The sequence below is a fragment of the Ochotona princeps genome, chromosome 8 (assembly GCF_030435755.1).
Source record: "Ochotona princeps isolate mOchPri1 chromosome 8, mOchPri1.hap1, whole genome shotgun sequence".
Taxonomy (NCBI): domain Eukaryota; kingdom Metazoa; phylum Chordata; class Mammalia; order Lagomorpha; family Ochotonidae; genus Ochotona; species Ochotona princeps.
Window position 1 is genome coordinate 59,845,880 of NC_080839.1, and position 71,886 is coordinate 59,917,765.

General features: G+C 44.2%; 1 protein-coding gene across 1 annotated transcript; it reads left to right on the plus strand.

The window, feature by feature from the left end:
• Nucleotides 1–6,791: 6,791 nt before the first annotated feature.
• Nucleotides 6,792–56,362, plus strand: SRD5A2 (steroid 5 alpha-reductase 2). The gene is made up of 5 exons (XM_004582715.3): nt 6,792–7,078; nt 43,017–43,180; nt 50,599–50,700; nt 53,201–53,351; nt 56,217–56,362. Exons 1-5 carry the CDS (start codon nt 6,804–6,806, stop codon nt 56,281–56,283), a joined length of 759 nt encoding a protein of 252 aa, XP_004582772.3. The 5' UTR covers nt 6,792–6,803; the 3' UTR covers nt 56,284–56,362.
• The last annotated feature ends 15,524 nt before the right edge of the window (nt 56,363–71,886 follow it).

Consider the following 71,886-nt stretch of genomic DNA (forward strand, 5'->3'; position numbering starts at 1 on the left):
TCACTGTGTGGATCCATGGCCATGTGAATCCATGGCCGAGAGGGATCATCTTTGTTTTTTAAGGATTCTTAATCCCATGTGTGAGGGCTTCACATTAAGGATGTAATTACCATCTTGGAGCCTCACTTTCTAAACCATCACATTCTGGGTTAGGGCCTCAATGTATGAACTTTGGAGGGTATGAACCCCCAAATCCATCACATATGGATTAAAGAATATTAAGAGGGAAATGGAGGCCGCAAGCAGTGCTGTGTCATCCACCTGGCTGTCCATTTCTGATCTTCTGTATTTTCTATTGCTGAGGATCTTATTTTCATCATGTATCTTTGCCTTTCAACCACAAGAACATTCAGTACCAATTACTGTAGTGTGATAATGATTTAACATTAAAAAGATTTATGTATTCATTTGTACCCATTTGAAAGGCAGCACTTGCAGATGGGGGGTGAAGGGAAAAAAGAGAGAAAGAGAGGAGAGATATCTTCCATTCATTGATTTATTTCTCAAATATCCACATATTGACAACAGTCAGGTCCAGGCCAGGCAGTGAGGTCTTTTCCACCAAGTCTCCCTGGGTGGCAGGGGTTCAAGCTCTTGAGCCGTCATCTGCTGCCCCCCAGGTGGCATTTGTAGGAAGCTGGATTCAGCAGAGTGCTGAATGGCACTCTGGTAAGGGTTCAGAGCCATATAAAGATTTGCTTTTTGTATCTGGCCTTCAAGAAATCAAACATGTTGAGCTCCAGTGTGAACTTCTTTAAAAATCTGAATCTGTAAACTTCTGTTTTTATTAATTGAATTTGGAAATATTTTGACCATTATTTTTTTGCACACTTTTAAAAAATATTTCTTTTTGAGAAGTAGTTACAGAGAGAGAAGGAGAGATTTTATATCTCCTGGTTCATATCCCAAATGACTACAATGGCAGGAACTGGACCATCCAAAGCCAAGAGCTAGGAGCAACTTCAGAACCTCTCACATCGGTGCAGGGGCCCAAAGTCCTGGGACATGTTCTTCTGCTTTCCTAGGCTACAAGAAGGGAGCTGGGTGGGAAGTGGAGCAGCTAGGATACAAACCAGCAGATGCAAGGTGAGGACTTTAGCCACTAGGCCACCGTGCTGGGCCTGTCCACTAGCACTTTTAACCATTGATAGATATGTGGCTATTTCCAGTGTGTGATTATTATATATAAAGCTGCAATGAAGATTTGTGTACAGATCTTACTGTGATCCTATGTTTGCCTTGCTCTTGATTAAATACTTCAAAGTGGGTGTGTCTGATTGCATGTCAGCCTTAAATGTAAAATGAATGGAGGTTTCATATTTTAAAAATGTTGTTTCCGGGCCCGGCGGCGTGGTCTAGCGGCTAAAGTCCTCGCCTTGAATGCCCCGGGATCCCATATGGGCTCCGGTTCTAATCCCGGCAGCTCCACTTCCCATCCAGCTCCCTGCTTGTGGCCTGGGAAAGCAGTTGAGGACGGCCCAATGCTTTGGGACCCTGCACCCGCAGGGGAGACCCGGAAGAGGTTCCAGGTTCCCGGCATCGGATCGGAGCGCACCGGCCGTTGCGGCTCACTTGGGGAGTGAAACATCGGACGGAAGATCTTCCTCTCTGTCTCTCCTCCTCTGTGTATATCTGGCTGTAATAAAATGAATAAATCTTTAAAAAAAAATGTTGTTTCCATAGCATTGCTGAGTTTTGCCATTTCTCTGTTAAGATTTTAATGTGGCAAAAGCAGGTCATGTTTTATGTATTTCTAGGGTTAGCTATTGTCGTTTAGTTTTATTCCTTTGGAATAACAAGAGCCCCAAATCCAGCAATTTTCCCAAAGGGAAATCTGGGGACCCATGCACATGACCACATGGCAATGAAAGCAGGAATTAGTATGGTGCTTCTCCTTGCCCTTAAATATCAAAGATTTCTAACAAACCATCAGAAGCTATAGCGGAGGCATGGATCAAGTTATCTTTCACCAGCCCTGCTGACAGCTTAGTCTTGGGATCTGTAGGAGAGATAGATAGATAGATACATCGATAGATAGATAGATAGATAGATAGATACCGAGAGACAGAGACACCTCCCTTTCATCCACTGGTTCCCACCCCTAATGGCTGCAATGGTCAGAGCTGAGCCAATCTGGAACCAGGAGCCAGGAGCTTGTTCTAGGTTACCTGTATGGGTGCAGGGGCCGAATGACATGAGCCATTCTCTTCTGCTTTCCCAGACCATAATCAGGGAGCTGGATTGGAAGCGGAGCAGCTGAGACATGAACTAGTGCTCGTATAGGATATTGGTGTTGGCAGATGGAGGATTAGCTTGCCACACTGGCCCATGGTCTGTGCCACTTTGTTATAGGAGCCCTAGCAAACTAATACCATGAGAGCTGCTTGTCTACTAATTGTAAAATTTGGTTTATCTCTGTATGGGATTAAATGAATTTTCTTATTTATTAAGAATGAATGTAATTTTATTTTCCTTTCTAATATTCTGTCAGGTAATTTTGGGTTGCATCTTGGAAATGATTCATGTTAAACTGTGCAGATCGTGGATTGTACTGTTTTTCTCCCGTTGATATTATTTCCTTTGTTTTAGCAGGTTATCCCTGTCGACTGAACTTGAACTTCAAATTCTGTTTCTTATGTCTCTACTCAGAACATTTGTCTTAAACTGAGCTGTTTGGGTCTGTTTTGCATCTGTACTGTTCACACATCAGCCTGGGGTATGGGTAGACAGCACTTGGTGAGGCCTCTCTCCGATTCCCCCATGTCTAGGATTATTCATCTCTGCCACTGCTGTGTGCATCATTTATGCTGTCTTCAGTGGAGAGTCAAAGTCTCAAAAGGGGAAACATGTGCCAATGGCTACCCATCTCGCCTCTTCCAAAGTTTGTGAATCTCCTCCATCAGTATCTGTCTGCTATTGTTCACTTTTCAGCATCTTCCTGTAGGTTTAGCTCCTGCTTAGTTTTGTCATTGTTTTCTGCAATGTGTGTGTGAGATTTCCATATTGAAGGATATTCTCATTGATATCAAGTTGTTGGAATTTTTTTCCCTCTTTCAGTATCATAGGTATATTTTCAGTTGTCTTTTCGTCTGTGTATTTTCTGGGAATTCTGTTTTTTGGTGGACAACAATTTACATAAATGCATATACATTTTTCTTTACTACTTCAGTGCCTGTTGTTATGGACTGGATGTTTCATGTTCATGGTAAAGTCTCAACCCACTCATGTGGCTGTATTTGAAGATGGGGCCTCTAAGGAAGTCCTTGAGTCTAGTTGAGATGGTAATGATGAGTTTGTGAGCTAATAGGATTTCTGTCTTTAGAAGAGACACTTGGGAGCTTGTTCTCACATCTCCCCCACTTTTCCTTCACTGTCTCCTCCCTGTCTGCCTTATACATGCACTAAGGTCATACAACAGCACACAAAAAGAAAGCAGCTGTTAGTCAGGAAGAGAACCTGAATTAACAGTGAATCGGTCAGAGACTTGTCTTGAACTTTCAGCTTCCAGAAGAACCACAGAAAATAAATTAATTTTGTTCAAGCTGCCTAGTCTATGGTAGTGTGTATGGGGTGACAATAGAATGGTTAAACAAATAATAGGATACTCACATAATGGAATGCTATCAAACACTGAGAAAAATAAATCATAACTGCATGTGGGCCTTCACCAACAGTTCAGGGACTGCCACTTCTAGGGCTAATTTCTAGGGACTGTAAAAGACTCCAGTGGCCCTTTCACATGTAAGTCTTCCAGTCCATGGCTGAGATTCCAATCATCTCCAAGAGCTGATTTCAGGCCATTGTTCTCTAGGATAATCACTCCACAGCCAGGCAGTGCAAGCTGGAGACCATCCCTGTGCCCTGGAGCACTGGATGTATTCAAGCTAACTCCGTGTGCCTCCCTTGCCCATTCTGTCCTATAGAAGTCACACTAGAGATCTTAGCCCAAATGTTCTAATGTCTGCAGTCTTCTAATTGACTCTTGGTGTTTCCCCATGTGGCCACAGGGTCAGAAGTGCATCATTCTGCTGGAAGTTCAAAATCAGGTGAAACTCAGGGTGTCTGAGATCAGGGTAGCATTTCAACTGGGCGGGGAATGTCAGCTTATATGGGAATTGAAGGCATGCTAGCTCTTGGCTCAAGAGAATTCATGTGCTTCTCCTGTTTTGCTTCTGGTGTTAACATTAGAGAGGCATATGGGAGGAGGTGGTGGAGTTGGGTTTTAATTTACTCATCTTCAGAGAACAGCTTTAGCAAAGGCTCTAGATCCAATGCAGCATGAACCTGGCCTCTACATTGCCCCCAGAGAAGAAGGGATGAGCACAGTTGAGATCAGCCAAAGCCCAGCTGCATCAAGTGACCATCAGCCAACCCACAGATGCACAACTGAGAATGCTTTTTTAAAATTATTAAGTATTGACTTTATAGGTTGCTTGTTTTTCAGCAAAAGCTGTTACAGTGGTGGAAAAGCAATAAAGAAACCCAAAATTGGGTAAAGTTAGAAGAAAAGTGGGATGGTAGAAGGATAATTGGTAAAGGACAAATTTCATTTTAAAAAGGGTCATTTCATTGATCTGGATTTTGAATTGTTAATCATTACTCATTCTAAACTGCAGGGCCTCATGAAGTCTGCAGTTGCAGAAGTCTGCAGTTGGCTCTATGGGCAAGTCATGTCTATTGGTGGCAGAGGGAGGATTTGAGTGTGGGTGGGGTGAGTGGAGCATAAGTGGGTTCATTCTGAGGTAGGGTTGAGTTTGAGGTCTCTAAAGGCATTCAAGTCAAGTTTTCCAGTCGAGTGAAAATGCAAATGTGAAGCTCCAGTCTCTGCTGGAGGTGTAGAGTTGGTGTTCTCAAGGCAGGCAGTAACTGAAGAAGCCAGAAAACGAATGCAAACACAGCTGGAAGCCACTGGGGTAGCTGACACCTGATTATGCCAAACAATGTGCTTCAGTTAGTCCAAGTGAATCCCATGCGTGATTGGTTAGAAACTAATGCATGATCATCATTAAGCTTTTTAAAAAAAGATTTATTTATTTTTTATTGGAAAGGTGGATATACAGAGAGGAGAGACAGAAAGGAAGATCTTCCGTCTGATGTTTCACTCCCCAAGTGAGCGCAACGGTCGGTGCTGCGCGGATCCGAAGCCAGGAGCCTCCTCCGGGTCTCCCCTGCGGGTGCAGGGTCCCAAAGTCTTGGGCCATCCTCGACTGCTTTCCCAGGCCACAGGCAGGGAGCTGGATGGGAAGTGGGGCTTGCCGGGATTAGAACCGGCGTCCATACAGGATCCCAGCACGTCCAAGTCGAGGACCTTAACCGCTACACTATCGCGCTGGGTCCATCATTAAGCTTTTAAACTAACAGGGAGATGGTAAAAACCTACTGGTCAAAAAGCAGAGGATGCTTTCTAGCACCTGCCATCATATGTCCCAGGAGTCAGAAAACAGCCAGATGGAGCATATGAAGGAGCGGGCCCTTTATTGGAATAACTGGTCTAACACCGAACAGCTGATCTAACCCACATTCCTTGGGTTATCCTGAGTTCCTTCTGGAGTGCGTGGTGGTGGTGGTTTGCAGTAGAGTGGAGAAGGATGAAGAAAACTCCAAAGGAAAGGGAGATGGAAACGGGGGAAGGGCCAGAGGAGAAGATGGGAATAAAGTAATCAAGGGATGAGGGGCAAAAAGATGGGAAAGTGGGATGAACAGCAGGTGGGAAGAGGAGTTCAACCTGGAAGGAGAAAGCCCAGCCCAAGAAAGAAGGAAGGGAGCAAAAGAGGAAAGAGCGCACCATGCGGGAGGAGGCAGCAGGCAAGTCTGAGAGCGGAGTCTGAGAAGCCAAGAGGTAGGAGAACAGGGAGAGAGAAGGGGGGAATTAGAACCGTGTCTGAGCGTTCCAGGCACCAACGCCACCATCTCCTGACACCGGGCTCGGGAGCTGGGAGAGGGCGTTCCATGGGAGAGGCTCCAGACTTTAGCCTGGTCTAAGCCAGCTCCGGGGCATCCCAGGGTAGCGGAGGCTGGGGCGCACAGACAGGAGCACGACTGCCAGCTGCAATCTGGTGTGTTCGCCCCTGAGCCCAGGGGACGTGTAGCTCTGGTGGAGCCGGGTTGCCCAAGGGGCAAATACGAGGATGCAGAGTTTGGTACCTGCGGAGGCGGTGGTGGGTGAGGGGAGGTCTTGGTGGGTCCACAGCCTGCGCCGATGAGGAGAGTGGCGAAGCAACCCGACCGGCTAAGTTTGCAGTAGAGTGGAGAAGCTACTCCTACCCGGCTAAGCAACCCCTGGGTAGGAGGAGGGAAAGGTTCAGGGCTGGGTGGGAGCTGCGAAGTGGGGATGAGGGTGACGGAGGGTGACGGGGCAGGGATTGGCGGGTTAACGGCACAGGACCTGGGTATCAGCCGGCAGAGTAACCCCGGTTAAGTCTTCGCAGTGGTTTTCTCTTCTGATTTCTTAGCCTCAGAAGTTGAAATAGCAGAGTGATGGCTGAGGGACAGGTGATCAAAGGGCAGTCTGGAGAGTGGTGGGGAGAAGCCAGGGTGTACTGGCAACGGCACAGGATGCTTTCCGGTCGCTCCTTGGTCCTCCCCTTCTGCGCTTGTTGCATCCGGAGGCGCCAGCCCTCTGCGCTTGGGGCACGCGGCTGAGTAGAGCCAGAGCTCATCGGCCAAGGTGGGAGGCACGCTGGAGGGGCGGGAGCCGAGGCCAAAGGGGGCGGACTCGGGGTGGTGTCTCGTGCTCCATAAAGGGGCCGTGGGGGCTACGCTCTGCTCTGAACGCAATGACCGCTGGCGGGGAACACAGGACGATGTCTGTTCCATGCCAGCAAAGCCCGGCGGTGCTGGCAGGCAGCGTCACTTTGACTGTCCTGGGGGCCTGGAACCTGTACCTAGCAAAGCCTTCGAGCTACGGGAAGCACCTGGAGAGCCTGGCTACCAGTCTGCCAGCCCGCGCTGCCTGGTTTCTTCAGGAGCTGCCCTCCTTCGCGGTGTCCGCGGGCATCCTGGCCCAACAGCCCCTCTCTCTCTTCGGACCTCCTAGCACTGTGCTCCTGGGTCTCTTCTGCGCACATTACTTTCACAGGTAGCGTTTCCTTGCGGGAGCCCAGGACCGTCCAGGAGCTCTGGCGAAGCACGCGGGCGGTGCACACCGAGGAGAGAGCAGAGGCATCGCGGAGAGCTGCACGGGTGTCTAGGGGCGGGCTGGATGCGGCAGAATGGAAGGGGTCCTGGGACAGAGGCCGCCTTCCCCAAGCCTCCGGCACCAGGGACCATGTCCCTCCTCTGGCTGCCACAGGGAGGAGGTTAGCTGCTGGTAGGAGCTCCCACATCACCCCTTTCAGCTCCACGTAGCTGTTGCCAAGTGTGGGCAGATAGTTTGACTTAAGAATCTCAATGTTGGCACTCCCTGTAGCCAACGGGGCAGAAGTCTGATCCACTTAGTCTTGGCGGGCCTGAGAAGAGAGACGGGGACTAAAGAGATGGGAAAGTGAATCGGGGACACACTCACCACTAACTTAGCAACCAGTACTTGGAACTTAAATTGGGAATCAGCGTGGAGCTCCAATGTGCTTCTAAATGGGAAATTCCAAGCTCAGAATTTAGCTGTCTCACCTGGGGAAAGGAAAGGCAGGAAGGGAAGCGAAGGGCATTGGGATCTGCAAAATCACTGTGGGGGACTCTTAGAGGAGGGGGAGGAAAACAGCTTGTTCCTTGCCTGCAGTGCCTCACCATTTAGTGTCTCCTTGTCTCGTGTAATCCCACTGTAACTCTGTGGCAAATTAAGCACTGCGTCCACCTTACAGGCAGGGAGTGGGTCTGATTCAGGTTATGTAGCTGTAAGCTGCTGATACAGCCAGTGGCTGGCGAGGTTCCAGTCTGAACTTGCATGTCTCCTGGTTCAGGGTGGATAGATACTCCAAGTCTGGGCAGGACAGAGGGGAGACAGAGCCCCTGGCAGAATAAAGTCGCCAAACTGGACTAAGCCCTCAGACAGAAACACTACTTTACTTTCAATAGACTGACCCCCGGGTCCCAAGAGCAAAGCAATTTAGATTAGAGCTTACGTTGAAGAATGCCTCTCACACACAAGCGACAAGAGATGCCCGATTTCAAGGAATGGGAACTCAGATATGAATTTCAACCTTTTCTCTCCTAATTTTATTTCTGTCTCCTGGATCTTTTAATTGAGTAGGATTTAAAATCCATGGAATTTTAACCAACCTCTCTTTAAAAAAGATACGTGTTGGCAAGCATGATGAACCAAAATTTTTGTTCGTTCGATATAGTTTCAAAGAAAAGCGGATGTTGGATATCAGAGGTGAGAAAGCAGCTTTTGATTAATGTTGCTGATTTAGGAGAAGAATGTGTATTTTTTTTTTCTTTGACCAGAGTTTTGACTAGAAACTGTGACTGTACTGAGAGTTCTTTTCATATGAGCTACTATCAGCAATCTAAACACTATTATGAGGTCATTTCATCTCAGAGTGATAATGGCTAGTTTTTTTCTGACAATCCTATTAACATGAATTTTTTAGACTTTTTTTTTTTTTTTTTTTTTTTTTACCAAAAAGGCACTTTGCACAATGAATTACAACCAGTAGATTAAAGAGAGAAAGCAGCGGAGTAACTATCCATGAGATGAATTACCTTCATGCTGCTCTTCAGGGGGAATTTGAAGACATTGTAAAACATTTGGGGATCAGCTTTGTGTGAGGGAAAATGGCCAGCGGAAGGCACGTTCAAGTTATTCATTCCCCTGCATCAGATATGGGGTTTGTCTACCTTGTTTGTGTTTGAACTCTTGTTTATTTATTTACTTATGTTGTGGGCTGTTGTTTTGAATGCTTACTGGGAACTCAACTCTGTGCTAATCCCTCAGTGAGTTTCTGCTTACTGCCCCCACACCAAGCCATTATACAGTGGCCAATACTTCCATCTCTGTTGTTAGGTGAGAAACTCAGGCAAGATTGAATAACATGCCTGTGGTTAGAGTTTCACAATGAGTTCAAACCCGACAAGTTAGAATTTGTATTTCAGACTCTTACTTCCAAGGAGGAATGTTCAATGCTTGTTCTTGCTACCTCCTGCTTGCTCTCAAAAAAAGTATGCATAGATTGGAAATTATTTTTAAAGTATAAAAAGTCATGATCAATGAAGTAAAATAGAATATACAAATACAGAAAAAAATTCCCGGTTTTAGCATCTAAGTATATTAGGTGTTACTGTTTGGGTATATTTTCATCAAGTCTTTTATTTTTCTGAGTAGATATTTACGTATTTGTCATATCAGATATATAGTGGTTTATATATAGTGGTTACTCAATTATCTAACATTTTATGGCATTTTCCACATACTCATAGAATCTTTATATCACCTTAACAGCTGCTTATTATTTCATCTCACATAAAATTAATTCATGTAACCATTCAGTTATGGTTGGACATTTACTTTATATTTTTTGTCCAGCTCATATACAGAAGTGGTATGAATTGTTGTATATAAATTCTCTGCAGAAGCAGGAACTGTTTTATTAGTCAGGATTCCCAGATGTGGCCCGAAGCTTCTGCATATTCTTGAGGGCCTTGGTGTGTGTCTGCCTTGAGGTTTTAGGAATCATTTGGCTGCACAATGAAGGGGCACCAAGAAGAAAAGCACGAGGTTGTGTTGGCTTTATTCTGGGATGTTTGTTGTGATCCAGAGCTTGGGAGGGAGGGGCAAGCTGCCAGGAGGGAGGAAGCCTGGCTTGGGTTCTGTCTGCAAGATGTCTCTTGGGATAGAAGTCAAATCTCATCACGTTTTTCTCAGCATAGGGCAGACACACTGGCACGTAAGTCCCATGGGGCAAGGGGTTCTGGTGTCTTATCTTTATGGCTGCATCTCCAGTGTACTAAGTTCTGGTTTGCATCATTGGCTGTCTGATGTCAGAATGAACACTACATACAACACGAGTATGCAATGACTGTGAGAGCTGGTGAGTACTTAGGAACTGGTATTGCTGAGGTTGCATGACTAGATCAACTCAGATAATTCTCCTTTCAGGATCTATTGTACTTGTTTGGGTTGTTCAACCATGTGCAAATGCTGCTGTCTAAGCATGCTGCCCAGTCCCACTGCCAATGTCATTTGAAGTCAGGCTTTTCTCTCCACTTGTTGACCTGGACTACAGCCCTGGAATGATCCTTTGCCCCAGCTCTCTGATTTATTGTTGCCATTGCCACAGAGTTGTGATGTCCAAAGTTGTGTTGTCTTCAAAGTTAGATGTAACCTTAGTCATTGGGTGACAAAGAGAAGAATCTCAGATAATTAAAGGTGCTGACTAGCATGATTTTCCTGAACCCAAAAGCAGCGTGAAATGTACACCTCAGAATCTGAAGTCAGAGGGCTCATTCTTGAGCTGTTGATGCTGAAACACATTCTCAGTGTGCTTAGCCCAACAAGGCCTCAGTCAGCTACCGTCCTGCTTTATTTGGGGGGTTCACTCTCTAGCAGCAGGAATTCTTCCTTGTGCTGTGAGATGCAGGTCAGGCTTCACTTCCTCCAGGAAGCCTGTCTGAATTGCCTTTTCTTTCTTTTTTTTGTTTTAAGATTTATTTTACTTTTCTTGGAAAGTCAGATATATAGAGAGAAGGAGAGACGGAGAGGAAGATCTTCCATCCACTGATTCACTCCCCAAGAAGCCGCAATGGCTGGAGCTACGCTGATTCGAAGTTAGAAGCCAGGAGCCTCTTCTGGGTTTCCCACATGGGTGCAGGGTCCCAAGGCTTTGGGCCATCTTTGACTGCTTTCCCAGGCCGCAAGCAGGGAGCTGGATGGAAGTGGGTCCACTGGGATTAGAACCGGTGCCCATATGGTATCCCAGTGCCTGCAAGGTGAGGACTTTAGCGACTAGGCTAACAGGCTGAACCCAAGCTCCTTCTTTGTAAATCTGATTGTGATGAAGGGCCTTGGGCTTTTGTCACAGCCAGTCTGGGAAGAATTCCCATGCTGGGTCATGGTTTTCTGTTTTAGGAATCAGGCTTTGTTCAATGTGTTCACTTTATAAGAGTCATAGGTGAGTGGTTGAGTCAGGGACAAGTGGTGATTGGGAACTCGAATCTCTTCATGGACCCCTACCAATGCTGCTCTTAGTTCATAAGATGTACAGGTGTCTTAAGGAAGATTTAGCTGAAAGGCAGAGTGACAAAGGGAGGAAGGAGAGAGAGAGGGAATGAGAGAGAGAGAGAGAGTGAATGAGAATCTTCTGTCTTCTGGATTACTCCCTAAATGATGATAATGGCCAGGGCTGGTGCAAGTTGAAGCCAGAAGCCTGGAACTGTGTCAGGGGCTCCTGTGTGAGTGGCGGGGCCCAAGCTCTTGGGTCATTTTCTGCTGCTTTCCCAGGCACAACAGCAGAGAACTAGATGGGCAGCAGAGCATCTAGCACTTGAGCTAGCACTTGGGTGTGAGATACCAGGGTCACAGGCAGTGATGTAACCCATTCTGCCACAATGCCAGACCCCAGGTGGCCTATATTCAGAAATAATCAAAGCTCCTAAGGAATTGCTCATGGTTGAGAATCAGAGCGCTACTCAGTGCCCGCATGGCAACACTGGACAACTCTCTCCTGTCACTAAGAAAAGCTGAGACTCAGTAAGCACCATTGTTGTCATGACTGAGTCATGTGTCTAGCACATTCATGAGGCATAATTTGGATCAATTAAGACTGAAGGATGTTTTAAAATGAGGATCAGCCATTTTCTGTAAAATGCCAAGAATTAGCTATTTTAGACTGTAATAGTTCACCTTTGCTGTTAGAGCAGAAAAGCAGCCATTGACATCTTTTAAACATATGAGTATGGTGGTATTCCAATAAAACTTTATTTGTAAATACAGCCAGTACATAATGTTTGGCCTTTGGGTTAATCCCCCCCCCCTCTCTCTCTCTCTCTCTCTCTCTTTTATTTTTTTTGAACACCGATTCCCCATCCTTAAGAAAACTGTAAATATTATTGTTTTACACTCAGTGTCATGGTAATTCCATAATAAAATTTAGCCAAATTTTATAGCAAAGCAATGGACATATTTTAGAAAATCTACTCTTTTGAAAGTGAAAACTTGGAGACAAATATTTTTTTTTGAAAATTCTTGGGTTCCAAGTCCTTTATTTGAATCCTAATGGGAAGCAATAAGAGACTTTCAGTATTCATCCTAAATGGAATGACATCATAAGCACGTCTGAAAAATATAGGGCTGTGTTTGCCAAATATGTAAATAAGGTTTGGCATTCTTGTTCATTTCACTTTACCACATTGAAGAAAAGACCAGCTTGCTCATTTTAAACCTAACTTAATATTGCTTAAGAACACAAACAAAATAGGGAAAAGGGGATCCAGACTGGCAAAGGGATTTGTACCAAGTTACATGGCAAGAAAGGGGCAGAATGGGGTTTGAACTTGGGACTCCTGATCTTTATCAAAGCTCTGCCTACTCAGAACTCTGCTGGATCTGACGTGAGCTGTGAAGAGGCACTGCACCTGGTGCTTGTCTTCTACAGCAAGAGCTGCATCACTGGGAGCCTCCCAGTCTTTCAGGTGTGACCCAGTATGCTACCCTGAGCACAGCAGATGGGTGGGAGAAATCATCACAGGGGACCAGGATTCTGCCTGTGGGGGTGCCGGGGGTCCGGGACTGGTCTGTGTTTGAGTGTTCATGGGACGGATGGGTGGGTTGAGTTTTTTTTTCAAGGGATCCTAAAGGTCAACCTTCTTCAGTATCCCATTTAGAATGAACTGAGTGATAGACTGGGCAATTCAACAATGAGAGAAAGGTGATTACCATCCTTGCTCCTGCTAAGGTGGTTTGTGAGTGTGATGTTGGATCACATGTCCTCCCAACATTGCACTTCAGAATTAATCAGCAACACCTGCAGGGCTCTTGCAGTGGTAGCAGTTCTGAAAAGACGACTGAGCTGGATACAGGCTGATGAACGCTCACTCTGTGAGAGGGCCTGTGCTCAAATGGACCCATTCTTTTGGAGGACTGGAGGACTGGGTGAAGGAGAGTGGAAAGACCCACAGGGATGTTCCTGATAAAAGGCCCTTTGCAAGTGGAAGTGGGGAGCATCCATATGCATTGTTCCTACACAGTGTACAAGTGGCATCTTCCCACTGGTTTTTGTCAGGGGCTGGTGACTTGCTTTTGTAACCAAGGTGCTTTCCACTCCCCAGTGTTCTGCCTTGCATGTATGGCAAAGGGGATATGAAAGTTTTGAATTCAGTTGCTTCCAAATGTTTCTGTGCCCAACTCTGGAGTTTGTGGTAAGACTCAGCTTTAAATTTTGAAAACCTCTGAACTGAGGCCAGCAGTCCAATTTGCCTTCCATCTGGTTATGAGAGAGGGAGAAAGGGAAAGGGAAGTCAATATTTATTGGGCTCTGGGTGTTCCAGGCATTAAGTTCTGTGCTTCACATTGCTTATCTCAGTTTGCCCTTGAGATCATTGTTACTTGGTGTTGCAGCATGGCACTTGGGTGGGTGGGGGAAGTACAGTGAGTTTGGGAAGGCAGGTTTTGGAGTTGGTCCCCGTACGACAGGCCATTCCCTGACTTGTGGATGGAAAGTGATGTAGTGTCAGGTAAAGGGGCTCATCTGGTGATCCATGACTTAGAATTATGCTGTAGTCCAAAAATAGAGTTTGAGCCAACTTTCTACTTTTTAATTCCAAACATTTTCCATATGTATATTGTGCTATCCCAGCCTAAACGCAGGGTCTGGGTCATTTTCAAAATTGTTCCCTTCTGCTTGTTCTGTGCTGTCAAAACCAACCTAGGCATTATTGTGAACAGAATAGGGTAAATGTTTTATGATATTTTTTTTCAGTTTGACTGTGAGGCATTTCAACTTTTTTTAAGTGTGTGTGTATGATTTCTACTTCTCTGTCTTCTTCAAGTAGTAGAGTGTGGTCTTAATTCTATCCTGGAAAACATATCCACTCTGTTCTTCAGTCTGTCAGCCAGTGTTCTTTACCTGTTCAAAGTTAAGTGTCTAATAAAGAAATCCAAATGCACAGTGTATTTTTTTTTTACTGAATTTTGAAAGGTTTTATACTAGATACTACTGTTTTAATACCCATGTTTCTTTTAAGAATTTTTTTTTTTAGAATTTTAAAGCAAGAGTTATAGGGAGAGCAAGAGAGGGATTGTGTGTGAGAGAGATAGAGAGAGAAAGGAGAGAGAGAGAAGGAGGAAGAGGGGAGAGAGAGGGAGAGAGAATGAATGAATGAATTTCCCATCTGATGGTTTACTGCTCAAATAGCTGTAGTGGCCCAGACTGTCAGAATGAAGTCAGGAGGCCAGAGTTTCTTTCTTGTCTTCCATATGGGAACAAGGGCCCAAGGATTTGGCCAATTTTTTGCTGTTTTCCCAGGCCCATCAGGAGGGAGCTGGATCTGAAGTGGAGCAATTAGTGCCTCTATGGAATTCTGATGTTGCAGGTGGTAGCTTGCCTCACTTTGCCAAAGCACTGGCCCTACTGCCCAAATTCTTAGCAATTACTTGCTCCCAGTTTGTGTCCTGTTTTTTTTCAATCCTCTTAATTGAAAACTGCAATTTTAAATTAATAAACTCATTTCCTTGGTTTAACTCTCCATTAAGTAACAATAACACCACATGACAAGCAGACAATAATAACAAAAAAAAAAAAAAAAAAAAAGGAGAAGGAGAAAGAAAAGAATCAAACAAACAAATAAAAAGCAAAAACTGGTTTCTCAGAAGTGCAAATAAGGGCTCTATGCAACAGCCAGATCCCAGAATGTCACTGAAATTTTAAATTTTAATGAATCTAATTTTCCTGTTTGTTTCTTATGATTTTGAACAGCCACTTATTCTAGTAAAATTTGTTAGAAACACAATTTTTCTCCAATGCATTGCCTTTGCACTTTTTAAAATTGGGAAACTGAGCTGGGCATTTAAGATGCTGATTACAGAGGCAGAGTAGCACACTGGAGGGGAATGCAGATCTGGTTCCTAATTCAGTGCCTTGTGGACTCCAGTTGGCAACAATAATTACTCAAGCGATTCAGTTCCTTCCATCCACATACAGACCTGGGTTAAGTTCTTGGCTTCCAGTTTCATCCCCAGCAACCCTGGCCTATCCCTGGCTGTTCCAGGCTTTTGAAGAAAGAGTCTATGGATGGGGGATCTCTTCCTCATTCTCTCTGCTAACCCTGTACCTCTTTGAGATTTCTCTTTAGGGCTGGACTTAGTGATTGGAAGTGTATTCTTTGGCATGCAGATGGAGGAGGGAAGAGATTTGTTCTGTTGATGCAGCAATGTTTGAAGTGCAGCAATGTTTGAAGTACTCTCTCATTGTTTTGCTGCAGATTAGGGAAAAGACACAGTGGTGCTTTGACTAAAGTTCTCTCAAAGTTCTACTGTAAACTGGCCTCACTAGTAACTCTTCTTAAGATTCCGAGCTAAATAGATGATGATCCCCTGAACTTCACCAACTCAACTTGGCACTTGACCTAGCACCACATTTCTTCTTATGCATAGTTTTACCTTGCTCTGGTTCTTTCTCTTTTGGATGTAAATTCCAATCCACTCCCACTGATGGCCCAGCCCTTATATAGGTCATTTGGAGAAATGCCTGTAAATTTCTGTAGGGATGTTATTTGTAGTATGGCTTAGTGGCCTTTCCTATGAAAGTCTAAGGAATAAACTTCTTTCTGGTCTCAAATTAGAAGCCATGAAGTCCCCACTAAACAACTGGATTGTGTTTGTGTATGTTGGTTTTTTTACTCTGGACACTTACAGTCGGTTACTAGAAAGTTACATGTCCATGGATTTATAAAAGTTAATTTTTTGTCCTATTCTAGCAAGTATATATAACTGGTTGACATTCAATTTGGGTGCTAACCTTAGTTAGAATCTATGTTGCTTTTTATACCTTTCATTTTCATTTGCCTGTTTTTTTCTGTAAATGTCACATCATCATGAAAACTTTATATATCTGTGTTTATGGCTGTAAGTCTTTTTATACTTATTTGGGAAAGCTAATTGGGAATAATTAAAATGGAATACATATTAAAATCTTTTCCTCTATTCAAATCTATGTTGAAATTTTCAGAGAATAAAGGGGATTTGAAAATAAAAAGGAAGTCTGGCACAACAGTAAGGAATACTTTTCAAAAAATTATATTAACCGTCATTAGGAAGAAGGGATACGAATAAAAAAATGGACTCCCATTGAAACTGTTAAATATATCTTGACAATGGGATGCTGGACTTTCACAATTGTCTGTACTTACAGTGGCAGTGTACATTTAAATAGCAGAGTGATGAACTTGTGACTGTTGTGAAAGGACTATATTCTTGTAATAGTATAGGGAAAACCAGCACTGGTGGGAGAGAAAATGGGGAGGTGAGGGAAATCTCTGAGTCTATGGAACGGTAGCCTAAAAAATAAGAAAGAGGGGAGAGTGAAGGGTTCAAATTGGCATTTCCAGGGAGATTTTTCCTTTACTGGAAAGACACTGTAGGATTTTCTGCAGATGACTTTGTCCTGGTTGAATTCTGGAAAATATGCAAGGAACTGTTCCATTCTGAGCTTTGGTTGCAGCAGATCAGGTTAGAATGCTGATGTCTGGAGCCTGGAGATCAGGCAGTTGTGGAGGCCTGAACATTAGGCAATAGATGCTGATGAAAACCAGCAGGCAGAGCCATGGGTATCCAGCGGAAGACCGGCCTGTATGTTGCTGTCTATCCACGTGGATGCATTCAGAGGTAAAAATAGAGCTATGTACTGGGTTGACTAGTGGACCTCTCAAAGGCCCTTTACAGATGTAATTAGTTTAGATGAGGCCATACTGGGCTATGATTGTTATGTAGCAGATGCCACTTGTGGTAAGTCCTGACTATGATGGCCATTTGGGAAGGTGGACAGTCACTTTCTCTGTCTCTCTGCTCTGTCACTCTGCCTTTCCAGTAAATAGAAAAGATATATTTAAGTAAGAGATCTGAGGGGCTAGAGCCCCTCTGTTGTAGTATGTTAAACTTCTGCTTATGGTGCCAGTGTGCCAAATGTGCATTAGTTTGTGTCCCAGCTGCTCTATTTCCCATCTAGCTCCCTGCTTATGACCTAGGAAAGCAGTGGAGGATGGCCCAGACCCTTGGGCCTCTGTACCCTCTTGATTCCTGGCTTCGGATTGGCTCAGCTCTGGTAGTTGCTGCCATTTGGGGAGTGAGCCAGATGATGGAAGATTTCTCTCTCTCCCTCTGCTGTCTGTGACTTTGACTTTCCAAAAAATTAAAAAAAAATCTCAAGACTATAAATATGTGGAATAGCACATTAAATCGCCACTTGTGACTCTGTTAACCCCATATATGGATGCTGGTTCATGTCTGGGCTGGTCCACTTGTAATCCATTTCCCTGCTAATGAGTTTGGGAAAAGCAGAGGGAGATGGTCCAAGTGTTTGGACACCTGTCACTCACGTGTGAGTCCCAGATGAAGACCCTGGCTCCTAGCTTCAGCCTGATCCAGTTCTTGTGGCCTTTAATGGGGAGTGAACTGGTGGATGGAAGACCTCACTTTAACTTTGGATTTCAAAATAAATACATAAAAAAAGAGACGGAGGCATACTGGATTAGGGTGGGTCATAAATCCATTATTGGCATTTTTTGAAGAGGAGAGACAGTGTAAAGGTGGCCATGTGAGGACAGAGGTAGAAAGGTGAGTAATGCCACTGCAAGCCGAGAAATGCCTGGTGTTTCTGGCATCACCGGAAGTTCAAGTCAAGCAACTTAGAGGGAGCACAGTGCCACAACCCCTTGACTTTGGATTTCTTGCTTCCAGAACTGTGAGATAAATATTTTCTAGAATTGTTTTAGAAGTTGGTTTAGCCACTGTTTCATAAAGCAGCAGTAGGAAGCAAATATAAGAAGGAGGAATCAAGGGGTAGGATCAGGTGTGGTTTGGGTGAGGGCAATTCAAGGGTTAACAAGACGGATTCTTGTAGCCGAGGGCTCATTGTGCTTCCCTATGCCTAGGGTCTGGCTAAGGAGGGAGGCCCATGTTCTTTTCCAGTCTGGAAGCACTTCTCATATGTTTTGTGCACATTGACCTTCCAAATAATAAGATTCCAACTGGAGAAAGTGATCCATAGCTGAAAAGTTTTGAAATCCACTGCTATGTGCAGATGTGTAGTTTGCTTAGGGTCTTGCTTCTCAAATTCTTTATATTGCTAGCCTGGCAAAACTGACCTGTGTCAGGCCTGGAGTGGGCTATGGGAGTTCTCTCACGGCTGTGAATTGCTGTACAGAATAGCCAGAAATTGGTTCTGTTTTAAAAGCAATAACAGCTATTGTGTTCTAGGGAAGTCCCCAAAATAAGATGTCCCCTCTACCACCGCTGTCCCCTTCTGGATTATTATTTTTATTATTTAAGGTTATTTTTACTTGAAAAGTGAATTTACAGAGAGAAGGAGAGACGGACAAAGATTTTCCACTCACTGGTTCACTCTACAAATGACAGGAAACAACCGGAGCTGAGTTGATCTGAAGCCAGGAGCTTGGGAACCTTTTCTAGGTCTTTCTTGTGGGTGCAGGGGCCCACGGCTTTCGGCTATCCTCTGCTGCTTTCCAAGCCTACAAGCAGGGAGCAGGATTACAAGTGGAGCAGCCAGTATATGAACCAGTGCCCATATGGGATGTTAGTGCTTGCAAATAGAGGACTAACTTGTTGAGCCACTGTGCTAGCCCATTTTGAAAGGTAAGGTTTTAAAATCTCCAGTTATTGGCTAGAATGGGTTCTGGAAATGCTTCCCTGATTCCTCTGCACTTTTTTATTCCCTGTCCCAGTTCCCTCAGCACTCAAAGAGAAGTTTGATTCCTCGGTAGGCTCTACATTGCAGTTTCCTCATGAGCAGCCTTTCATAGAAATGGGTCAGCTCCATTACAGGGAAAGAAAGGGAATTAGTTGATTGGAGCCTTTTACTGGATCTGGCACTCCAGTCACTGTGGGCATAGCCTATAGAGGCTGAAACATCTGAGCAATGCAAACAAAGAAAAAAAACTTACCACTGGAAGTCGTTATGTGGTCATCTTTAAAACAACCTGGAAGGATCCTTAAAGCCACTGTTGCTTAAGACTCTGTGTCCAGCATCCTGACCGATGCGTCACCAGGGTGCTTCTTCTCTTCAGTGGTTCTAAAACTACTTGGGTGCTTTGGATGTTCAGCCAGGGCTGTGATCCTTTGATGGGGATAAATGTCTACTAGATGACAGTTTTTTTCCCCCACTCTGAAGCTGCAGTTCAGCCAAGTGCTGGTCAGTTAACTGTGCCATTTCTGCAACCTGGACTAGAATCCCAAGTTGCTATTTTACAGCTGTGTGACCTGGGCTCAGTTAGGTTGACGTGCCTGTTCCCTTCTTCATAGAACAACAGCAATAATGATAATAATACTATCTATTTCCAGAGTTGCAACAAATAGTGAAGGAGTTCTTGTGTGCAAAGTCCTTAGCATGTCACCTAGATATGGAAATATGAGTTGCCCGTGTCCCTGTGCTGGCATTTCCTGATTAGATGTTTGCTCTAATATTTCTCTAGTAAGGTGTGCTATTTCCTTTTGGTCATATAGGCTCAGGCTGAGTGGTTTAAAGGGACCGACAGTTTTTTTTGTCTCTCTCACCATAGCAGAGGCCAGAAATTTGAAGCTGAGGCACCAGCAAGCCTACAGTGTCTCTGAGAACTTGGAAGGAAAATCTATCCTTGCTTCTTCCAGCTTTTGGTGGCTGTTCCCTTACTTTGTCTTCTGTCTTCACATAGCCTGTTTCTCTGTGAGTCTTTCTACTCATCTCATGTGTATCCTGTTTGATGATAGATACAATTATAATTAGGACCAACATGAATTCTTCTGGATATGTTTATTGTTTCAAGAGCGCACCCCATTTTTTTTAAAGATTTCTTATTTTTTGTTGTTGTTGTTGGAAAGTCAGATATACAGAGAGGAGAAGAGACAGAAAGGAAGATCTTTCATCTGATAACTCACTCCCTGAGTGACCACACTGCCAGTTGTGAGCTGATCTGAAGCCAGGAACCTGAAGCCTCTTCCTCCGACGTGGGTGCTGGGTCCCAAAGCCTTGGGCCACCTCTGCTGCTTTCCCAGGCCATAAGCAGGAAGCTGGATGGGAAGCAGGGTCACCTGCTAGAATTGGTACTCATATAGAGTCCTGGTGTGTGCAAGGTGAGGACTTAAGCCGCTGGGCCTTCAAGATGCATTTTCAATCACATACTTTACCATTTAAGAAAATATTCAGTATTTTCTGTAGTGTGATACCCACAAGTTCTGGGGATTAGGAAGTAGATACAACCTTTTGGGGGGCAGGCGTCATTCAGTTCACCATACAAGAAAATATAAAAATGGTAAGGTTGGAGAATAGGCATTGAGCATATCAGTTACAATGGCCATCTCCCACACTGCGGTGCCTTGGTTAAATTTCCGGTTCTGAGTCCCAACTCCAGTTTCCCAACAATGCAGATCCAGAGCAGCAGGGATGATGGCTCAAACAACTGGCTTGCCGCTCTCAAGGAAGGCATTGATTGCATTCCCAGTCTCTCTCTCTCTCTCCATCAGAGACCTTGCTGTTTGGGATTTGAATCACCTGACTCATTCTGTGTTTAGTTACCTTAGTGCTTGGCCTGTACATCCCATTCTCTAATAAGTAAAAAACTGACATTACGTAACAGATACCATCTGGCAAAACTAACAAATGAGTATTTATCGCTTTGCGCCCTGAGAAGTGAGCCAAGGACACAGAGGACTTGTCCCACTGCCCTCTGGCATGCAGAGAAGTTCCAACAAGGAAAAGCCACTCTGGGGGGTTCTTCTGCATAGAAAATAATATAGGGGAAACTATTTTATGCTTATATGCAATTAAACTAAAACCCTATCATTTCTCACTTAATACTCAGAAGAATCTGATGGTGATTTCCGAAGAGTGTGTACAGTGTTGCCAGGACTCAATTCCAAGTGACAGGAAAACTTATATGAATAGGCTTAAGGAAAGCCTTAATTTATGAACTATAGCTGGAAAATTCCAGCTTCAGGTTCAGATTGTTGCAGTTGTTTCAAAGATACCACCAGGACCTGGTTTATCTCCCCAGGTCATTGTTCTGCCTGTATTGGCTCTACTTTAAAGATTGTCTTTCAGTGACGGCAAGAAGATACGTATAGTCTCTAAGATTTTGCATCCCTTCAGACTCAAGGCATATGGAAATAAGCATTTCTGGAAGAAACTACGGGCAAAACTTTGTTGGGTTCATTGAGTCACATGTCATGCCTAAAACGACCAATGTGACAGGAACGCCTCCTGTTCAGATTGGCAGAGAAGCATGGAGAGAACGATATATGCTTCCCCTAGCCCTTAGGTTATGGCGGGGAAGGAGGCAGGTCAGGCTGAAGGCCAGCAAAGGTCTCATAAACAGGGAGGACGAATGGGAGGCAGAGGAGCAAATACAATAGTTGGTCGCTGTGAGTGCAGTAAGGTCCTTGGAATAAGGAGTGTGAAAGCCAAACCTGACTTCTTTTCAAGAGCTTATGGGTTTTCCAGTTGTATTTTTCAGTTGTATGAGGGTACTTCAAAAAGTTCATGGAAAACAGACCTAAATGATGAATTTATTTTGGTGCAAGGCATTAAAAAACCCATGCGTACGCGAAGTCTGCAAAAGCTTTGTGGGAATACACATGATAAAATCTGATGTATATACACACAATGGTATACTCTGGATATAACGAAATAGTACAATCCTGTCATTTGCAGCAAAATGGTTGGAACTGGAAGACACCATCTGAAGTGAAGTAAGCCAGACACAGAAAGGCAAAAATGTCCTTTCTCACTTATGTACACAGAATGCTGCTGCTTAGAGGCTGGGAGGACTGGGAAGGAAATGGGAGCTTGGATTAAAACAATAGGGAAAGTTCAGATTATGACAAATAGAGGAAGGAGAATTGAGCATGGGTTTTGGTTTTGTAAAATTGAAATTATCCTGAAATTAAAAAGTAAGGAAATAGTACTCATGGATTTCAATGTTTTTGCATCAAGAGAAACCTTCTATTTTCTATGAACTTTCTGAAGTTCGTATTGATCACCATTTTCCTTTCCAGAGGGAAGTGAAGGAGTTACTTTGAAGCAGAAGACCCCCATTTAAACCCTGTTCTCTGCTGCTCCCTGGAGTTGCGTAATGGCTCAGCAGCAACATCTTTCTCTCTCTCTCTTCTCCTTCTCTCTCTCTCTCTCTCTCTCTCTCTCTCCCTCTCTCTCTCTCTCTCTCTCTCTCTCTCTCTCTCTCTCTATCTCTCTCTCTCTCTCTCTCTCTCTCTCTCACACACACACACACACACACACACACAAACACACACTGGGTGCCTTCTTCTCAAGATATATATCACCAGGTCTGTTAACAGAATATGCTTACCTGCACACAGTCTTATTAGTTTGAATGCTTAAGCAGGAACTTCAGGCCAAATGGTCAGTTTTTGTTTGTTTTTTTCTACACCCATTTTAGGATTCTTCTCTAAGTGCTTTTCCTATCATTAAGGCAAGGACTTGTTACTTGTTTCCTAACAATACTAATGTCCACATTAAAAAGGTGATGAGGTACTGCCTTTGTCCTAATGTCTCTAGCCTCAAAATGACCCTTCTTCCACCATCACTGTTCCACTTTTCATGGTGGAGTTGCCTTTAGGTCAGGCAAATACCATTGAATCACTGATTGATTAAAATATTCATGTAAAGCATGAAAGATTGACAGGTTCAGATTTCTTTTAGGGTATAGTATTAATCTCCAATCTTTTAATCTAGATTCTGTAAGAGCTTCGGAGAAGTTGCAAGGCTTTGTTTCCCATTCTTCTAAGATCAGTGGTAAATGTGGCCACAGAAGATGTGGACTTCTGAGGAGATTGTTGGCTACAGGTGAAGATCTTAAGGGATTTGGGCAACGGAATGGTAATTTTCACAATAAAGCTGAAAAGGCTGGAAGGCTTGGACATTTCCAAGAGAAACAACTTTTTGGGAGATGGCCGTGCATATCTGTAGTGGGGAGGCGGGATAATACCAAGGATGCAGGAGAAAGAGGGAAGAGGTGATGATGTGAGCAGGTGGGGGATGCTCTGCTACCTCCTAGGTCTGGGTCCTAGGATGCAGTGGTGGTCATCACCTTTGCTCTTTGACTAGCGTTGCACTGAGAAACTCATGATGTATTTTCTTAGTTTTGGAAAAAAAAGGGAAACTTACACATTAAATTCTAGTATATTCTGGTATATGTTAAGAATTATATAATTCATACATCAAGAATCTTCTGATGTTGAGACATTATAGTCTTTAAAAAATATTTCACAGTTACACTTATGTCTTATGTTCTGAAAGGTTTCATATGACAAATCTGTGGGTAGACTTTTTGGGACCCCCTTGTGTGTGATATGTCATTTTTCTCTTGCTACTTTCAAAAAAGTTTGCCTTTTGACACTTTGATTATAATTTGCTGTATCTCTACTTTAGATATTTTGTCATGTGGTCTCATTTCCCTTCCATAACTTTGGAAATACTCAAGATTTTTTCTGAAAGTGTTTTATATAAAACACTTTATATATGTGTGTAATTCATCTATTTGAACAGCAGAAAACAGATCTTTCATCAGCTGGTTCCTCCCCAAACACCTGAAATAGCTGAGGCTAAGCTGGGATGTAGCCAAGAGCACAGAAGTCAAGCTGAGTTTTCCACATGGGTGACCTGCAAGCACTTGATCCCTTACCTGCCTCTCATGTGTGCCTTGATAGCAAGCTCGAAGGAGTAGCAGACCCAGGACTTGAGTCTATTCTTATTTCAATGTGAGCTTTTTCGGTTTTATGTTCATCTGTGGTACTTGCGATCTGTGTTTTTTTAAATTAAGATTTGTTTTATTTTTATTGGAAAGGCAGATTTATAGAAGGAGAGACCGTGAGAAATATTTTTTTTTCTGCTGGCTCATTCTCCAAGTGGCCACAATGTCCAGAGCTGAGCTTATCTGCGGCCAGGAGTCAGACCCAGACTACTTGTGGGTCTCCCATGTGGATGCAGGATCCCAAGGCTTTGGGCTGTCCTTCACTGCTTTCCCAGGCCACAAACAGGGAGCTGGATGGGAAGTGGAGTAGCCTGGACTTCAAACAGTGCCCAAATAGGATCCTGGCAAGGTGAGGACTTGAGCCGTTAGGCTACTGTGCCAGGCCTGCAATCTATTTTTTTTTTAATTCTCACAAAGGTATTCTGGTGTGTTTATCACTGTTAATTTAGTGATTCTGTAGGAGAATGAAGGTAGACTATCTCTTCTGCTTTTCTCATGTCACTCTTCTGAAGGGCAGATGATTTTCGTACCGAGGACATCTAAATTGTAGATTTCATTTTATGGTGTTTTGGCATAAATTTAAGACTTTTTTGGGGGGGATTTAGATTTAATTCCTGAGGATTTTCTTTGAGTTGAAAGGCTACCTTCCCTGTCCTGAATTGTTTTTGCTCCTTTATCAAAACTCAGTTGAGGCCCTTGTATTTGATACAGTCACGCAAGCTGCTGCCTGGAATATCCTTACGCCAGTTGGACCTCTGGCTGCTAAACTTCTCTTTCAGCTTCCTGTTAGTGTTTCTGGGAAAGCAGTGGATGATAGTTCATGGGCTTGAGTCCTTGGTACCCATGTAGAAGACTTGGATGGTGTTTCTGGCTCCCGACTTCAGCCTGACGCAGCCCTGGCTGTTGCAGCCTGCTGTGGGAGGGGAAGAGAGGGACAAACAGTCAATACAAGATTTCTCTCACTATCCCTGTCACCCTACCTAAATATGTTGTTCAAAAATCAGTTGGACTTGTTTGTATGGGCTTGTCTGTCCTTACCCCAACACCACATTGATGTATTCATTATAGCTATATAATAAGTCTTAGAATCTGGTGGGCTAATTTCTTTAGTTTTATTCTTCGTTTTAGAATTTTTTTTCCAGTTATCCAGGTTCATTTGCCTTTCTATATTAATCTTAGAATTCTGCTTGCTATATTTATAAAAATACAGGTTTTTACATTTCATTACTTTGAGAATTGGCATACTGAGATATTGAACTCCTAATCTATCAACATAATATGTGTGAATTAAAAAATATCTTTGGGGCCTGATGCCATGGCCCAGTAACTAAATCCTCATGTTATAAGAACCAGAATACATATGGGCACCAGTTAATGTCCCAAATGCTCCACTTTCCACCCAGCTCCCTGCTTGTGGCCTGGAAAAGCAATAGAGGATGGCTCAAAGCCTTGGGACCCTACACTGGAGTGGGAAATCCAGAAGAAGCTCCTGGTTCCTGACTTTGGATTATCTCAGCTCTAGCCATTGCAGCTACTAGGGGAGTGAACCATGGGATGAAAGATCTTTCTCTCTGTCTCTCCTTCTCTCTGTAAATCTGTCTTTCCAATAAAAATATATAAATCTTTAAAAAAAAACTTTGATTTCTTTTAAGAATTCTTTTTAGTTTTCACTGTAAAACTGTTTGGCTAGCTTTATAAGTTTGGTTAGCTTTATAGAAACATATTTTAATTTATGAGATATTGTGACTATTAACATATTTTATTTCAATATTTACATGTTTATCAATAATATATAGAAGTTTGGGTATATATTCTGTATCCTACAAACCAATTGCTTTTTAGCTATATTTTTCAGAATTTTTCATTTAGACAATTGTCTCTTTTATGACAGCCAGATTTCTGATTTGGAGGGCTTTTAGTTCTTAAGTGCTTTATTGCATCAACTATAATTTCCAGAAGAGTGGTGGGAATTGATGTTTTGTTCATAAACTTGAGGAGAAAGTATTTAGTCATTGACTATTAAGTAAAAAGCCACAGATGAGCTTTATCCAGTTCAGATAGTTTTCTTCTTTCTGTTTTTTTGAGAGATTTAAAAAAAATCACTAATAGACATGGAATTTCATGAAATTCTCAGTGACCGATATGATAAAGTTGTTTCTCTTGTGTTTTATTAATATGGTAGATTGCATTGGCTAAGTTTAAATAGTAACTTACAGTTCTGGAATTGGCCTCAATTGGTCATTGATGCAATAAAATTAGTTATTGGTGAATCTTATTAAATATTTTTGTGTTGAGTATTAGTGACCTATATTTTTCCTTTTTCCTCTGTGTTTGAATCAGGATAATATGAAGTTTGTGAAATGAATTGAAGACTATCCTCCAGTTTTTAAAATAAACTATAAAATTAATATAAATTCCTTGGATTTCTGAAAAACACTCCAGTTAAGTACAGATGACCACAATAGTCATTGTGGAGACCAGGAGAAAACCAGGATCCAGAAGCTTCACCAGTTTCTCCCATATGATTTTTTTCATTGCTTTTCTCAGGCCACTGCAGGCAGCAGGCTTGGAAGTAGAGCAGTTAGAACATGGAACTGACACTTACATGAGATGCCAGTGTTGCAGGCAGCAACTTTACATGCTGTGCCACAACTCTGGCTCCAGATAAGTGATTTTCTTTTTCTTTTCTTTTTTTTTTTTTGTATGTTAGGAGGTTTATTCCAACGGAGCAGGAACAGGGTAGGAGTGGTGAAGATCAGGAAAGAAGAGGAGGAGAGAGAGACAGCCGCACCTGGGGGCCCTTTTTGTCTGCCAGGTGTGGGGGGTGGGGATTGGGAGGGATTGAGGGCAGGCCCCCAGGGGATTGGTGCCTGCAGGTGAATGCCTAGGGATGATTGGCGAGTGGGCGGGGTTGGGTAGGGGGCTGGAAGATTGGGGGGGTGGGATTCAGGTGGAATGCCAGGTTACATCCGAGTGGTGGATAGCTAGGCCGGCGGGAATTTCGTGAGCTGTGAGGAAAAAGGAATGGCGCTGGGTCCAGGGAAGGATATTGGAATAACTCCTTATATTCCTCCCTTTTGTTATATATAAAGGAAGAGGGGCATTGTTCTCTATGGCTTCTAGGAGCTGTTTTCAGATAAGTGATTTTCAACCAAAACTTGGACATTCTGTGTATTATGCTATGAGATTGGATCTTGTTTCAATGTTTTATCTGCCATTCTTCTCACACTGGTAGTGAAGGAGAGCCAGTTTATTATTGTTTTGTAGGGGTAGAAGAGCTCCACTGTCAGGTTCATGTTATTGTGTGGGAATGAGAATTTTGGGACCTTAAAAGTCCTCGTATATTACAAGTCTTGATGTGAGTATTATGAGTGTTTCCTTCCTATTTCCAAATGGGTTTCATGAACATAATGTACTAGGTATGGAGTAACCTCATTACTGCTAGGAGATGGAAAATATCCCAATTCTCTACTAGGCTTTCTCTATCACTACTAAGGCCAGGACAAAGATATTGGGTTAAGAAATACGTTTCTCACTTGGAGAGCCTGTCACAGGCTGGTGAGGGGGTAGGTCAGGACTTCCTATAAGACTTTGCTGGTGGGTTGGGATTGACATTCTGCCCCTGTCGAGGTTGATGGTAATAGAGCATCTGTTCTTGCTCTTTCTTTTTAAAAAGATATTTTTATTTGAAAGCCAGAGTTAGAGAGAAGGAGAGTCAGAGAGAAAGGGAAGGGGAGAGGAAGAGAGAAAGAGTGAGCAAGAGGTCTTCAGTCCGCTGGTGCACTTCCTAAATGGTTGCGGTGGCTGAAGCTAGGCTAGTCTAAAACCAGAAGCCAGGGTCTTCTTTTGGGTCCCCCACAAGGGTGTCTGCTGCCTTCCCAGGCCATTAGCAGGGAAAAACATCTGTTTCCTGAAAATGATCATCTATTGGACTGCTCCATTGTTTGGTCCCTTGGCTGTATAAAATTTCATTGGGTTCTTTTGTCTGTTCCTGTTGCATTGCGGCTGTCAGCTTCATCAGCAACAAGTTTAGCGTGTGGGAGGTTGGAAGAAAACCCAAGAGCTGATTACCGTGTTTTCCCTCAAAAGGCTCTCTGTGTTTTGGTCTTTAAAACTTTCCTAACCTTCCATCTGTTCTATCTATAATATCCAGGGAATTCATTAAATGTAACAGGAGAAACAGGGACAAGTAAAAGTTATGAAGCATATTTAATGGAATATAGTTGATAAATCACATGTTTACGATATACATGATTTAAAGCATACAGCTTACTTTTCCATTCAGCTCTTATTACAATCTACTGTGTGCCAGACAGTGTTCAAGATATTGTGGATGCTGAAGAGAAACATCATATTTCTTTTCTATGAACATCACGTTCTGGTTGAAAGACAATTCACAAGCTAAATGTAACCTCTTAGGTACTAAATAGCGTTATTGGAAAAGGGAAAGCTAGTTTATGAGAACAGTAAGTGCTGAAAGCGTTGTAGATTTTGTATGGTACATTAGGTGGTAGGAGAAGCTAGCAGGCAGAAATTTGGAAAAAAGTGATAGGGCAGTCCCTATAGATACGGGGGAAGGAGCTCTCCGAGGCTGGAAGGAGGCCAGAGTGACTTGGGTGAGGTGAACTGGGCAGAAGTAGTAGGCGGGTTCAGAGATAGAGTAGATGAACCATCTATGAAAGAGTCAAAGATTTCAGCTTTTGGGGGGCCATGATGGCATTTTTCAGAGAAGACATATGATCCAACTTATAGCTATGCTTGTTCTGCTTATAGTTTTACTTTTTTTCAAGTGTTAGCCTACCTAGAGAGTGGATTGTAGTGGAGAGAAGTGTGATGGTCAAGTATGGGGGCTTTTGCAAATACCCAGGTGGGGCTTAATGATAGCTTGGACTCAAATTGAGTAGTGTAGTTAGAGAGATACAGTTGTATTCTGGAGTTATTTTGAAAACAGGACATGGTTTACTAATAGATTTTTATATGGAAAGAGAGAATATATTAAAGGGGGGGGGGTAAAATGCGTCAGAGTTCACCAAAGGTCTATTTTTGGCAAATAAACAGTTGGAAAACAGAAAACATTCACTGAGTAAGGGATGGGTGGGGAAGACATAGGTCCGAATAGGGTAAGGAATGAGTTACCGGATTTTGTATGAATTAGGATTAGCACATCCAGGGAAATGGGTGTCTAGTAAGAAGTTGGCTACGTAAGTCTTAGTTCAAGAATTGCAGGCAACTTGTGTGGTGACATGAATTTTGAAGTTTCTATTTCATAGATTATAGTTTAGTCTATAGTGGAATGTCAGAGACGGAGAAATTTATATTAAAAAAAGGCAGAAAGGCAGAAGGGTGTGACAGAGCAAATCACCAGCTCTCTTTTATTGGCATTAATCTACTTATGAGGGCAGAACTCCCATGACCCAAATGCTTTCTTGAAGACCCTGCCTCCCAATACTATTGTGTGACGTTTTCAACACATGAATTTTGAGGGATACTTTCAGGCAATAGGAATGATATGTAATGATGACAGATGTGATCACGTGGATTGTGACTATAGATGAAGAAGACAAAAATCTTGTGCCTAAAGGTCTCCAGGGCTTAGAGTTCAGGAGGATGAAGAGAAGCCAGTGGAGATAAGTGAGGACAAATCAAGTAGAAAAATAAAGGGAGTGTGGTGTGTTAGCAGGTGAGTGAAGGCAGCGTTGCCAGCAGGAGGGTGTGAATAACCTGCCAAGTAAAAGGAGAGTTGAAAATTGACTCCTTAAAGTTTGGAAATGTGATGGTCTCTGATGGCTTCACCAAGATCTGTCACCCTGCCCCCCCGCCCCTGCCCTGGGGAAAAGGTTTATAGGAAGAAGACAAGACACAGGAATAGTACACATAAATCACATGTTTGGTTGGTTTTTTTTTTTTTTTTTAGCCATAAAGGGAAATAGAAATGCGGACGAGTAGATGAAAGAAGACATGGAGTCAGGCAAGGAGTTACTATCATGTAGAGCAACTAGATATAATACATGGAGTTTGAATAATTTTGATTGACAATGAAGGCTGAAATTTCATATCATGAAAAATCTTCAATAGACCTGATCATCTTAGCAATTACATTTATATTTGAAAAGGATTTAGTTAAATATGAGCTGGCATATGCAAGATGTGTAAGTTTAAAGGTTTTCCCTTTAATTTAATTTCGGTTTGCAATTTCATTTAACCCTTTCCAATAAGAGTTCCCTTAAATGAATATTTACTTAGCAGTCACAGAAAATCTTGTTTTTACAGAGTACTTGCCAGTCTCTGTTTCAGAGTAAATACAAAGGAATGAGAATTTTTGTTAGAAGTATAGGAGGTAATTAAACAGGTATGGTTCTAGAATGGGGCAACTGAGCCTCAAGTTGTAGCAAGGTCTGGAAATTAAGGCAATTCTCCCTCAGACCTCCACACAACCAATTGCCAGTCTCTTGGCTACTTGTTTTCCTTCTCCTTCTCCTCATCATTTCTGTGTTTTTCTACACTGAAGCATGCTATTTTGTACAACTTCTAGCATCTCAACAGCAGACATCAGATCAGGAGAACATCACATTCCCTGGGACATGTAGCTTTGCAGACCCTTTGCCTGTGCTGTGTATTGATTGAACATCCTTTCTTTTTTTTTTTTTTAAAGATTTATTAATTTTATTACAAAGTCAGATATACAGAGAGGAGGAGAGACAGAGAGGAAGATCTTCCGTCCGATGATTCACTCCCCAAGTGAGCTGCAATGTGCCGATGCTGCGCCGATCCGAAGCCAGGAACCTGGAACCTCTTCCGGGTCTCCCACATGGGTGCAGGGTCCCAAAGCATTGGGCCGTCCTCAACTGCTTTCCCAGGCCACAAGCAGGGAGCTGGATGGGAAGTGGAGCTGCCGGGATTAGAACCGGCGCCCATATGGGATCCCGGGGCTTTCAAGGCGAGGACTTTAGCCGCTAGGCCATGCCGCTGGGCCCGACATCCTTTCTTTTTTCTGCTGTAAATCCAGTCTCTCTTGGCCAGGACCAAAGGAATGAGCATGGGTGAACTTATGCCACTTCTATTATGAAGATTGCCTCTACATAATCTACCACACTGTCTTCCTTTGATGGCTCAAAGCCATTTCTATCACTGTTCTGGCATTGAATTTGAGAGCAGAGGAGTGGTGGTTCCTGCTAGTTTGTTGTCTGTACCGTGTCCAAATAACAAAAGAAGAATCAGTCACTGAACTCATTCATGCTTATGGCCTAAGATTGCATTTATAACCTCTTTTAAAAATAAGACTTCTAAAGACATCTTCTGTACCCAAATTCAATTTGATCATGAGTTCCCCCTCCCTAGATTATTGGTACATCTTAGGGGGAGGAGGAGAGAGAGAGAGAATGAATGAGAATGAGAATATTAAAGGAGATGTATTCTATAATATGGCAGCCTGGGGCAGCTTCAATGGCAGTGCTTAGAAAAAGTAGAAACTTGGGGGCTGGTGCTATGACATAGTGGATAAAGCTGTTGCCTGTGGTGTCAGCATCCTGTATGGGTGCTGGCTTAAGCTCCAGATACTCCCTTTCTGATCCAACTGCCTGCTAATGCACCTGCAAAGTCAGCAGAGGATAGTCCAAGTGTTGGACCTCTGCATCCTCAAGGGTGACCTGGAGGAAGCTCCTAGCTTGTGGCTATTGCTGCCTTTTAGGGAGTGAACTAGCAGATGGAGGATTTCTCTCTTTCTCTCTCTGATATTTGTCTTTTTGGGATTGGCTTATTTCACTGGGCATAATGGTCTTCAGTTGAGACTGTTGTAAATGGTAGACTTTCCTTTTTTTAATGGCTGAGTGGTATTCTATAGATAGATGTACCACAGTTTATTTAGTCATTTCTCCTTCAACAGACATCTGGGTATTTCCATATCTTTGCTATTGTGGATTATACTGCTATAAATAAAGGGTTGAAGGTCACTTATTCATATTCATATTTTGCTTCTTTTGGATATATTCCCAGGAGTCAGATAGCTGGGTCATCTGGTAGATCAATTTTTATCTGTCTTAGCAGTCTCATAGTGATTTCCATAGTTTCTCCACTAACCTACACTCAACAGTGGAGTAGTGTATCTTTCTTTCCACCTTTATGCCAGCAGGTGTTGTTTGTAGAGTTTTAAACATAGGTCAATCTCACTGGAATTAGGTGTAACTTCAATGTACTTGAAAAAAATTTTTAAATTTCTTATTATTTTATTATTATTTTATGATACAGTTCCATAGGCCCTGGGATTTCCCCTAACTCCTTCCTAAATCCGCTCCCAACTCCCCCACTGAGTTCTCCCATATCATTACATTAGTATAGTTCCTCATAAACAGTCATAGGTCTATCTTTGCGGGCATGGACAATGGCAGAGACTCCAGCATTCCATTGTCATGATGCATCCAACAGTTTTACTGGTCCATACTTGATCCAAAAGTAGAGATGCACACTGCACTCACATCTGGACATGACAATCACCACTACAGTCACTATACATCCCCCCAAATGAAAAATCACAAACACACAAAATCAACAATAGGAAGAAAAACAGAAATTTACAAAGCCATGAAGTTAAATAGTATACCACTAGATATAATAGTCTCAATTACCCAGTAATTATACATCTCCTTACATGAAAAGCCACAAAATAAAATCATAATCAGGAGGAAAAAAAGAAATTTACAATACCACAAAGCTAAATAACATGCTACTGAAAGACTAATATGTCGCTGAAGAATTGAAAAAGAAAAACCTAAACCTTCTTGAAGAAAATGATGCTACTATATGATCTATTAGTGAAAATTTTAATGAGAAAAGGAATGTTTTGAAAAAATGAAACTACAAAAACATCAATATCCATGAGACGTAATTTCGGCTCATTTTTTTAAAGATTTATTTTAGTTTTATTGCAAAGTCAGATATACAGAGAGGAGGAGAGACAGAGAGGAAGATCTTTCGTCCAATGATTCACTCCCCAAGTAACCGCCATGGCCAGTGCTGTGCTGATCTTAAGGCGGGAGCCAGGAACTTATTTCAGGTCTCCTACACGGGTACAGGGTCCTAATGCTTTAGGGTGTCTTCTACTGCTTTCCCAGGCCACAAGCAGGGAGCTGGATGGGAAGTGGAGCTGCCAGGGATTAGAACCTGTGCCCATATGGGATCCTGGAAAGTTCAAGGCGAGGACTTAAGCCTATGATAGGCCACCACGCCAGGCTCAATAAATCTTTGTTGGTGAGATGTAATTCCTCTATGCAACAAATAGATTTTTTTATCCAGTCTATTAATTTATGACTTTTGATTGATGAGTTTAAGCCATTTACATTCAGTGTTAATATAAATTGGTCCTGTCATTTTAGCAATGGGTTGTTCATTGATTTAGTCTTCTGTTGTTATTTCACTAGGATGGTCTTCACATTCGTCTTTGGTTTTGGTGGGTGCTATTCCTTTTCTCTATCTAGAGGACATCTTTAAGTATTATTTGTAGGGCAGGTTTGGAATAGGCATATTCTTTTAACTTTTTTTTACTGTGGAAAAGTTTTATTTCCTTTAAAAGACAAAGGAAAGTTTTGCTGGGTATGTTATCCTGGGATGACAATGTTTTGCTTTTAGAATCTGGACTATGTTGCTCCATTCTCTTCTGGCTTGTGGAGTTTCCTGTGAGAGGTCAAATGTGAATTTAATTGCCATTCCCCTATATGTCAATTGATTTTTTTTTCATGTGCACATTTAAGGATCTTTCCCTTATTTTCTAATGAAGAGAGCTTGATTATCATGTGTTATGGTGAAGATTGCTTTTGGTCAACACTGTTGGGAGCTCTGTGCCCCTCCTGGATGTTGTTTCCCAATTCTTTCTCCAGATTAGGGAAATTTTCCTCTATTACTTCATTGAATACATTTTCTTTTTTTGTTTTATATATTTATTATTTAACTTCAGTAATTACATTGTATTATGTGACACAATTACATAGATACTTGGGTTCTCCCCACCCCTCCCCAAACCTGAATACATTTTCAAACCCAGTTTCTCATTCTGCACCTTCTGGGACTCCCATAACTCTTATATTTGGCCTTTTCATAGTTTCTCTTAATTCTTTAATACAGTTTTTGGTTTTTTAGCTTGACCCAGCTCTGCTTCCAGCTTTTTGTTTGTCTCCCTCTGGTGACAGGAAATATCTGCAAATTTTGAGATTCTTTCCTCTGCCTCCTTCATTCTGTTATTGAGACTTTCCATGAAAGTTTTAATTTGCTGTATTGCATCCTTCATTCCCAATAAATCAGCTTGATTTTGTTTCATTTTTGCTATTTCTTGTGTGACATAGTTCTTAAATTCCTTTAACTCCTGGATGTGCTTCTCATTGTTGATAAGAAGCTTTTTAGTGAATTTTCTGAATGCTGCATCTCCCATTTTCTCAATGTCTTCTTCAGTTAACTGAGGTTGGAAAAGGCTTTCGCTCCTTTGCAGGGAGTTTTCAGTAATATTCGTTATGCTTCTGTCTCCCCTTCTGCTCTTGGTCATTGTACTTCTGGTTAGCGGATTCTTTTCTTTAGGGCAAGTTTCTAAGCTCTGTCACCCACAGATCTGGAATTCACTTTAACTTATTGCAGTTGGTACATGGTTCTTTGTTTGCAGTCACTTGTGCCACTGTCTTCAGTGAGTTTCAGATCTGGGCTCTTATGTTAGACTTTCACCACAGTCTCCGTAGCCCCAGTTCCTGGTTTACCAGTTTCCACCTCCTGTGATCCTGTGCTGAGGCTGCACCATTGTCTGTATAACCTTTGTCCCACTTCTGCTTCAAGCAGTTCCCAGAATTAGAGAGATAACAGGTGCCCTAAATAGCTAGGTTGTTGGTGGTGCCGATCTTGCTGGAACCTGCTGGCTATTAGTTCTGAGGACCACATGGACCTATTTTGAGTTGTAAATTGCCAAAATCAGTATTACTTTTGATGTGGGACCATTGCAATGCACTGGTATCAGTGAGTTGGCCCCCAGTTTAGCTCATGTGCAGCTCACTGTTGTCCCTGCAATCTCAAGACCTTTGCCACACTGTACAAAATGGCACCTGATGTGCTGCTCATGGAGTTCTGGATCTGCTGAGTATTAAGTCTGGGGTCTACCTGGAGCTATTTTGGGTGGAATCTGTAGGATGTCACATCATTGCAATTCACTGAGCTGGAAATGAGTTCACTCCCAGCTTAGTGAATATGCAGTCCTGTCTCATAGCCTTTACCTCACTATACAAGATGGTGCCTGATTCAGCTCTGCTGGTGATATGGGTTGTGAAATCCACCATGTTCCTACACCATCTGTTTGGGATCTGCTGCTGTGTCTTTGCTTCTAGTCAAGTCCATGCAAACCTACCAGGACAGGCAGTTTTTTTGTCTGCATTCACCTCCTGAGTTCCTGGTGAACTCCCCTTCCCACCTGGCTGTTGGTGGAGTTCCGGCTGCTGGTGGAGTTCAGATTGCTGGCTCTGGATGGCACTGGGATATCTGGTCACTGCAATACCACAACACTGTCTCCACTGCTTTCCTGTGTCCATCATTCTCTAGGTGCTTCTCTGCTGTCATTCTGTCCTCTCCTATTTCCTGGAATGTTTTCTCTCTGCTTCACCCTGGCTAATGTTTCTGCCTCACATGTTTGAATGTGTCCTTACCCTATTCTGCCATGTAATTTTATCTGTATTCCCATAGTAGCTAGGGAGCCTGAGCATTTTCTCATATGTCTATAAGGCATTTGATTTAGTTCTTTTGAAAAATACCTGCTCATTTCCTTCACCTATTTCTTCACAGGATTGTTTGTTTTGCTGTTGTTGAGTTTCTGAAGCTCTTTGTAAATCCTGGCTATTAGTCCCTTATCTGTTGTGCAGTGTGCAAAGATTTTCTCCCAACCTGTTGGTTGCTTCTTCACTTTGTTAATTGTTTTCTTTGCTGTATAGAAGCTTCTTTGTTTGAGGTAGTCCGATTTGTTCATTTTGGCTTTGACTGCCTGTGCTTTTGGTGTCTTTTCTGAGAATTGTGTACCAGTGCCTGTGTCTTGTAGAGTGCCTTCTGTGTTTTTCTCTAATAGTTTGATGGATTCTGGATGCAGATTTAGGTGTTGATCCACTTAGAGCTGGCTTTTCAACAGCATTTGTTGAAGAGACCAACATTTTAGCCTGGATTATTTTCAGTTTTCTCTTCAAAGATGAGTTGTCTGTACATGTGTGGGCTTTCTTCTGGTGTTTTTATTCTGTTCCATTGTTCTTCTCTGTGTGCCAGTACCAGACAGTTTTGATGACCACTTCCCTGTAGTATGTCTTGAAATATGGAATTGTGATTCCTCCAGCTTTATTTTTTATTCTTCATGAGAGTGCTTTTAGAAAAGCCTGAATTAAGACTTCTTGATTCTCCTTCTCCTTCCTTGTCACCAGTGGATTTTGCTTCCACACAGAAGGCCCCTTGCCAGACTCAAAGCCTTTGTCAGGCCATACTTTGAGCCTCCAAAACTCTGAGTGAAATAAAACTTCTCTTTTTGTTATCTGCCTTAGGGATCATGGTTCAGTAACAACACCATAACAAAGCAACAACCATCGAATACACACCTACACAGACACTTTTCCCATGTCACTGACTTTTTAAGAGCACCAGTTGCCTTCTAGAATGTCTCGCACATTTTCTCCTTGTCTCATCTCATTGATGGTTGGTTGCAAAGACATGGTTAGACTCAGGTTAGTCAGTTTTGTGGAACTCTTTGTAGTTAATGCCGTGGAATCTATGGTGCGTGATATCAAGGGCATGCAGTCACACAGTTGAGGCGCATGGTTGAAAGTCTCTGTTGTCCAGTCATGGGTGTTTGCTTAGTTGGCAGAAGTGAAGGCTCTAGAACTCATCTTCGTAAATGGATATTTTCCCCATAAGTAGTCTATGACCTGTTGGGTGGTGGATATTCTGCTGTTTTGTAGATGACAGGTTTTCTAACTTTAAATTTCATCTTCTCTTTATTACCTGTTGTTCTTAAACAACAAACTTTCACTCACCCACTGAAATTTATAGTTCCTTTTAAGAAAGTAGGTGGCATAAGTGCTTAATCATCCCTTTAGTTGTTTTATCAGAGTAAGAGATTGGTGTAATAATTATGTTCAGTGGTAGCAATGATATTTTAAGTTTATTAACTACCACTCTGGACCCATGAGTTTTTATTTTTTCAATAGTTATAAGTAACTACATTTGTTGTTCTTTTGGTTAACCATTGTGTCTCAGATTAGGCCCTCAAACCTTTTTCTAGTTTGACAACCCCTTCTCCCTCTTGTAATCTTAGCTATTCTCTTTCTGTGAAGCACATTCAAACATCTCACTCTCCTAGTATTTTCCTTGCCTCTATTGCACTATCAGTTCCTCCTCCCATGGTGCTCTGCTGCCTTTAGGGACTGGTATTTACAAATAAATGACTGATGACTCTGTATTCTTTGGGTGTCACGGTTCCAGAGCAATCCAAGAAACCTCATGATCTGCTGTCCACCAGCTGGAGACAAGAAGGCCCACGGTGTGACTCAGCCTGCACCTGAGGTCCTGAGAGACAAGGGGGTGGAGAGGACTTGCTCTCTCCCACTAGTTCTGGCAATGCGGCTGCCATTGTTTCCAGGTTGTACAGAGACAGGCAGTGGGAGATGGGACAGGAGAATGTTAATGTGTCTGGAAACTTGCTGCCCTTGCTGAGGTTCTGCCAGCCTCTTGTATCCTGGGGTGCTGCAAAGCTTTGGTGTGTTGTGGCAGACACCCAGAGAGTGTCTCTGATCTTGCTTGCATTCCACATACCCACTACTGTCTTTGCTTTCATGGAGGGTTGGACTCCAGGAGTCTTTCCTGCTGTTCCAACTTTCTTAATCAAGTTTTATATTCAAGAGTGTTTCCACGATTTGAAGGTTAGGGATGGCATTCCTCAAGTTGTGTTTTGTTTGATTTTAACATGTATTTTATTTATCTGAAAGGCAGAATTAAAGACAGAGAAACGGAGAGAGAGAGAGAGAGAGAGAGAGAGAGAGAGAGAGCGAGCGAGCACTGTTTAGTTCACTGGTTCATTCTCCACGTGGCTGCAACAGCCAGGGTTGCGTCAGTCTCAAGCCAGGAATCCAGAACTCCATCTGGGTCTCCCACATGGGTGACAGGGGCCCAAGCAAGTGGACCATCTTCCACCACTTCCCTAGGTGCAATGAGCAGGGAGCTGGATTATAAGTGGAACAGCCAGTACTTGAAACTCCCATGGGCTCCTATGAGATGCTGGCATAAACAACACCGGCCTTGGCATTGGATCATTTTAGATATCTGGCAAGTGAGCAGAGAACCCAAAAATCTAGGTATTTTGAAGAAAATAAGCAACTTCTCCTCAACACCCCACCTCTATACCTGTAGCTGATGCTGTGTGTCTCAACTTTGCTTGGTGTCTTAAGACACCAAGAGGCATTAAGCAAATCAGAAGGAGGAAATAGAATCAGAAGTTGCCTTATCATCTTATCCAGAGAAATCAAATAGCCTTTTAACATGAAGCCTTTAGTACAGAAAACCATACAAACTGGCTTAAAAGTAAGTTAACTTGGGCTTGGAATGATGACTCAATAACCAATGCTCCCCCTGCAAGTGCTAGGATCATGGGTGCCAATTCATGTCCTGATGGCTATACCTCCCATCCTGCTCTCTGCTTATCTGGGAAAGCAGTAGATGATGGCCCAAGTTTGGGATCCGGCACATGCATGGGGAACATGTAGTGGGGCCCTGGCTCCTGGCTTCAGATCACCTTATCTCTTGCCATTGCAACCATCAGGGGAGTGAACTAGTGGAGGAAAGACCTTTTTGTTTCTCCTCCTCTTTGTAAAATCTGACTTTGAAAAAGATTTATTTATTTTCATTACAATGTAAGTTAATTTTCCATAATATGTCCAGAAGTCAGACATGTTCACATCAGTATTAACTGGCCCTGTGACCCAGATGGCATTGGGGATTCAGGTTTTCCCACCTTTGACTCTACTGTCCTTAGTGCCAAAAAGGCATCCGATGTGGCTGTAGTGGGGGATCTGGGCTGTGAAATCTACCCTGTTCCCCAACAGCCTGTTTAGGATCTGCTGCTCTGTCTGCTTCTGGTCAAACCAAAGAAGCCAGCAGGATGAGCAGTTCTTTGTCTAGTTTCACCTCCTGAGCTCCTGGTAAATTCCCCATTCAACTTGGCTGTTGGTGGAGCTGCAGCTGCTGGCGGAGTTCAGTTTGCTGCTTGCTGTGGTATCTGGTTACTGCAACACCACTCTATTGTCTGCGTTGCTGCTTTTCCCATGTCTGTCAGTCTCCTGGTGCCCCTCTGTCGATGACCTGTCCTCTCCTATTTCCTGAAATGTGTCCTCTCTGGCTAATGTTTCTGCATCTGTTTAAACGTGTCCTTACCCCAATTCCACTATCTTAATTCCCTTTGTCTCTTATGCTTAAGGCCAGTCAAGCTTTTAAGAGTTAATGTGGGTCGCCCCGACTAGGCTGCAGCTCCCACTGGTTGATGTAAGGGCCGAACCAGACTGGACTGCAACACCCATTGGTTCCAGTGCAACTCAGGACTGAAAACAGAACCAACCCAGCAATTGCAACCACCAGCTGATCGGGGTGATGGACTGTGCCGGGCCCTGTGCTTGCTAGAACATACAAAAAACTAATCTGGGAATACCTCAAAGTATCTTTGGAGATCTCCCCAATCGAACTGCTGGACTCAGAACTCTAACCAAGAAAAGACAGAAGACAGAACGGGACAGTCATTCATCTCAGCTATATGTTGGCAGCAAATTATGGGGCAAACGGAGACTTTATGATGGACCATATCAATCAGTGGACGACCTCATCGAGCGAAACGGGCAGCAATTCATAAGTAGAGAACTATTAACACCACTTGGGCACATATCTCGGAGCATGCCCCACATCCGGGACTTGGGGTGGGCGGGAAACCGGGTGGGGCTTCTCCCTCAATATCCCCCTTTACCTCAGATGCAGGATGGAAACAATATGGACATAATGGCATTGCCCACTTTCCTATCCCCCTGAACCTTTTTTTTCCTTTTTTCTTTTTTTTTCTTTTTCCTTTAACTGTAATTAACTATGTAAAGATTGTCAACAACAATACAATAATAAAACAAACAAACAAACAAAAAAGAGTTCCTGCAAAACATTTTTTTAAGCATCTTAGTGGGAATAGCTGGTCCTTCATCTGTGTACCTGTATCTTTACTACTGTCTATATTATTCTATATTTAGTTACATATTTCTTCTCTAACAAAATATACATTTTTATGGCCTGGGAGATTTCATTTTTTCTATGAAGTTATCAAAAGCAATGTCAGATGTATTAGGCATGCAAACGAACAATGAGTGATCAAACAAATGTTCTTGTTAATGTGTTCTTGTTGGACGTTGTTAATTGCTTTTGTCAATTTCACACTTAAGTAGTGACAAACAGATAACAAATACAAACTGAGTATGTACCATGTATTTTATCATCGGTAATTATTGCAATGTTTTTGTAGTACTATTAAGGATAGATAACTAATTTGAAGGATGAAAATTTAACTGTCTGAAAGAACCAAAATAAAAAAGCAGTGCCAGAAACTAAAAAAAAAAAGAAGCCATTGCATGTGATGACCTGTTGGAGACCAAACAATGGCAGCTGCAGATTGCTGCTGCCCCGCCCTGCTCCGAGGCATCCCATGTGAGGTGATACTGCCTCATCAGCCCCAGAGCCTTGGTGCTTCCCATTGTTTCCTGTTGAAAGAAGAGGTTGGCAGAGGCAGGATCTCCAGGTTTCAGTGGGAGAACTTCAGATTATGCAAGCAAGCAGAAAGATTACATCACTTCTAATCACGGTTCCTCTTTCTGGCTCCAGCAGCCCTAAATTGATCTTAAAATTAATGTGAACAAATAGCCCAGGGTATCCTGCAAATTCATCCTCCAAAGAGAAATGATATCAAAATAGCTGTAGGTCCAACACTGTGGCTTAATGGATTACGTGCAATTCCCGTCATCCTACTTGGCCACTGGTTCAAGTCCTGGTTGCTTCACTTCTAAATCAGCCCTTTGCTAATTAGCCTAGAAAAACCAGCAGAAGATGGACCAAATTTTTGGGCCACTGCACCTAAATAGGGGACTGGAAGAAGCTCCTGGGTTTTGGTTTTGGTTAGCCCAGCCTTAGTCATCTCAGCGATTCGGGGAATGAACTAACAGATAGAAGATCCATTTCTCTCTCCCTCCCTCCCTCCCTCCCTCCCTCCCTCCCTCTCTCCCTCCCTCTCCCTCCCTCTCCCTCCCTCTCCCTCCCTCTCTCTCTCTCTCCCTCCCTCCCTCCCTTCCTCCCTCTCTTTCAAATAAACAAGTTTTACAAAAGAATAGCTTCTGGCCTGGCACAATGGCTCAGTGACCAAATCCTCACCTTGCACACACCAAGATCCCATACAGGCACCAGTTCATGTCCCAGCTGTTCCACTTCCCATCCAGCTCCCTGCTTGTGACCTGGGAAAGCAGTTGAGGATGGCCCAAGTCCTTGGGCCCTGTGCCCGTGTGAAGACCTGGAAGAAGCTCCTGGCTGCTGGCTTCAGATTGACTCAGCTCCAGCCATTGTGGCTACTTTGGAGTGAACCAGTAGATGGATGATGTTTCTGTCTTTCCTCTCTGTGAATCTGCTTTTCCAATAAAAATAAATCTTAAGAAAAAGAAAAGCTTCACCAAGGCTTAAGATATCTTTTCTTTTTAAAAATTATGTATATTTATGGGGTACTACTTGATGTTTTATTACATGTATACATTGTATGATATTTATAACGGTAAGTATATTTATCCTTTAAAGCATTTAACATTTCACAATGGTGAAAGATAGTGTAAGGCAAGCTACAGTTATTATAACAGTGTGATGCTGACAATGGACCAGATCAATGGAACAGAATCAAGAATCTAAAAGAATGAATACATAAGATAATTTAGTGATGCAATTCCAATAGCAATGCCTATTAGCAGAAAAGAGATAACTTAATCAGCCTCAGAAAAAAATCAGATTTTGTCTAACTTCTTGCAACAGAATAAACTTCGATAAACCAGATATGAGGAAAAGCCTTAAACTGCTGGGGAGTTAGGAGTAGGAACTAATATCAGAATGGGTACAACTGTGCTGGAAACAACACAAATATTCATCAGGGTGGCACAGAGAAACAGATGTGGTGTATTCATACACAGCAGTGATGTAGAATTACGGAAAAAAATGGGCTCTAGTTATACACATCATGCTTGTGTCTCACAAGCTCACTGATGGCTTAAGGAATTAGGTATTCTCTAAGAATCAAATAATGTTATTCCACCCAAATTAAAATGAGTAAAATACACGTTTATCCCATTTATTTTAGAAATGATTCCAATTTGTTAAAGTTTGTTTTTAAAGGCAGAATCTCTCTTGTCATGGAGAGCGGGAGAGAGAGAGAGAAAGAAATCTTCCCTCTATTGGTTCAGTCCCCATGTACCTGTAGTAGCTAGAGTTAGACTCAGCTGCCCCCAGCAGCCAGGAAGCCTCTCCAGGTTGCTTAGATGAAAAGGCAGGAACTCATGGTTCTGGGCTGTCCTCTGTTGTCTCCAAGGATGAGTATCAGCAGGAAGCTGAAGTGGAAGAAGGATTAGATCACGGGCATACTGCTCTGCCATCATAACCCCTGTTTCCTTTGCATTTCTATTTTGAGAGAGAGAGAGATTTCTCAGGCATTGGTCTACTCCCTGAGTGCCCACAATGTTCAGGGCTGGGTCAGGCCTAAACCAGGAGCTGCGAACTCAGTCTTGATGTCCATCTTAGCGAAGCTTGAGCCATCACTGCTGTCTCCCGAGGTCTACATTAATAGGAAGTAGAGCCTGGAATTCAAACCAGATCCTCTGATGTGGGAGGCAGGTGTCCTAACTGGCATTGGGTCACCAGGCTGCATCTCACTCCAGTGTTTAGGGATATATAAACATGTGTTACAATTATAAAAAAACAAAATGGTGACTAATAGGGATCTTAATGAAACAAGACAAATAGAGCAAATGATTGTTCTAAAATTAAGGCTTTGAGGAGTCACTGAAACCATTTGATCTTTCTTTTGTTTACCAAAGATCTTTTGCTTTTCTCTCCATGTGCTATAGGACATTTATTTACTCATGGTTCATGCGAGGGAGGCCTTTTCCAGCGTCTGCCCTTTTCAAAGCCTTTGTCTTCTGCACTGGGAATGGCTTACTCCAAAGCTACTACTTGGTCTACTGTGCTGAGTACCCTGATGCATGGTACATGGATCTCAGGTTTAGCCTCGGTAAGTGAAGCTGTTTAGCCTCAGTAAGTGAAGCTTACACATCTCCTTCTCCCTTCCCAGCCAACATTCCTTCCCATGGTCTAAGTCACCCTGCCCTCTCCCCTGCTCCAATTGCCCCTTCTCCCCATCTTGCACCCTGCTGGCAGCCCAAGAGGTTGTTTATGAATAGAGCATATCATGTCCCACCTCAAAATGTTCCAAAGCTTTCTGCGACTCTCCAGAGCAGATACCCATTACTTCCTGCTGCCAGTGAAACCCATGTGGTCCTGGCCTTTTTATCCTAACCTCATCTCTTGCCTCCCTGCACCTGCAGGGCAGGAACCTGACAAGTTCCAGAGCCCAAACGGCTTCCTCTGCCTAGGATGCTGTGCCCTACCACTCCCAGCCTTCATGTGTACACAGAGGTTGGTTCCTTGTTTTGCTTAGTCGTCTAATGCAATCTTCTTCCTCAAAGAGACTTCTCCTGATTCCTCTATCTGATATAGCTGAAGACCCTGAGTCCTGAATTTTGCAATTTTTATTATAAGAGATAAAGCCTGAGAGGGTTCATTTTGGCTTGAATAAAAGTAATAGTTTCTTTAGTTCTTAGTACTGTATACTACATTCTGTCCATCAGGCTCTATTGCCAAAACATGAGCCAGTTGGGCTTGTTTCTTAATCACATTGTTTCCAAGGCACAATCCTCTGTTGTCTGGACTTCCACAACAGCCTGCTTAGTGAATTTCCTATTTTCATTTCTGTTGGTGACTGACCCTCCAGCAAACCTTTGAAAACACAAATCTCCAGAGTGTTAGTCGTGTGAATGCTGGAATGTGCATGCAGCAGAATGTGTTGTGATGAGAGAGAGAAAGAGAGAGAAACAATAGAACAAAAAGCAAAGATGATGTATGTACTCAGGTAGAGAGACCTCTAGAAGGTGTGGTTATGTAAAGGAAGATGCCAGCAGTGTATAGAGCAGGCTAAATGTCACGTAGGAATGGTCCAGAAGGAATGGATGTGTGATTTGGTCACTGTTGAAGGAAATAGTGGAATGATAAAAAAGAAGCTAATAAAGTTTATGGAGAGGGTCTTGGGGCACATGGACAAGGCTTTCTTTTCAGTATTGTATTGCTTTTTTAATCATAAAACTGTTACTTGATTTAAGGGAAAAAATGGTCTGAAGAGGTCTCTGTAGTGCACAGGCACCTCACTGCATCTTACAGGGGTCCTGGAGTCGCCTGATTCCAGGAAAGGCAGCAGCCAGGGCAGCCAACAGAAGGAAGACAGACATGGCTACAGAAAGGATGCTGGAGAAGCAGCACTGAGAGCTGTTCACCGAGTTGGTGTCCCAAGAAGCCAAAGACAGAGTCAGGCATGGTTTGAAGACCCCAGGGATGTGATAAATGGGTGCTTGATCAATACCGAGGGCCCGGGAGAGGTGTCCTCAGGGACATCTGAGGGAACTGGCATGTAGGCTGCAGATAGGTAAGGTGAAGCCCCCAAGGAGAGCACTAAGGGGCCTAATAGCAGTTAGCTCTGGATGCTAGGAGTAAGTGATTTAGTTTTCTGATTTATGCTAACTAATGTTGAATATTCTACCATGTATAGTATATATATATATATATATATATATATATATATATATATATATATACACACACACACACACACACATATGTATTCTGCAATACTAATAAGCTGCAACTGGAATAAACTAAAATTTATAAACTGCTTAAAACCTATCAACAACTCCTCAGGCACTTAAAACTCCAAAGCCCTGAGACCTTTGTGTGACTTTTGACCTGCTGTCCTGTCTTCACCTTCTCTCACCACATCGTTCTCTCTCTGCTCATGCGCCATGCCTGTGCACCTGCAGGTCCCTCTGCCAAATTGCTCTTCCTCGGATTTCTGGGTTCCCATTATGCAGCCCACAGAATACATGTAAAATCTTCAGGGTACGTTTGTCTAGCCACCTCACCCTTTGCTTCTCTGTATGGCAGTGATCATAATGGGATTGTTACTTTCATTTTTTAATTCTTTTACTTTAATTTTAACTCTCTTAAATTTATTTCAGTGTTCTTTCACTAAGATATAAGCTGCTTAACCAGAGGCCCTTGATTTTTTTGTTGTTCTTTTTGCTACTGGGTTCCAAGTGCCTGGGACAGTGCTTGGTGCATGGTAAGGACCTCCAATGAGTGTTAGTTGAATAAATGAATGAATGATCTCAACCCTCTTCTTGTAATACAGGTGCTGTTAAAGTCTACATTTGACAAGGAAGCTGAGGTTGAGAGGCAAGGCGACTTGCTAAGGACACACAGGCCGCCTGGCCCATGTCCCTACCTTTGCACCACTATGAACTATCCCCCTCCCACTTTCCTCCTCACCAACCTCTCTCTCTCTCCTTCCCAACCTTCATCTAGACTGGGTGGGACAATCATCATTTCCCATCATGCCGAGTCAGGTGACTTTAGATCTAACATGTGTTGGTCAGGACTTGCTGAGGGTGTGCAAGACACAGAGGGTCTGGGCTATAAATGCCGATAGGGATGCAGGACCTTACATCCCTGACCCTGGCTCTGCTCACCTCAGCAGCAGCAGGTGCACGTGGAGACACCTCCAGGATGTGTGGTTAAAAGACAAAGCTGTAACCAATATATATATATGTGTGTCTGTGTGTGTGTGCATGTATATGAAGTGGCAGTGGTAGAAGTTGGTTTCTTTGCCAAGCTCTTCGATACACCTCAAATTATATTCATGAAAATGGGTATTATTGGGAAAACTTCCAGCAATGTGCCATAGCAAACCAAATAGCAGTGACTTGAACTGTTCAGGATTGGCATTCCTCACACTGCAAGCAGAGTAGAAAGGCAGACAACTTCTGCATTGTTTTGGTTCCTGACTGCTGCTGTTAGGAACTCAGGCACTTTCTGTCTGCATTCTCCTTAGCGTCTTCACCTGCAGCCCTCATGTCCAACAGTTCACAAGGCAGTGACTGTAGCTCCAGGCATTACATTTGGCAACCAAAGTGAGAGGGAAGAAGTAGAGGCATCTGTCTCGTTAATCCCTTTAATCAGAAAGGTCAGAGATGTTTAAGGAAGTCCCAGGAGCATCTACTTTATAGCTCATTGGCAGAACGAGATCAGAGATGACCTTCAACTTGACATCCTCCAAGGGGGATCAAAAAAGAAGTTGGCACTGAGTTCTGAGTAAGGCAGCCATGGTTTGATTGCTTATGAAGAAGCCGAGGGCTTGCTGTTACTCAGCCTTTCATTTGTTTCCTTTTTTAAATTTTATTTTTGATGATGTTTACATAGTTGATTTTGGTGGGAAGGGTCAAGGGCTAGAGGAAAGTGGGTGAGACCATTGCTTCCACATTTTCCTTTGTATTTTTGTATCTGGGGGAAGTGGGGAGACAAGGGGAGAAGCCTCACCCAGCTTCCCAGCTGCCTCCATATCCTGGGAAGTGGGATGTGGGATGGCCACCTGATGTCATCCCAGGGTCCCTGATGTAGGGTATGCTCTCAGGGTCCTGCTCAAGTGGTTTTGATAGTTCAATAGTTCTGAATTGCTGTCAATCTTGCTGCTCCAAGCACAATGAGCTCTCTCCAGAATCCACTGGCTGAAATAGTCCAGCTTGGGTTCTCCATTTGTCCAGATATTCACAGCCAACAGTTGGCTGGGGGTAATTGATCAATTTGTTTTGCCCTCCTTCCTCTCTCATGGTGCCAGATGCCCTCTGCAGGCTGCAGTGGACTGCCATATCTTCCATGTGCAACTGGATATTGCTGTCCATTGCTCTAAGTCACTGAGGAAGGCCCAGTTCTGATACATATACTCCATGGTCAGACCACGGAACCTTCAATTCTCTCCGTGGTTGGAGTTATGAGTCCGGTGGTTCACTTGGGTAGATCCCCAAAGAAACCTCATCTGAGGTGATCCCAGACCTGATTCCTGTATGTACTTGCCAATACAGGGTTTGGCTCAGTGCATCACCCACATCAGCCTATGCATACTGGTGATTGCAATTGCTGGGTCAGCTCTGCCTCCAGCCCCATCTCATACGCAAACCAATGGGTGTTGTAGCCCAGCCTGAACCTGCCCACCACACACTCACCTTCATATACAGCATTGGGAGCTGCAGCCTAGTTGGAGCGACCCCCAATAGCCCCACCAGACCTTGTTTCTGGTGCTTGCCAGTATGTACAGCAGACTGATCCAGTTTGTCTCACATCCCATTCAGCTCTTATACACGTCAATGGGCATTAAAGCCTATTCAACCCAACAAGCCCCACTATCTAGCCCACACTCACACCATTGGGTGCCGCCACCTATGTAGCCAGGCCTATCCCCAGTCTCATGCTCAGTGGTGGGAGTGGCAACCTAAGAGATGCCCACTATTTTCCTAATGAGACCACTCCAACTCCCAAATCTTGGACTCTCCAGGTGGTTCTGCAGTTTAGCTCAACAAGATTTTACCCCAGTCCCAGCACCTGCCAGCTGATGCTATGACAAAACTCAACCAACCTACACCTACTCTGGCTCATGCATGCACCAATGGGTATAGTCAGTTAGCTCAGCCTTGCTTTGTTCCTAACTCAGCTCACATGTAGACCACCAGGTGTTGTAGCCCTGCCTGGCCTGCTTTTGTCCCCATCCCAGCTCTCACACTCACCAGTGGGAGTAGTGGCCTGGCAGGGGAGCCCCTTGCAGCCTCCCTTCTGTACTTGTGCCCCACACCTCCAGGTCACACATGTGCTGATTGGGTGCTGCAGCCCAGTCTGGCATGTCCTGCTTCACCTCAACATTTGCTAATGGGTTCTGTAGCCTGACCTGGCCTGGCCTGGTCCACCCCAAGTTCCAGCTTATGCTGGTTGGGGTTACAGCCAAGCCCAGCCCAACCCAGCCCAGCCAGCCACCAGTCCTGGCCCTAATGTGAACTGGCTGATGTTGTGGCCTCACCCGGCTTGTCTCTCACCCCATTCTGGTTCTTATATTTGCCAGCAGATGATATGAACTGACCCAGCCTGACTTGCCCCCAGATCTGACACACATGTATGCTGTAACCAGGCCTGGTCTGGGTTGCTCAAGACCAAGCTACTCTTTGCCTTGGTTCCTGCACTCACCTGCAGGGACTGCATCCTGATGGGATTTTCCCAAACTGCTCCATCAGAACGTCTCCCATTGCCAGATCTCATGCACACCAGTGGGTCCATGGCCCAGTCCTACCTAGCCTACCTCCTGTCCTGGCAGGAACAGTGGCCTTTCCTGACCAGCCGTCATCCATTCTGGTTCTTGCTGTTGAGTGTACAGCCCAGCCAAGTCTGATTCACATCCAGACACAGCTCATGCATGACTTGGCAGGGGCAGAGACCTAGCCCAACCTGTCCTACACCTAGCCTGGTTCTCACAAGCCTCACTGCGTACTAGAGTCTAGCCCAATCTGACACACCCCACACCCCGTTCACACCCATGCCAAGGGACACTGCAAGCATGTCCAGACCAGATTGCAGCTCCCATTCTGGTCCTTACACTCAGCAATGGGAACCACTACCCAGGTGAGGTGTCCTCTTATCTCCCCAACCAGGCCTGTTACCAGCCATAGATCTTGCGCATGCCAGTGGTTGCTCTGACCCAGCTTGGCATAGCCCCTTACCTCTCTTGGCCTTTGCCTTCAGATGCTGCAGCCTGGCCTGACTTGGCCAGCCCCCAGTCCCAACTCTTGCTAGTGAGTGCTGCAGCCTGGTCCTGCTTAGTCTGTTCCCATCCCTGGCTCATGCAAAATGGTAGATGTGATAGCCAAGCCCAGTGTGACTTGTACTTCAGCCTGGTTTCTGCACATGCCAGTGGATTAAGGTTTGCTTGGCCCTGCCCAATCCACCCCCTTCCAAAACCAACCCACACTCTTGCTGATAGGTGGAGCTACTTTGCCTGGCCTGACTAACAGCCAGGCCTGAACCACTTGCTCACCATTGGGAGCTCTGGCTTATCAGGGAGTTTCCCAAGTTCCCCCACCATGCTCATTCCCAGACCCAGATCTCACATGTGCCAGCGGATACTAGGGCCCTCCCCAACATAGCCTGCCCTCTCCATCCCACCCATTGTATGAGCTGGTGGATGTTGCAGCCTGGGCCACCCTATACCCTGCTTCAAGGTGCGCCTGTAGGTACTGCAGCCTGGACCTTCCCAGTCTATCCACAGCCCCAGTGCCCTTGAGTGTTGGCAGGTTCCATGGTCATGCCTAGCTCAGCCTATCTTTATCCCTCAACTCTTAAGCTAATGAGCAGGACTTGTGGTTCCACAGGGTTAGGCCCACATACACACCACAGAATCTACCCCTGGACCTGGTTCTCTCACATGCTGGCTAGTGTCATGGCACAGACTAACATTACCTGTCCCCTGTTCTGACACTCATTGGTAGGTACTGTGATCTATCCTTGCCAAACAGGCTCCCAACCCTAGCTTTGTGTAGGCTGGTGTGTGGTGGTCAGCTTGGTCCATGCTAACTAGTCCAGCTGAGATTTCCCACATGGGCTAGTGCATCAGTCTGACCCATAACGGTCCTCCGGCCTGTCCCCTCCAAACTGCCAGGTCTCAGTCCCCTTGCTTATCTGCAAGTACGGTGGCCTTGTTTTTGGGAATCCCTCAGTCATTCCCACAGCAGTCGTCCCTCCACCATATAATCTTGCCTCTTTCCCTAGTAAATCCAAAGTCTGTGTACCCAGGAGCATGTGAGTTCTCCAGCCCAGCCTTTGGAAGCCCATTGAGTGGTGCGCTGGCCTGGAGCTTGGCCCACCCACCAGAGTCCCAAACTCCTAGTCCATGTGCTGGTCTGGTGCGCTACCCTTCCACACACCCAAGATCCAGGCCCATTGAGGCTCTCCAGGCCTGGTCTCCCAGCACACCAGGCCACCATGCTCACCTGAGGCTCTCCCTTCACCTCTCCTCACCTTACCCAGGACCAAGCACAACGGGAAAATCACCAGGTTTGTTCCACCTGCCTAGATGTGAGCTCCCAGTCCCCACATGCCCTGCAGGCACTATGCCCCTAGCTCATCCCCACAACAAGCCCACATTCTCAGGTCCCCAGGAACCAGCACTGTGGTCGCTGCCCCCCAGGCAGGCTCAGTGCCAACCCGCCACCCCTGACCATTTGTTTCATTAGTTAAGTGTTAGATGGTGATGCTCCCTGCTCCCCTCACATCCCCAACCTGTTTCCAATGCACTGTCAGTCTGTTGACCTAGTGGACAGCACACCTCTTTCCCCACCTGAACTTGGGATGACTGCTGTTTTTTTACTCTTCATTCTTCCCAACCTCTTTCCACTCCTAAGATTCAGAAATTAAGTATGCTTCTCTTCATTTTTGCAAAAAAAATATAACCTGAGAGGAAAACACTGACATGAAAATATGTTTTGACTTTCCCTCTCTCTTCCTTGCCAGGTGTCTTCCTGTTCTTTTTGGGAATGGGCATCAACATTCACAGTGACTATATATTGCGCCAGCTCAGGAAGCCTGGAGAACTCACCTACAAGATTCCACAAGGTAATCCTCCCCTGGGCCTCGGAGTCCCACTTTTCCTTTGAGTTTGTCCCAGCAAGGATACTCTGGGGAGGAACAGGCTGGAAACAAGCAAGTCTGTACATGCCCACCTGCTTTTGACTTTTCTTTTGTGCACTGTCCCATCCACAGTTCCTCTGCATTTCTAGTGGGAATCAGAAGTTCAGGAGAGCACTGAGAACCCCCTAGAAGGAAAGAGCACGCTACCCTGAAGGTAGACAGAGGGTGTGAGGTGTGGGTAGTGTGGGATAGATGGCAGTTTGGTAGATAGGACCATCACATACACAGAGTAGCAGTTCTAGGCTAGCAACAAAATCATTCACAGCCAACATGGTTGTCCTCTTGCTAGACTTACCTAGAGATTACTAGGGACAGTACTTGGATATTTCCTTTTAATAAACATGGAAATGTGTAACATCATGTTTATCCAATCAGAAGTTAGCATGGGAGGCCTTAGATGTGTAAGTGTAGCGACACACAACAGACCATTCTGGCAAATGTACCCTTAAATGATCCCATTGTTTGGTTAGCCACAATGGAGTGTACCTACACAGACCGACATGGCACAGTTGTTATGCACTTAGGCTGTATGACACAACCTGTGTCAAATGTCTTATTTTTTCCCTTTTGCTTTCACGATCAGAAAGAAGGCACAAACCTGCACATTAGCCCAGGCTTATACAGGGTCAGAATTTCTACTTCCCTGTTTCATCATGCTGGAAATCTTTGTTGGTTATAATGTGGCAAGGAACAGTCATCTCTGATACCAATGATTTCTTCTGGACACCTAACGGCAGAACAGCTTGAAGCAGTTAACTTTTTTTTTTTTTTGACAAATAAAGGTTTACTCCAGAATAATAGTAAAAGTATAGTATAGTGATTGTATAAGCCAGTATTATAGTTATTATTGTTACAAAGTGCTATGTACTCTGTATAATTGTGTGAGCTCTACAATTCTGTGGTGGACAGCATAGTCAGTGTGTTAATAACAGCATCAACGCTTGAGGAATGCATTGGGCGATGTTGTACTGACTGTAATGTCACTAGGCAATAGGAATTGTTTTCAGATCCATTATAATCCTGTGGGACCACCATTGGTTGACTGAAACATTGTCATGTGCATGACTACAGACCTTTGGACATAAACAAACACAATATTTGAAATCCTGACTGTTCCCAAGGAGCAGGGGCATGAGGTTGACCAGTAGAAGCAGGTGAAAGTAACTCAGTCCAAGTAATCATTTAGTATATCTGGGTGGATATTTGCATAAGTCAATAGCTGCTACTCTTTTTGATATAATTACATCCCTTTGTTCATAGTAAAAAAATTCTGAACTATGACATGATATTAGTGCAGATTGATATTCATTAAGAAAATAATGGCAAGACAAGTATTAATTCAGTAACATGTTTAAATGAATTCAAACATTGTTGATAGCCTCAAGCAAAATGAATGCAGTCGATTGAAATATTCCGTTTACTGTGGATCAGTGGTTCCTTCCAGGCTGTAGGAACTCTGAGGCCAGAATCACTTACTCAGTGTCATCCTCAAGAAGGTAAAGTTAAGCATCTTTGACTTCAAAACTTCTTAGTCAGCAACCGAAAAAGAGCAGAGAAAGCTCTTATAAACCAGGTTGCCAAGGTTAGTTTCCAACTTCTGCTTTATGATGGAGGATGATTTACAAAATACTTTCATGTAACTATAGAAAAAAATGATTTTGGTTAGAACATCTCCATTTTATTATGGGTCATAAAAGTTGAGTTTGGATATATTTAATAGCATTAGAAATGTGCTGATTTCTAGATACAGTTCTGACGGTGGAAATAATCTGGTTGGAATGAAAAATAAAACAGTTCAAAACAGCAGAAGCTAACCTGTTGTAGGACACGTACCGACTGGGGACCCCTGGAGGTGCTATGGGACTCCTACTTATTACTTTAAATTTCCACAGACTGTGTATAAAGATGTATAAATGTGTGTGTGTGTGTATGTGCGTGCATGGGTGTATGGTGGGAGCACATGCCAAAAGAGAATTTAATTCTTTCTCATATCAGTTGCATTTTGCCTTATTTTTACATAGTGCACTGATTTGCTCTGTGTGGCTGTGAATGTGAAATACACTGACCAGCAGTGCCTGCTGTCCCTAAGATGTTCCTTCCTAGAGCAAAGCAAAACCCAGACCTCCTGCCTGCTAGCTTGTCCACCCAAAGCTAGTGTTCCAGTGATTGCTAGTGATGTGGAGGAGCCCAACAAGCACCCGGGGCTGCCACTCATGACTCCAGAATGTTCTATGGGCACCCAGCTGCAGCTTTTTTGTTCCTCTTTCTCTCCAAGAAGATTCCACTGAATGCCAGTGACTGTTGAAGGAGTATGCAGACCTACCTCTGTTCTAACTGCGTTTGTGTGCTTTGGAACAAAATGGAGGCATTTGGTGTCATAATGAATCAGTTGCAACTGTTGACTTTTTGGTTCTTCTGCACACAGGTGGCTTGTTTACGTACGTATCTGGAGCCAACTTCCTGGGTGAGATCATTGAATGGATCGGCTTTGCCCTGGCCACTTGGTCCCTCCCAGCATTAGCATTTGCGTTTTTCTCGCTGTGTTTCCTTGGGCTGCGTGCTTTTCACCACCATAGGTAAAAGCTCTTCAACAGTGGTGACAAAGTCTAAGTAACTTTCTTCCCCAGACAGGTTTGGCATCTAGAGTCCAGGTTAGAAAGCTAGGAGTTTTATTTTTATAAAGAAATGTAGATATAATAGTCTGGAATGGTAAATTCTGATCATGACTTTTCTTAAAGTTGAAATTTAACTGGATGACAGCAGCAGGAACCACCTTCCCCCCCTGAGACTAACAGGCTGGCCCAGGTAGACCTGCGACCTTTGCTGAAAGAGGGTTGGCAGAGGAGTGCCTGGTATTACACATGTGGGTTGACATTCCTTGCTGGCTTGCTTGACCATCATTGCTGATTAGCCATGAGCAGCAGATAGGCATGAAGAAGCAAAATAAAATAAAATTTACATTTTATTGCTTATTCAATTCACTTCTACCATGTTTTTTTTTTTTTTGAAGTGGGCACCATGGGTGAGACTGTGACCAGCTCTTCCCAAAGCCTCACAGAACATTCTGGGACATAGCCAGGACATAGTACCTTGGGGGAAGCATTAGCTCTGGTGTCCATATGTCTGCTGTATTTGCTGTTAGTTTTTTTTAGATTTATTTATTTACTTTTATTGGAAAGGCAAATCTACAGAGAGGCGGAAAGAAAGAGAAAGATCTTCCATCCACTGGCTCACTCACCAAATGGCTGCAACAGCCAGAGCTGAGCTGATTCAAAGCCAGGAGCTTCTTCTGGGTCTCCCACATGGGTACAGGATCCCAAGGCTTTAGGCCATCCTCTAGTGCTTTCCAAGACTGCAAGCAGGGAGCTGGGTGCGAAATGGAGCAGCTGGGATATGAACCAGCACCCATATAGCATGATAGTGTATGCAAGGTGAGGACTTTACCGCTGTGCTAACTGCTGGGCCTGGCTGCTAGTTTTAATTCAAGGTTTTGTGCTAGCAGTTCAGGTCATCACAAACCTCCTGGAAACTCCAGGAGGATGATTTTCCCTGGACACCCAAGGGCTTAACGTTTGTTCCTCCCTTCCTATCTCACATCCCACTCTTAATAACTCATAGTCAAAGTCGTGAGGGGGATGCAATTTTGGAACAGCTCCATCTGCTGGGAAGTGCTGGGATTGCGGGTGTTTAGAACCTTTTAAAGTTGCATCCACCCCAGTAACTTTGGGGAACCAGAATCAACTGGAAACATTCCTGGAATTCCAGTGATAGCATAGTAAGTCATTGTCAGGCCTCAGACATGAGCATGAACTTCAGCTCCTTTCTGAAAGTTACTTTATGTGAAAGATGGAAGCCTGTTATGATAAGAGACAGACAAGGAGGGGAGTTGGTACTCCAGTGGGAGTGGACTTGGAATTGGAACTAAGAGGGACCCCCTCAGACTCTTCTTTGGTGGCGCAGTCTGGGTAGTGACTCACTTCCTGGTGCTGAAGGTTAAACCGAGAATGGGCCCCTACTCCTGAGAGAAAATTGATTTGAAGATCCGTGAAAGCATGAATGCTACACCAGCCCTCCTCACGCCCGCTTCCTGCCCTGGTAGACCGAGGACGGGCACGTGGTGCAGGGGCTCCATCTATGAGCAGTCAGTGTCACTGTTCTCCCATCCCAGCCAGGCCTGGTATCTCCTGGAGACACAGAGGAGGGAGAAAGGAAGGAGAGGGTGGTCAGGCGAGGGACAGAGGTGCCGCTGGACATCTCCAGGTGGTTAACCAGCATGATCCAAACTGAGTGCGTGACCTTCCATGTCAGATTGCCCCAAAGGAGAGTTCTAGCATTCACAGGGCCTGGGCCGGTGCTTGTCAAGCAAGGCCAGGCCGTGGCCAGAGAGACAGGGCAGGCAGCGGGGCTCAGTGACCTTGTCCACTGCAACACTCACGCCACCTCTTGGAAAGGTTATTTGTCTCCCAGCTCGCACTAATGTGCTATAGCCAATGTCTCATCCTGATCATGCCTTGAGAACTACCAGCATCAGCTAGTGGACAGACCCCTTATGGGCATGCCATGGCCAGAGATTCCAACATGAGTGGCTTAAAACCCCAGGAACTTTATTCTGTGACAGTTTTGGAGGTTAGAGGTTCAAAATCAAGGTATGGATGGGGCTGTGCTCTCTGGGTGGGACTGAGGGGGGGATTGCTGCTACAGTGTCATCTCAGCCTGTGTCTCCATGTGGCCTCTGCTCGGGAGGGGGCAGGGACAGAGAGAGAGGGGGAGGTTGGCAGGGAGGGCTCTGTCTGCAAGTCTCTCTTCTGGCTCTTTAAAGCACACCAATCCTGTCGGATTCAGAGCCCTCCCTGCCCTGCTGTGACCTTGTCTTCATTATATTAACAGTGATACTTGTTCTAGAATAAGGCCTCATTTTAGGCCTCTGGAGGTTCAGGCTTCAGTCTATCTTTTGGGGGGGGGGCACATGACTCAACCCATAATGCAAGTGTATGCTCTTGTGACATTCCCAGACCTCATGTCAGGGTATTTTCCTGGGAACATTGCCAGCTCTCTGGGGTTAAATTTGTTCATGTTCCTTGTGGTCTCTGGTATCCTTTATTTATCAGTGGAATCCACATGGGTACTTGTTTCCGTTTGTTTCATTTTCTTTTAGTCCCAGTGAACTATACATAAGTTTAAGCCTACCATTTTCAAGTGTAAAATTCAGTGGCATTCAATATATTCATCATGTTGTACAGACATAATCACTGTGTCCACTTCCCAATGCAAAAAGCATCTGTGTTGACAAGAGACCGTAAGATGGAGTAATAAGGTAATGCCAATGACTGTCTAGGACAGCCAGATTCTAAGATACTTGAAAATTGGCTTGTAACGAGATTTCAGAGACAGCAGAACTCAACTCTTGATCAGTTTGTAATTATCTCTTTCTTGTCTCTTAGGTTCTACCTCAAAATGTTCAAGGACTACCCCAAATCTCGGAAAGCTCTTATTCCATTCATCTTTTAAAGAACGTGATTATTATCATGACTAATAATAATAAGGAGCAAAGCTCCTACATGCCAATGAAAACAATGAAGCTGCTGAACTTCACTTTTAAAGTGTCGCCACACGCGTTCCTAATAGTAGGTCTCCTGGGCATTGTGACTGGGGTTGGCACAGAGCGTCTGGTACCTTGCCCCAGAGCTCTGTTCTGGTCTCCTGTTGGAGCTATGGAAAGCGCCTTTGTCCCATGGACACTTTTCCCTTCTTAGCAACTTCTGGAAAGTGCAAGATTCTCCTGGAATCTTTTGGTGGGTGATGCGGGTGTATGGCCCTGACATGGTCTCTGTGTCTTTGTGGAGCAACTGGGCAGTCAGAAATGGTTTGGGTGGAGGCCAGTGCTTGCAGGACTCAATCAAGCGACGCATTTTGTGTGCCTTCCTGGAAGAGTGGAGCTGTACATTCTGAAACCACACAGCCCTCAAACAAACTTCCTCCCACATAAAGACCTAGTCATCTCTTCCTTTTCCTTAATTGGGAAGACTATGAAATTACCAGGCAAACCTTGGATGAAAAGACCCTCTCCTTGGATTGCTGAAAGCATACTCACGTGGTGACCCCACTCATGCAGTGCTTCTGTTGTTGGAAGATTTCTCAGTCCCTATTAGAGATAATCGCAGTCTATCCCAGAACACTGGAGTGGGTGCTTTCTCAGTCAGGCTGCTTAGGACCCCCCCTCCCCAAAATGTTACCTTGAATGGCTACTGAGAGTCAAGAAGTGTTTTTACCACAGAGGTTGCAAACCTGGGTGTTTGCACACTAATGGGACCGTGCTGAATAAGGAGACCCTGGAGCGACAGAGTGACATACTGTCTCCCAGGATATGAAGTGTCTCAGAAGTGCTCAAGATCTTCCCTCTTCTGGATATTTTTTATTGCAGTCCATGTGACCTGTCCAAGATGGTGTGTGTGACCTGGAGACGTGGGCATGCCAGCCATCCCAGGGTCCATGACCAGGTGCTGGGTTAAGTAGAGAAATGCCAAGAGGCAGGGTGCATATTATTGGTCTCGGGATTCCTCATCTGTCTCTCTGTCTCTTTCACACACACATACATCAAGATATTTTTTAAATGGGGAGTTTTCTGCTTAAACCTCTGGTTTTCTGACTTTCTTAAGTAGCTGGAGGTTCCAGATAACCAGCCCCTGCATTTCCACAAAAAAAGACAGAGCAGGTTGTCTGAGTCTGCCCTGCTTTGGGAAGGGATCAGCTGGCATGATTGCCATTATGTCCGGCTCTCTGTGGAAGGGGCTGGGCACTCACAGGTAGTATCCTTGCAAATACTTGTCTCCTGGGTTTCTGGTAAGCGCTGGTAGTAGTTAGCAAACACCAGCTTTGTGTAATGTGAGGCTAGGTGAGGAAACTCACAGTGGGAGATGCTCTGAAAGACTTGGAAGAGCCGAAGATGGTGTGGATGGCTGAGAGCAGAGACTGTAATCGTGTCAATACGCGTTCATGCCGTTCATGGGATGTGTCTTGAGTCATGGATATTAGTAATTTGCTTTGAATTAAAAGATCCTGGGACTTCTAGAGACATTCACACTGGAACAAAATGTGTTTTTCTCTCCATTCCCTTCTGTTTTTTTGCTTTGTTTTGTTTTATAAATTTCCTTCCCCCCCCCAACTTGAGATAAGGAGCTGTGGGCTGAAAGGTGAAGATGCCCGGCTTTTACAGCCCCTCAGCCACAGCTCAGTATCCCAGAGAAGTGCCAGGAGGGTCTGGGAAGCTGTTCATGGCTTCCTACGGTGAGGCTGGCTCTCCTGGTATGCAGGAAAATGGGGGAAAAGACCCACTCGGTGAGATAGGTCTTCTGTATAACTTGGGCTCTGTGGCACACAAGACTTCTAGTTCTTGGCCTGGCATTAGAAACAGCCTTTTGTTAATACTCTCTTCTCTGATTATCCTGTAAAACGGCCATTGAAATGTAGCAAGTGTTCATTTCATTTCACAGGAGCTGTGCCTGCAGTCTCAGGATGGAACGGCTATTTGGCAATTGTGTATTTTTACCACAAGAGGGCGCTGCATAGATTTTTTTTGTGAACCAATCCCAGTCTGGAGCCTTACATAGTAAGGAAAAAATAAAACTGAAAAACAGAAAGCCAATCTTATTGCCACTGGAAGTTAGCACGATCAAAGGTCTTATTAAAGACAGTGTAATCTGAATCTTTCCTTGGGGATCAAACTATTCTCAATTCTCTAGGGCTGTTTTTAGCCCTGTGGATATATATGTAGGCTAAATATAATAAAGTTCTGAATGCATGAAACTCTGAATATATTTGTCCCCATTCATCCTAAAAATAGAGTGTGAGAAAAATAAGGTTAACTCAGGTTTCCATGGAGTGGTTTTTAGTTAAAATACTGTTACAGTGTCTCAGCAAGCAAGATAACCAGGTTTGTGCTTGATGAAGCTTTCATGGAGGGCGTGGTTTCCTGCTGACTTTGTGGAAGACAACATTTCAGACTGTAGGGAGAAAGAGCCAATGTAGACCTAAAACACTGGCTAGTCCCACCTGTTTGTCTTATAGGCGGAGACCCACCAGGTTAGCACACTTCCCCATAATACAGAGCCCCAAGAAGCAACAGTCTCATCATGTCCCTAGGGAGCCAGACCTCTGTTCACCTTGAGGCATGGCCAGCTTTGATAAGAGACCCAACAGAGCCCGCCTCGATGGTTCTGAACACACATGCCAGCCGTGTGCTGCATGCCTGCTGTGAGGACAGTCCTGGTGGGCAGGAGGATGTCGCTGAATGACATGATGCTTGTCCTTGGGGAGCTGCTGTGTGGTGAGTTCTGCAGAATTCACACAGGAGAAAAGCAGCCAGCGCTTCAGGGCTGGGCCTCTGTTCACAAGTACACCCTTGTGCTGCGTGTGTTGGCTGGCAGGTGTCCCTCCCTCTGTGAGTGAGCCTGGCAGGTGCTCTGGACATAAACTGACATGACAAGTTCGGGGCTGGGTCGGGTTTCCCCTCTTTGCTGGAGCAGTGATCACCTGTGTTCAGCATGCAGTAAGTCCTAAATCACAGCTCCTGTCCCCAGCTCGTCCCTCCCTAAGGAGCAACATGGCTCTACTGTGTTGCAAAAGGGGGAAAGAACCACGGCAATGAGAAATCATTTCAACAGTGATTGAGTTGGCCTGAATCCTTCCAGGAATAAATGAATACACATGGCTTTACCACGCTGAGGTTCTGTTGCTGTTTTATAACTTTCACGATGAACTTCTGTGCAGCAGGTGGGCCAGCTCTTGGCACAGGAAGGAATGGGCTTATGAAGGGCTGTTTCCTTCCTGTCTGGTTCTCTACTCAGCTGTGGGCCAAGGGCCAGGCATGGAGCATAAATGCAGCAGCACGAAATGCAGAGCAAATCCTCCGACAGAGGCTGCAGGTGGTTTTATAACATCAACACCATTCCATGATGACAAAGTGGCGTGGAGCCAGAGGGAAGTGACTGCTTGGATGCCGCCACAGCACATGGAGTGGAGTGGACATGGGAATCTGTGTGCTGGTGTGGGAAGGCCACAGAGTTACGATCTTAGCAGGTCTACACTGTCAGCATCGTGTTTCCCTTCTTTCTGCCAACCTTGGTTTGATAGGTTGAGAACTGAGGTAAATCACTGGGGGAAGCTCCAGTGCGCCCCAGGCTGTGCTGTTTACTTTAGTGCAATCCTCTTCCAGCTTAGCTCAGAGCAGTTGGAGTCCAGCTGAGGGAAATTCAGGGTCCCTTCCCAAATGGTATATTGGTTGGGAGGAGAGGAGAGGAAAAAGGAAGGCAGAAAAGGTAGAGAATGGTGTGGGAGGGATGGGAGACCAAGGCCTTGGTCAAGGGAGCTCTCTCTGACCACATGAGGCTCTTCCCCTTCTGTGTGTGTAGACCACAGGAGCCTGATCCATCCCTAACCCTTCCCGGAAGGAATTCCTCCAAGAAACAATAAGCTCTTCTTAAAGATGATGCTCTCAAGAGAAGCTGGCTCTTTAAAGTACACCCCATAGGCCTGTGTCTCAAAATACTGATTTCATTGTATTTCTGTTGGCTTGCTATGTAAACCTGGGTTTAGGTCTGTGTAGCCAATGGTTCTGGGAGGTGTGTGTGAGGCCAGGGGTTGCTGGGAGGGCAAGGGCGGTGCGAGCACCCCAGGGCTCCTTGCGTGGCCTTGGTGTTCCCATTTACCCCCAGGAGGAAAGGCTCCTTCCTAATGGGTGGGGTGGGGGCATTTATTTTAGTGTTCACTGGAAAATAAATCCCACAAAATCGATTTGTTCTTGACCCCTTGGTTAAGGTTTTCTCTGTCACCATTGCCTTTTAGGCGCTCGTTCATTAGGAAAAGTCCTGTGTGCTGGTTTGTAACAGAGCTGGTTATTGACAGAGAAGTGAAGATAAGTAAGTGTGAGTAATAAGTGGGACAAGGACAGAGAAAAATTAAGTATAAAAAGTCTGCTGGACCATCATGAGTGAGGGCCTTCCAAAAGCGGGTGGAGGGGAGGGCATTGGGAGCAGTGGTGAGATACCCCTTGGGACCCTTACATTCCACGTCAGAGTGACCGTTCCATCCCAGCCCCACTCCTGTTCCAGCTTCCTGCTATGCTGGCCTTCGGAGGTGGCAGGTGAGGGTCCCAGTGGTTGCCTCCCATGCGGAAGGCCTGAGTTCCCGTCCTGGCTGTCAATTTTGCCCTCTCACAGCCCCGGCCATTGCAGGCATTTGGCAGCATGGCCCTGTGCAGAGAAGCCTCATCTGTCTGTTTCTCTCTGCTTTTCAAGCAAAATAAATATATAGATGTTAAAGTTCATGAAAAATGGAACGGAAAGATGCTCAGATGTTGGCGCCCAAAAGAAGCTTGATGGTCTTGGGAGGATAGCTTTCTTGTCTCAGCTTTCTTCTCCTTTTTAAAAAATTATTATTTTATGTTGATAATCTTTACATAGTTGATTAGGGCACAGAGGGTCAAGGGCTATAGGAAAGTAGGTAAGACCGTTGTTTCCCCCTTCTCTCTGTCTCTTTTTCTTTATCCGGAGTAAGCGGGGTGATAAAGGAAGAAGCTCCACCCAGCCTCCCACCCATCCCAGGGTCCCTAACGTGGGGCATGCTCTGACGGCACTGCTCAAGTAGTTTCAATAGTTCAACAGTTCTGAATTGCTCCCAGTCTCACCATTCCAAGCAGGATGAAATCTCTCCAGAATCCACTGGCTGACATAGTCCACCTTAGTGTCTCCACTTGCCCAGATTTTCACTGCCAACACCTGGCTGGGGTAGATGATTGATTTGTTCTGTCCACCATCCTCTGTTGTGGTGCCGGGTTTCCTCTGCAGACTCCAATGGACTGCCATAACCTCCATGTTGTCCACTGTTCCATCTGAGCCTCTGAGGAGGCTCAGCTCTGTCACATGCACTCCATGGTCAGACCATGGAACCTGCACTTCTCTTCATGGTTGGGTTCTGAGGTCAGCAGTTTAGTTGGAGGGATCCCCAAAGAAACTTCGTCTGAGGTGGTCCCAGCTTTCTTCTAATATGCTTTCTCCATGAGCTGGTGTAAGATCCCTCGCACAGTGGCAAGACTGCATTGCCATGCCGAGTTGTCCAACGGGTGGAGGAAAGGAGCAGTAGCTGAATCTACGGAATCCAGGCTGCAGCAGCAAAAGAGCAGGGGCTCCCTGACAGGGTGGGCGGGAGAGGGCGTGTCTGCTCCCAGCTGTGAGAATGGCGACCCCTCCCTCGCCGGAGGAAGGGAGAACTGTAGCCATGCGACCCCATGTGCCACACATGTACTTGCTGCTTCATGTGACTTTTCTGATGAGAACCACAGGGGCTCTTGGGAAATCTTTGCCTCCAGTTGGGATGTAGAAAGCTCATTTTTCTTTCCCTAACAGTGAGAGTAAGGTGGATTGTGTTCCAGATCAGGGCTGGTTTTGAGCCTTGATTGAACTGAGAGAGCAGAGAAACTTTTAAAATCAAAATCCAAAGGTGAGTCAGGACACACAGATGAGAAACTTGGGCACAGGTGACAGGAAAGGATCGGAAACCTTGATGGATTTCTTAGCACCTGGGCCCATGCCTTTCAGATCCCTGAAAGCTTCAGAAGTATAGGGTGCCTCCAAGTGTGACCACCATCCTGAGCTGCTTTGGGCTGCAGACTTCAGGTGACACCGGACTGTGAGGGCTCACGGTGGGAGCGTGTGGACACTCTGGGGGTAAATCAATCACCTTTGGCTGCCTGCTGGGTCTTCTTTGGTGCTGTCCATTTGGGATTTAGGAAAGGCATCAGGGATAGGAAAGGAGACCTGAGAGGGCCACTTCTCCTTGGTGATGTATGGTCATTAAAACCTGCTTCTTAGAGAGAGAAAGAGAGAGAGAGAGAAATATCTACTGGTTTGCTCCCCCAGTATCTGCAAAGGTGAGCTTTAGGTCAGAGCAAAGAAAGGAGCCAGGAACTCCTTCTGGATTTCCCACGTGAATGACAAGGGCCCAAGCCCCTAGACCGTCACCTGCTGCCTTCTCAGGTACATTAGCAGGAGGATAGATTGATAGCACCCCTGACATGGTATGTGGGCATCCCAAGTGGTTGCATCAGCTGCTGTACCACTACACCAGCCCCTTTCAGGCCCCTCTCTGAAGCAAAGCAGAAGCTGTAAGCCTCTGGGCTGTGGGTGTTACTTCTCAGGTGGCATGAGCTCTCACTACACAGGAGTCATCTGCTACTTCTAGGGGATCTGGGAGACTGTCCTGTCCCCAGTGCCAGCTTCCTGTTACAGTGCCACAGAGAAAAGAGGTAGAAGCAAAGATGACTTCTTCCTGGGGCAGGGGCAGAAAATCCAGCAACCTTCCCCATAGCTCCTGCACCAAGTAGCAAGCAGAAGAATCCATAGTGCAGGGGATGATCTGAGTTTCAGGCAAAGTTACCCTGGGGCACCAGGACCCACAGAGGAAAGTTTCTCTCCCCTGAGCAGAAAGCAGGAAAACCAATCAAGATTGGAACCCATAGAGACATGAGGAAGAGATCTCAGGGGCAGGAAGCTCCCTACTTCCTCTTCACCCCACTGTCAAGCAAGTGCCAGCTGCAGCCTGAGCTAGAGAGCAGGGATGGGGGGCAATCTGCACCTGTGGGTGGTCTTGAGGGGCTGAGTGAGACTGTGGAAGGAGCAGGGGACCTAGGAAGCATGTAATGTCTACCATGTGACTGGCACCAAGGACAAGAGGCAAGGCACAGCCAGGGAACACTGCCATCGTAGCACAGGTGCACTGACATTTGGGGAAGTAGAAGAAACAAAGAATGAGCTTCAAACTTGTCAGGCCTCACATTTTTGCACAAATAACCATTACCCATCCCTGGAAAAATCTGGAGTGTGTAGCACCTTGGAAGCACATGTAGTCAAACAAAACTCGAGCCCAGCTTTGTTATTGATTTGGTTGAATCAACCCTGCCCCTTCTCTCTATTCCTGGGTGATAGAAAAGGCAGAGGAAAAGGTGGATTATGTATAGAACAGATTAGGACTATCAACAGAAAGATGAAAAATAGAAGTTGAAACGGAAATGCTAACATCCATCCCCACCTCTCCCCTCCCAGGCAACACACACATACACAGTTGCTTCTGGGTATCTCATGTGGGTACAGGGACCCAGGTACTTGGACCTTCTTCTGCTGCTTTCTCAGGCACATTAACAGGAAGCTGGATTAGAACTGGAGTAACATATGGCGTTCATATGAAAATCTGGCATCGCTGGCAGCAGCTTAACTTGCTGTGCCACAACATGGGTTCCAGTGCATTTTTTTAAAAAGTGCTTATGATGATGTAATTGAGACACACTAAAAATATATATATTATGTGTACAATTTGATGAGTTTTAAAGATGTAATCAAGTACTGCCTCTACCCAGGTATAGTGTATTTTCACTACTCTTGTGTGACGGTCCTTCTCAACCAACCAGGATCTACCCTCACTGAACTTCAGACAGTCACTGGGGCAGCTTGTCACTGTTGATTGGTTTGTCTTTCCTACTATTTCAGTAAACAGGATCAGTCAGTACATACTTGACTTTCACTCAGCATGTTTTTGAGAGAGATCTGCTATTACATGCATGATTATAACTTTAACAGAGTAGTATTTTATCAGACAGATACATGACATCATGCTATTTATTCACGAGCTGATGGCAATTTGGGTTGCTTATTGATGTTGGTTGCTGTACATAAAGCTAATACCGATATTTGTTTAAAAGGAAAGAAGTAGTGAAGTAATAAATTCTGAAAATAAACAAAATTGTGATAGGCTCATAGTACTCAACATCCGTTTTTTGAGTCAAAACATAAGTGAACCTCAAGAAAAGCTGTGGTGGGGACAAGACACAATGTGTGTTCTGTATAAAAAGAGACAGAAGTAGAAAAACAGTATGACAAATAACAACAGAAGGGCTCGGCAGCGTGGCCTAGTGGCTAAGGTCCTTGCCTTGACCCCATATGGCCGCTGGTTCTAATCCCGGCAGCTCCACTTCCTCTCTGTCTCTCCTCCTCTCAGTATATCTGACTTTGTAATAAAAATAAAATAAATAAAAAAAAACAACAGAAACCTTTAGCTCATGAATATCCTGATTTATTTTACAAAAAAATAATGAAGTGAAAGAAAGAAGGGTGAGCAGGTGGAGGACCATAGCAAGCCTGGGAGGAGGTGCAGGGGGGACAGTGAAGCCGGAAGTGGTGAATTATGTGACCACGTTTTTAATGGCAAGAACGCACATGCTAGTCATGGCCTGTACTAGAAGGAACTGATGTCAAAAATCTCCACTTCCAAAAGATGGCATGCCAGGAAAAAATTTTCTTTTAAAAAATGCTTATTTTCATCTACTTGAAAGGCAGAGTAACACAGAGTGAGTGCAAAAGAAAGCAAAGGGGACAGAGGAGGAAAGGACAGAGTGAGAGACAGAATGAATATATTCTTTTATCCCTGGTTCACTCTTGAAATGCCTGCAGCCAAGCTGTCTGTGCTGCACATGGGATTGTATTTGTATAAATAATGTCAGAAATGGCAGTTCTTTTAAGGGGGAGAGATGGGCTCTTCAAAATGATTTTCTGGCACGATCTACTAATTAGGCATTTGGGAAAATTTTGGATACTCAACTAATTTCATACAAAAGCTAAGTTATATAAAGTTTACTCTCCCATACCTGTGAGAGATATTTTTAGAATTATAAAATATATTTATTTGGGATAAGAATTTCTTTAGCACAATCACTACATTCCTCTTTCTGCAAAAAGAATGATACACAAAGGAATTCATAAGACTGTCTTTTTTTTAAAAGTCTTTTGTAGAAAAAAGAGATACCATAGGAAAGTACAAGTGAGCTAGAAACTGGAAGAACTGATTTGCAAGTCTTATATCCTATATCCTTATACACCAGCAACATCAGACTGCAAAGAGCTTGAATAGACAGTTCCTGGATGGAGACCTCTGTGTGGCCAACCAATCTAAGATGAGAGCAAAGAACCGCATATCATCCTGGGGAAAGTTTTTTTTTTTTTTTAAAGAGAGATATTGCAATCCACCAAATATCCAAAAATTAAAGTGTGTACCCATAATGCATTGTTGGCAAGGAGATGGAGAAATGGAACCCCTCATTTGTTCCTGGTGACACTGATATTGGGACAGCCACTTTGAAGAGTTATTTTTCTGTGAAAGGCAGATTTACAGAGAAGGAGAGAGAGGGGTGTATCTTCTGTCCACTGGTTCACTCCCCAAATGACTACAATGGCACAAGCTACGGTGAACCAGCAGCTTCTTCCAGATATCCCATGTGGATGCAGGGGTCCACAGACTTGAGGCACTCTCCACTGCTTTCCTGAACAAGGAACTAGATTGGAGGTGGAACAACTGGGATTAGAACCATCATCCATGTGGGATTGCCAGTGCTTCAGGTGGAGGATTAGCCTGATATGCCACCATGTCGGCTTCCAGGGACAGCCACTTTTAAGAGTGTGTCCTGCTGCTGCTTTCCCAGGCCATAAGCAGGGAGCTGCACTTAAAGTGGAGTAGCTAGGACATGAACCAGTGCCTGTATGGAACGCTGGTGCCTCAGGAATTAGCCTGCTTTGTCACAACTCCAGCCCCAAGAGTTATATTTCTAATATAAGACATTTGAGGGGCACACTCAACCCCTAAGTTGTGATGTGGTGGTACCTATAGAAGCACAGGAGTGGGATGACCTGGGTTCACAGCCCAGCTGGGCTCCTTTTGTGCTTTGTGCCTTTGCGAAAGCAACTCAGCAGTCATCAGGTTATTGATCCCACTTTTGAGAAACCAGGCTCATAGTACTGACCTAGCAGTTCTGTAAGGGTGTGTATGACATGGTGCATGATAGCTCTCTCACTCCCTCTTGTAGGCTCAGGCACATTGGTGCAAATTTCACTCCCTTCTATTGTATCCCAAATCTTCCATGTACTCTCAGGTTTTTCCCAACTTCAGTCCTAAGAGAAGTGCAGGAAGGTGACACACATCAGCCGACACAGTGACAGTGTCCCTCAGCAAGGTGAAAGGCCACTAACAGTGACTTTCTGCATTGGCAAATGAGGTTTAACTGGAATTTTGTTGAGTCACTACTCAAATTGATTCTGCGATAAGTGGCAAAAACTTCTGTGAACTCTTACAAGAGTCTTGTCCCCCTAGACAGTGGTCCACATCAACCTCACTTTGACAGGTTGATGTGGAAAAGACCCAGCCACAGGGGTAACAGGACCTGAACTGCAGAGATGTTAGGCAGTCATTGTCAGGTTGGCCTTAAACCAACTCCCAGTGAAAGCTAGATGTGGGCATTGAACATGCCCTTTAGTACAATTGCCTTGAGTTCCCACGGATATCCAAAAACATAGCAATGCCTTTCTTGGATGGACAGCATTGTGCCTTGGGTGATTCAGGGACAGAAAAAATCACCAGTTTCCTTGCTCTACAGATCAGTTAACACATCTGTCCACATTCCTGGCCATTCATCCCTCCAGCTACTTAAAAGGGAGAACAGTCGAGGAGAGCCCACTCAGTGTTGACTCTTCTATATTAGACACATTTTTCATACTTTACCTATGTAATCAGATCATTACCTGCTAGGGGTTATACTAAGCACTAAAAAAAATGAAATCAACATGGCATGGTCAGAGGTGTTGCTAGAGAGCACTGGAACAATATTGCAAGAATATAAGGCACAAAAGAAAGCATGAAGCACAAAGAAATTGCTATGGGAATCAGAGAAAGGAGATGCCATTAGAAGCCGGCAGTGCTAGGAAGCAGAATGAATCAGGGCTGGCTACAGTCTGATTATGCATAGCCCGCCTCATGGTGGAGAAAAGTGTGGAATCAAAGCCTGAAAAGGCAGCCTGGGAGGGAATTACTGTAATTCGTGGTTCGTGGGGTGGGACTAGTGGGTCTCTGGTTTTACTAAAGGACTTGATCGTAATCCTCACAAGATCCTTCTGCTTTAGTGTCAAGCCATCCAGAGCAGTGCCTCACCTATGTCTTAGACACTTGTAACTGTGATCATATAAAATTACATGCCTACAATAGAACAGAAATTAGGCCCACTGTGAATTTGTGCCTTACAGTTTGACATTCAGGCCTGTTAATGTCCTCCACGGGTGGAACTGGAAGCACATAAAATTTCTTGGAACCTGAAAGGTCCCGGCAACTTAGAGATGTCCCGTTGATAGCCACACCTGGGACATTGTGTGGTGGAGTCAGACATGCTGGAGATCAGTGGCGTGGCTCAATTATCTGCACCACACCTGACCCGTTCTGTATCTCTAGCGAGCAGGTTCCTCCTTGTCTCCACCTTCACTAGGACCTTGACGCCTCAGCATCCTCACTGATCCTCCTCTTCTAGGCTTTGCCCCTCAAAATAAAAACAGTCAGGCTTCTTCCATTGGAAAGCCAACCCTAACTCCTCCCTGGTGCCAACACCTTGATCTTTTCTTTTTGTCAGTCACCCACCAAGCTTTCACAGTTTCATGAAGAATTCTTCTGCATTTCCTCTCTTCATTTCCTCTTGTCTAAACCACTGCTTAGCAGAACCTGTCTAGCATTCTGCCCCATCACTTTACTGAAATGGCTCTCATAGTGCTAGTCATTTCTAGCTATGTAACAATGTACTGCAAGGCTTGGCTGTTTACAACCACATACCTGTACTATTTTACTCCTTTTCTGAGGGTCAAGAATTTTGGAGTACCTCAGCTACCTGGTTCTGGCTCAGGATCCTTCACACGCTTGTGCTTCAACAGTAATTGAACAACTTCTATGATCCTCAACCTTTTTTCTCCTTGATGTCTATGATTTTTCAATATTTTTAACGTCCTACTTTCATCTACTTGCTTTTTTGTTTCTCTTGCTTTCTATCCCCTTTTAAGAATTTATTTATTTGAAAGGCAGAGTTACAGAAAAAGAGGGGAAGACAGGGGAAGGTAGAGAAGAGAGATCTCCCATCCACTGGTTCACTTCCCAAGTGGTTACAACAGCACAATCTGAGTCAGGTTGAAGCTGGAGCCTGGAACTCCACCTATGCCTCTCACATAGATGACATGAGCGCACACAGTTCGGCCATGTTCCATTGTGTTCATAGATGCTCTGGCAGGTAACTGGATTGGTGCAGTGATGACTTGAACTGGCATTCATGTGGGATGCCAGCATCTCAGGAGGCAGCTTAATCCACTGTACTATAATCTCTGCCCATCTTCTAGAATCTTCTTTTGGAAAATATTATGTATTTTATTTGAAAGGCAGAGTTATGAGACAGAGAGAGAGCGAGAGAGCGAAAGAGATATTCATTCTGCTGGTTCTCTCTTCAAATAACTGGAACAGTAAGTCTGGGCTAGGCAGAGGTCAGAAGTCTGGGATTCCATTTGGGTCTCCCACGTGGGTGGCAGGGGCCCAACCACTTATGCCACCTTCTGCTACCTTCCCAGGTACATTAGGAGGGAGCTGGATTTGGAAGTCTTGATGCAGTACTGGTCTCTTTTACACAGGGTGACTTCATTGCTAACAGAAGTGTAACTCACTGCAACAGAGTCATCCCCTGCCTTTTGCTTCCTGTGTTATTGGTCCTCAGCCCCTGCAGGCTTATTTACCTCTGAAATGTTGATGTGTTTCCCAGGAGAACATTCTTGAGTTCCTGATTTGCCCTCCCCTACGTGGTGACCCATGGTAAACTCCCCATCCTTCTTTCTCCAACTTGTCCTCCTGCACCAACCACATCCGTGACTGCTTTGAGACAACTGCTTCCTGGCTTGATGGTGTTAGCAACACTAGCTAATCATGCTAGCTAGGTTGCGCACTACAGAGCCTAGGAGATATTTTTCTTGTTAAACTAAATGATTTTACAGAATCTGAAAAGTAGCAAAAATCTAGTTTTCTTCTACTTGTAAAACCTGATTTTCTATGTGACAACAATGACAGCCACCTTGCTTCTTTGAGGCATGTGGCATCCTGTAGACTGTCCAATTTTCCATCAATACCCTTGGCTTGCTTTGCTTTTTGTTGCTGCTACTTGTGCAGACCATGCAATACAATATGTCTTAGAGTTATCTAGAAACTTGTTGACATTTCTAAAAATGCTGTAGATTCACTCAACAGGAAGTATTAACATTACATTGCTCCAAGTCAACTACCAAGTAAAGGGAAAAAAGGCAAATGTCTGTGAGTGAAGCCTGGTTCCTGGAAGCATTTTTGGAGGGATTGTCTGTCCCTCACTGTCGTTAGCTACCACTGTGGAAGACAAGCGCCCCCTCCTCTTCTTCCCTTTCCATTTCCCCTCCCATCATTTCCCCCCCTCCATCATTTCCCCCATATTATCACAGTAGTATAGTCCTTTAGTGACAGTTGCAAGTTTAACATTCTGCTCTTTAAGTATATCATGGCATTGTAAGTATGGACAAAGGTAGAAACTTTAGTATCATACTGTCAAGATACGTTTACGTTTAACTGTTTCATTGGAAGTCCTTTTATTCAGGAGTAGAGATGGGCACTGCAATGTATCTTCACCTCCCAGTATGTTAGTCTCCATTATACACTTCATCTATGAGAATAGATGTATATACTTGCTTACCTATATATCTGTTTGCTTTGTATTTTGCATGAAGGTTGTCTTTAGGAGTCCCATCCCTTTGTAACACCCTGTCAAGATCACTTTGACCTGAACAACTGCCTCACTAAAAAGAGGAGGAAATTATATTTTTGAAAAGCCCAAATAAAGATGTGACATTTTATTAAATGAGATAAATAATCTTTAGGAATAGATTATGAAAGAGATAAATTACTGTGAAGTGGCAGAGGATTTGTTTAATCTGTTTTGTTTCCCAGTTAATATGTAGGTGGGACCAAGGGCATGTAGTCAGTTTAGCAACTTGTCTGGGTGCAGTCTGCTGGTTACATTTCCAATCATCTCTGAATTTTTCCAATTATAAAGATTTCCAGGAGCCTGGTGTTTTCAGGGGTCTTCATTCCCTTACAACAGTTGACTAACAGAACCCCTTTCAAGAGTAGGTTTCAAACCTTTTAGGTGCGCATATAGTATTCTTTTCTCCATGATCCTAATGTAAGTTATATAAATAATAGACAGGAGAAGTCAAATATACTCCTATTTGAACAAAATGAAGTTCTCTTACAGGCACTGAGATTAAAAGGTGCCAGTACACAAGAACAGCTCCACCCTGAATTCTGTCTCCTTGTGTCTGTGTTTCAGGGATCTCATTACTTTGGCAAAAGAAGTGGGTCACTTGCACATTAATCCAAGTTGAACAAGTAGGAGAGTAAAAGCAGGTCTTTTCAACTCAAATAAACCCAGAGAATAAATTACCTCTTAGATTGCACGATTCATTGCTTCAACCTGTGTCTTGGTTTATGCTGTTAAAAGTAGAGTTTGAGTCTGAACAGTGTAACCATGTACTTTAATTTTCAGTTTATTTTTATGAGAAGTCCTTCAATGAAATGCACATGAAGCTAACTCTTGAGTTTTCAAGAAAGGGAGATAAAAGAGAAAGTAGGAAGGGAAACATTGGAACTGATTGTAACCAGGCATATAACCAAGCATATGTTGTGTATACCTTATCATATTCATGTCACAACTCCCTGATACACAGGTCTTGTGCTCACATCACTGATGAAAGGTGTGAGACCTGGAGAGCTGAGTTTACCGGGATTCTGTCCCAAGTTTGTCTGACTCCCAAACTATATGCCATATAATATTTTGTTCTGCCTGGAGAATAAGGCAAAGTGGGGAGAAACAAGTTTGAGGGAGTATGGCCCTCACTGAAGTAATTAGTGGACAGGAGCTGTGAGTTTCCTTGGGCAGTGGTGAGGATGCCTGACTCACATGTGGTTGTTTAAAGAGAGTCAGATATGGAGCTCATTGAGAGCTGGAAAACTTCCTGAAGGCATAGGCTTATGTTTTGATAGATTTGGAGAGTTTCGAAGGTTGCTTTCAGTCTGTTGGCTTAGCATAGTGTGAGTGGTAAGTGATGAAGATGGCAGTATGTTATTTCCAGTAAGGATGGGGCACAGGCAGAGAGTAGACATGTAGACAAGTAGACTTGCATGCGGGGGGTAGACAACACA

Bases quoted from the DNA above. Each gene is read 5' to 3' on its own strand.
- SRD5A2 (XM_004582715.3), top strand. From the start codon at position 6,804: ATGTCTGTTCCATGCCAGCAAAGCCCGGCGGTGCTGGCAGGCAGCGTC. The intron at 7,079-43,016 runs GTAGCGTTTCCT...CATGTGCTATAG, and splicing joins TGCGCACATTACTTTCACAG to GACATTTATTTACTCATGGT. The intron at 43,181-50,598 runs GTAAGTGAAGCT...CTTCCTTGCCAG, and splicing joins GGATCTCAGGTTTAGCCTCG to GTGTCTTCCTGTTCTTTTTG.